Genomic DNA, 72,089 nt, shown 5'->3' with positions numbered 1-72,089 from the left:
GCCCCCCACTACTGCCCAGGGATGTTTGAACATTGAGTAACTCAACCATCTGCACTCCCCTGCATCTCCCTCTCTCTCTCTCTCTCACTCACACACCCTTTTCTTCAAGACCATCTCTCCTTGGGGAGCATATGCGACGCAGCGATCCAACACTAATTCTACTGCCTCTGCTCAGTATAATCCAATCTGCTCTACTGGGGGAACAGAGGAACGGGCAAAAAGAGAAGAGGCCCCACAAACAAACAAACAACTCTAGTCTTTCTGACAGCTGCATTTCCTTTCCACACATATACCTTTTGATTTATTTTGACTACACGTGTGTGTGTGAGGGTGAGATCTGTGCCATCCCATTGTCTACTTGCAAATAATCTATGGGTCTGTGCCCCATTTTTACAAAAAAAATGCACTGTACTTAGATAAAGCAAAAACAGAATTACTGATTGGAACTGCTCCTCCTTTGCACGTCCCTCCAGAGATTTTTACAGTGTAATCATTTTAAAATTCAGGCTGCTCAACTTCCACCAGAAGAGCATGAATATTTCACCCTCTGCAAATGAGGACTCAACATTAAATTCCTTGATGGCAGTGATTATGACACGGTAATTAGTGCGATGGTTATGTGATGATGATTGTCATTATTGTGCCCTCATCAAAGGCTGTCAATCACAGCTCGTGTGAAGCTAATGAATGTGATAAAGAAAAGCTTGTCTTTTAGAATGCATAAAGCGCTGACATGCTCGTATAACGGGGTATATTCGCCAGACAATATGTCTGTAATCCAAATTAAAGATCAAAGGACTGTGATTATTTTTTACATGCTCTGACCGTGTTCCCATACATACAAGAGGTGTTTATGTGCACAGCTCACGGATGTGCAATTATTTTAGCAAATTATCATTCCTGACTAGTACACAGGTTAATCATAGTCGGGGTAAAGTAGGCTATGGAACATAAACATGCATGCAGTGTAGATGACTGGGAATACTGCATGGGGGGATGAATCACTGATTGCAGCTGGCACCACAGCCAGTCAGGACCACTTACACACCCGAGCTTTGAGTTCAGAACATTTTCTGTTTAAAAATAGAAGCTTCTATAATACAATTGCATGAAGGGCACATTAATCCTAATGCTAATATAAAACAGCCCAGTCACATAGCAATTTGTATGTAATCCACATGCTCATTGGGGGGATCTCCTGTTGTATTTCGCTAAATTATAGAGTATGGTCTAGACCTGCTCTATATGAAAAGTGTATTGAAATAACTTCTGTTATGATTTGACGCTATTTGAAAGTAAATTGAACTGAATTTAATTAAATGTTATTATGAACCGGGAAGTATAAAGAACAGGAAACACTGTGTAGGGATGAGGTCGGGGTGGATGGGTGTGTCAAATACACACAACGTTTGCCCAGGAGACAGGTGTTTGGGTCTCGTGTGAAACCAGAAGTCAAAGTCATGTTTTTTGTTGCGTAATTTCTGTACTTAAGTTATGCCGCTTCCAGTGTTATTTGAACCCAAACCATGATCTTTTCCTAAATCTAACTCAGTAGTTTTGTTGCCTGAACCTAACCAAGTCGATCTTTTCTTAAGCCTAACTCAGTAGTTTTGTTGCCTAAGCCTAACCAAGTCAATCTATTCCAATACCTAACAAAGTAGTTTTATTTTGAAAAGACTGGAGAGGAAATTGACACGTATCATCTGTTGCTGGGCAGTTATCGGAAAACGGACAAAATATAAAAATACGTCCTTAAAGTCGTGCTGAGCGTCACAATAAAAATGTAATTTGTGTCTATGTACACAAATCTAATAGATTGCATTTTTTGACTATTTCAAGAACTGCCTTGAGACTGTGTTGTATAAAGATTTCAGGACATTGAGTTGAGCTCATTGAAATTAGAAAGGAGTGAGAGTTTTTTATACATCTAAAATAAAATGCCACAAGCCAGATTCTACACCACACATTCCTCTGTGCTCCTCTTATATTTTCATTAACCGGTTCCGACTCCCATCCCTTCCTTCTGCAGACTCCCACATCTCTCTGTGCAACTCCCTTCCCTTTATTATTTAAGTCATGCAGCAAGCAAATTCCTGAAGAGCAGGGGGTGGCAGGGGAGAGAGAAATACCTCTAAGGATTAGTAACTAATCCAGGCTTTGGTCTGGGAGGCTCTGGCCTCTGCCTCCTGTCCTTCAAAACACTGGGCGCTCTGTCGGCAGGGTCACCACTAATGGGTGGGGGCTTCAGGGATTTACAAGGAAGGAGTGATAGGGTGCTCGTTAGCAGGCCGGGGGAGTATTAGCTGCTTGTGTTGGTTAGTGAGGATGTTGGACTGGATGTGCGAAGCAGTAGCAGGACTGCAGCAGGTTTATCGAAGAGTCAAGGTTATCAATTCAGGAGATAATTTTAACCAAAATATAATAGAACATAGCAAAAGTGCAATCTAAGAGTGATTTGATTTTGGTGCACTAAGAAGATTACATTTGGAAAACTCCACATTCAAGTCTGTTTTTTAAACTGCACCGCAGTTGTTCATGAAAACCTACAGACCTTGTTGTTAACAAGATTTTTTTTCCTTCTGAGCAGAGATAAACTGTTGGGGGTGTACTTTGGTAAAAAAAAGCACTTAATTTTCAAGGAAACTGTTGGCAACAGACTCTGCTACTCAGGATGTGTCCCCTGTGATAATGACAGCTGAAATGAGCTGTCAACCCATATGATCGTACAGATCAGAAGATGCACCGAGCTGTTGTAGCATTAATCTGATCCCTGATCAGTTAATGATAGGGTGATCATTGCTGCAGTTACCAGAATAGCTTCAGGTGCTTACTGTACCACCCCCCTCTGCTGGGATAGAGCCAACCCCAATTTCAATTTACTGCAGCTGCATATAAAAAATAAAGGATATGGATATGAGACACTTATAAATGTGGCCAAAGAGGCACTGTAACAGTTATGCCCAAAACAAAAACAAAAAGGGAAAGGAAGGTTTAACAATAATAATAATGATAACAATGCTCTGTAGTTGATGTGTCCATGTCAGGAGGTAGTCTGTCCGTATACACTGTTCGTAGCTATACCTACGAAAATTAAATGCACTGTAATGCGTAAATATCCCACAAAATCAATTTGTATGTAATCCACGTAATTATGAATGTGTCCTGTGTGAAATCAGAAGTCAAAGCTGATTTATTTGTCACGTAAACTTCAATACTTGAGTTACGCCACTTCCGGTGTTATTTTAACCCAAACCACGATCTTATCCTAAACCTAACTAAGTAAGTTTGGTTAACTTACGCTACTTTAGTGTGGTGTAACTTAACTATGATCTTTTCTAAACCTAACTAAGTAATTTTCTTGCCTAAACCTAACCAAGTAGATCTTTTTCTAAACTCAGCTTAGCGGTTTTGTTGCCTAATCTTAACTAAGTTGTTTCCTGTGAAGGCAAAAGTTTATTTTGACTAGAGCGGATATTGACACCGGACATTCGTAGGAAAAAAATGAGGAATAACTTTTCGTAAGATATCATACGAACCGCTGTATGAGGATACTTGCAGTAGGGCAGCTCTGTGGGCTTATTCTACAGTGTTATTTATTGTGTTTATGTCATGACCACTGTCCAGGGTGCTGAATCTGAGTCTGTCCTGGGCCATCCCCGACATTCATAGTTTGCTTTTAATTGATCAGCCTCATCTGCCTCCAGTAAGTTTTGCCTGGTTGAGAGAGTTATTAGTTTGTTCAGCGTCTTTTGTCTCTAGTCAGTTCAGTTAGTTTCCGCCTGCCCATTCATGAAGTAGATATTCTTCTGTGTTGTCGACTAAACCAAAGAGAAGAAATATAACGTTTTTTGAAGTCATGCTTCCGGTGTATTCTCTGCACTTGTGTTCAGTTAAGCAATGCTACAGTTTAATCAATGATTTCATGTTTTAGAATTTATTTGTATATGTTTATACTGCATGTAAACCACCATGTGTGTTATACGGCCCAAACTAGAGGACCAAACCAACATCTCAACACTCTGGGTTGTGACTGAAGCAAGACAGCTCAGGGTGAACTAAGGTCAATACAATAAACAAAAGTTTTAGCTGTCTCTAATCCATGAGTGTATCACTCTCCTATGCTATTATATACACTCATAAAATTTGTTACGGGAAGAAATTTGAAATACGAACATTAGAACATTTTCTAGAAACTAGGGATGCACCGATACCGACTTGGATATCAGGCCGATACTGACTAAAATATTTGGATCGGATATCGGTGACAATGGGGCCAATCTATTAAATTCAGTTCTATGTTTATATACCATAAACATTATATACTGGTATTTTAGTTCCTGTTTAAGTTTTGACCAATGTGTTTCTGCATTCAAAAAGGTTTACACTTGAATTGTAATTCCTGTTCATTTTGAAGATATTTTACCAAGTTGGTGTTGTAAAATTATTTTAATAATGAATATTAATTCAGAAAATGTATATCTATATATTTATTTGTTATATTTTGTCTTACAATGTTTGTAAATCAATGTTTATGTCAAGCCTGATGTTGCCTTACACATGCTTAAAAGAATGATCCCAGTCACTTCCACACAGTGACGCATTCAGTTTATTAATTAAACACTGGTATCGGATCGGTACTCGGTATCAGCCGATACCCAAAGCCCAGGTATCGCTATCGGTATCAAAACTGTAAAAGTCAGATCGGTGCGTCCCTACTAGAAACATCAGTTCGTTGTAAAGATTATTAAAAAAAACTATGAGTCCTGAATCGTTCATCCAACACTTTTAATAGTGAGTCAGCACTTTAATCTCAGTCATGGGTCTCTCTCATACAGTTTACTTGTCACAGGAGGAAAAGCACAGGTGTTACTAATAACACCAACGATGGCTCTGCTCTATTCAAGTGTTCCAGTGAGAGTGAGAGTGATCCAGCATGCACAATACCACGAGCCTGAAAAGGAAAGGAATTCAGCCATCATTAATTTCATTATGTACAGCTATGCCTTTCCTAATGTGACAAGTCCAAATGTCTTCGTGTAAAAGGCCTATTGTTTGATTTCAAGTTCAATGTGCTGGATTACAAAACCTAAACAATGTAAAAACATCACTGTCCTTCCTTACTGCGCTGTCAAATATGTATTTGAACATTTAGTACTGGGGGTTAAATTGGGCAGCTGTTTTCATACACCGTTTGTAGCTATACCTACGGAAAGTAATGCATTATAATTTGTAGATAAACCACATAATCTATTTGTATTTAATCCACATAATGGTGAACCAGGACAGGTGACGTAGTATAGAGCGACAAAGTCTGTGTAGGGAGGAGGTCGTGGTGGATGGACGGGTCAAAAAACACCGGACGTTCACCCAGGAGACAGCTGTTCATGTCCCGTGGGAAACCAGAAGTCAACATTGATTTATTTGTCATGTCACTTCTGTACTTAAGCAACGCCACTTCGTAGTTATTTTAACCCAAACCACCTTCTTTTCCTAAACCTAAACAAGTTTTTTTTTGTTTTTTTGCCCAAGTATTTCAAACACACTTATTTTAACCCAAACAAATATATTTTCCTAAACCTAACCAAGTAGTTTTGTTGCCTCAATACCACAGGGGTTTGTCCAGGCGCACCGATTGTTCGTGTTGCTGGACATTTGTTGGAAAAAGTACGAAAAATGACAAAATAACTTTTCATAAAATATCATTATGAACAGTTGTATTGTGATAAGTTAAATTGGGACAGGAACCCTGGGCCCAAACATTGTGGGTATAATGGGACATACAATACATTAAACTGTCAACATTAAACTTATCTGCTCGTGGTTTGCTGTTGTGTTGTTACACACTAGTCACTTTATAAATGGCTTCCAGTCTTTTCTGCATAGTTTCTGTCTTGAAATGAATAACCAGTCAGTCCTGTCTCAGCACATAATTACATGATTGATGTGTGTGGACAAGCAGAGAATGATGTGGAGCGCCACTCTGTTAGACACTGTCAACCACACAGAGGTGAGCTAATCTAAGAACGAGTGGGCGAGTCTTTGCCATCAAGGTTTTTTCTGATATTCTAATTAATTACACGGGGAATCAATAGAAGGTCTGCTCACCACTTAGCATGCAGAAAAAGTCCAGTCCAGTGTCTCTTTAACAATCAAACCAACTGAATTGTGTAACGACTGGTACCAATAGATGGTGATTTATTTATGCGTAGACCATGAGGAATTTGGTCATCTTTACTCTGCTGTTGCATGCTGTAAGTCTAGCAGTTAGATTCCTTGCTTTCTAATTGTTTTCAGTTTATTGTAGTGGAACTGGACTGACATATCTGTCGTATCTGTAGAGAACAGATTGGCAAAGCTTGAGGTTGGAAGGAGAATATCTTGTAGCTGGTGGTCAAAGTAAGGAAAAGCCTCTGAAAAAGCTTCAGAAATAATGGCCTGGGATCATGTTGTCTTTTTCTTGCCTCTCTCTTGTTGTTGAGAGCAACAACAGAGGAGGTGATTACATCCAATGCAAGGCAGGTGTGCTTCCTCTGAGTGACTATAATGCTCTGCTAAAGTGACAACAACTTATGAAGTGAGATGGCAGCTCTCCAAAAAAGACACACAATGATCTCAATACTAGAGACTCAGGTTATTCTCTGTGTTATGTCTTTCGACAGACAAGCCTTCATCAAAGCACCGCGAGTGCTATCCTCCTCCTGTTAGAGAGAATAAGCAATCATCGCCAGGTGTGTAGGAGAGGTGCTAACTTCTGTTACCGCAATGAACAATAATACAGCACACACTTTTCATCCAAAGAATACAAGCGTACATTCCACCATAACATCCAATCTCATTCTAAAAGTACAACATCTAGAGAATAAATCCTGCATGCAAAGTTCAAATAAGCGTACAATCTAAGCAAAGTTTAAGGCCCTACAGTAGTCAGAAAAGATGGGCTCCCTAAAGCTCAAGTCTCTCAAACAGCCTGGAGGAAGATCCTTGAATGAAAATCATCATTAAATCCAAGTGATTATCCATCTATCCATCCATTATCTGTAACCAATTATCCTATTCAGGGTCGCAGGGAGGCTGGAGCAGATCCCAGCCGACATTGGGCGAACATCCATACAGGTCGCCAGACTATCACAGGGCTGACACATAGAGACAGACAACCATTCACACCAATTTAGAATCAACAATTACCCTAACCTGCATGACCCGCTAACATGCAAACTCCACACAAGCCAGATTTGAACCTGCGACCGTCTTGTTGTGAGGCGACAGTGCTAATCACTGCACCACCATGCAGCCCCAAGTGATTGTGTTGTAGTTATTTGGTCCATCCAACTAAATACAACACAACCACTTACAGTATGGCCCAATAGCCACGTTTCCATTCAATTGTCAAGCATATTTTAAACAAACTTTTGAAATGTCAGAAACAAAGAAATGCAAATTTGTCACGTTTCCATCAACTGGTTTGGAGCAAATAAACGTGGTTACAGCGCAGTTTGGTCAGAAGTTGGCGCTACAGGCTACGCATGGCTGTAATCCCAACACGTTCTCATCTCAACTCTTCACATACCGCCGCTTTGTCACGCTATGGCGTCACTTTATTCTTTGGCATCAAAACCACTATAGTTACCCTCGGCGTCACTTTAGGATTAGGCAACAAAACCAATACAGTTAGATTTAGGAAATAAATACATGGCTGGGCTACTACGTTTGTACAGTGAAAATGACACTGAACGTTGTGAACACGGGACACAAACAGGATGAAAGCCCTGTGTTTGTTGGACTCATCCACCTCCCCTCCCGCCTGCCTGGTGTGAGTCTTTTTGTTATTTAAATTACGTCACCACACTCCCGCCGCAATTTCTCTTAGCATTCACTGTTGCCAGAGATGGGTTTATATCGTATTTAATGGAACACTTTGTGCGTTTCATACCGGCACTGTGGGGTACCTTGCATTGGTATTGAACGCAGAGGGCCGTGAGAAAGTCTCGGAATTTGACGCCCTGGGAATGAAAACGGGCTGGTAATCCGCCAGTAAACAGAGTAGTAGAAATAAAGGTTGCAAACTAGAAACAAAACAAGTGAGCTTGGCCATCTAACCACCTACGAGAGATAAATGGAGAAAGGACTTCAGGAATTTGTTTTAATTGGGCAAGTTTGAATTGATCTTTCATGTCAGCTGGTATTGGAAATGTTTCATGCTGTGGAGACAAAAACAAGCATTTGCACGTTATGGGAATATCCAGGAAGATGCCGACAACAGAAACAGCTGATCAGCCATGTGAGTTAAATGTTTGCTAAGTCAGATTCACATTCGGCAAAGGCGTTTCCATAACCCATTCAGTGCATCAACTCTGCAGTTGAGGAAGTTTGATCAAATTTAGCCGTTTCCATCAAAATGCGGATAAAGATATGTGAATGTTTTATAGGCATTTTGTCAATTGCAATTTTAAAAATGTAATCTACATGCTTACCATGATGGCTCTGATCTGGCTAACAGAAATACATAATTTATATGTGACTGTAGAGCTATAGGTGCTACTGTCTATTTTGAATGAAGGGAAGGTATGAAGGTCGAAACACTCAGAAAGAGAAATGTCCTGTTTTCAATGTGCAGAAACCTCTACTTGGTGTGACTCAAGTCGTCACTCTGAACTAGCTTTGCAGGCTTTGCTCCATTAGTCTATTGTATAAGATGTGGGTAGAACATAATATGAGTTCTCTGAGGAAAAGAGGCCATCATAAACCCCTGCTGACATGCTAAGCTATTTTTATTTCCCTCTCCAATTGCGCTGCTGTTCGGCACAGCGTGAGCTTTACAATCCGCTGTCTAAAAGGCATAAAAAGATGAATTATTACCACAACAATTGACAGAGTGAGACAAAGAGAGAGAGAGAGAGGACAGTTATGATTAAAAAGGGAAAATGCATTGTAGGATGTCAATAGGAATGAAGTTTGAAAAAAAAGAACAGATCGAGGAAAGGGACAGTGTTACTGAAGTGTAAAAAGAATGTAAGTGAGAATTGAGAAACCAAGAATATATCAGAAGTTCCATTTATTCTGCAGTTTTTTTTTTATACTTTCCAAAATAATCCTTTAAAGCCTTATAGCAATTTGCACAGTAGGAAACTAAGAAAACGCTTGGAGGACTGAACCAGAAGTCGTGGTTCCTCACAGTCTCACAGGGAGGCGTTTCTGCCCAGCAGGGTGAGCTGTCCCCAGGGGCAGACCTCATCTTTCAAAACTCTGCCAGATACGTTGGTGAGAGGGAGAGGATGGTGGGCGGAGGAGGTCTCCAGCTACAAAAGAGTGATGGGTGGTGTCAGAAGGGCGCAGTCAAGCACATGCAGCCGCTGGCTCTCCTGGGACATCCAATTCCCTGAGTGTCAGTGGCAAGATGTGCCTTGAATATCATCTGAAGTGATCGCCACTCACTCTCTATGTTCAGGCTCCCAAGGAACCTCACTGACATAAGGAAGAACTCAGTTTAAATACTTTCAAAATAGCATTTAAAAACCGCCTGTGATGTTTCCAAATGCATCATCGAAGGCTGAGAGGCCGTAGCACTGTTTCTTCAGTGTGACATTGGGGGTTCAAGACCAAACAGAAACACATTTCCTCCCAAGTAAACAGGCCCCCCTCCCCCCTCCTATCCCTTTGTCAGTTATAAATGTGGTACAGGGTTCGAGGACAGCATAGAAAAGCATTCAATTTGAAAAAAAAACTGTTTGCAGGATTCATCGCTGGAAAAACGTAATGCTTTATTTGTTCAGAATTTGGTCAAAAATGAAAACAGCTTCCAAATGTCATCCCTAAGAAGACCTTGGAATACTGAACCTGCGGGTCAAGAGCAACTATGAGTTTAAATAATAATTTTTGGTATTTGTTAAATAGGATTTTCAAGTTCAAGTGAGTCCTTCAAATTAAACAGGACAGTTGTGTAACTACCCTTCAGAATGACACATTGAAGCATTTTCTGATCTGACACTGTTATCAGCAAGACAATGTCATTTGTCAGTACTTTCCAAAACTGTTATAAATAGCTGCTGCAAGACCATTTTCTGATTTCACACAGCTTTGGTGAAGGTTTGGTTAGGTTTTGCGAAAGATCGTGGTTTGGGTTTTATTGACAACTCCATTAAGGTTTTAGGACATTCATTGTCATAGTTAAAGGTATAATATGCAACAATTTCCCCCCCAAAAAACAATGTATAGACTGATACAAAGATAATCCCTCTCAATCATCACTTATGCCCCACTAGAAGTGTGTGGTGATGTCTGTTTCTGCAGAGACCCTGCATCCCTCTGCCTGAATTTGATCTTTTCTATTTATTTTGCTTTACTCTGGATGCTTCTGGATGTCTGTAAACAAAGCCTTTGGGCCCCACGTTGGGTTGTAACCCCCCAGCCAATAACAGCGCGCAGAGTTTACAGTTCAGATGGTCAAATACCTTTGTCGCGCCCCTTGAAGTCTGATACCAAGGCACAAGCATTTTACATGGATGGGCACAAGTCCCCTTTTAGACGCTTTGCGGTCGTATTTGACAGATGAGGACGGGTTTGTTACATCGCTGTGAGTTCCCCTGTTCCTCTGTCTCTCCTCTGTTGTGCGCTGTGGCTGTTGTGTGCTGCTATCGGTGTGTCAGTTTGACCGAGGCATACATACACCTGGCAGAGAGGACAGCCTGCCTTTCGGCTGTATTCATTCAGAATCCGGCAACTCGGTACCTCGGTACCGCAGGGTTGTACGGAGGTGTGCGGAGTTCGTTGTTTGTTCAATCAGAAAATAACATTTTATTTCTCAGATTTGCTGCTTTGTTCTCACTATCGCCGCTCTCTGCGACAACTGTTGCATATTATACCTTTAAGATAATGAACTCGTGGTTAAAGTTAGGTTGTGCTCATCATGCTTACAAGAAACCAGCATTGACCGTCAGTTGGAAACGGGAAGCGTCAAAATCTGAGGTCTTGTTGACCCAATCAACCATCCCAACCTCTGCGTTATGCTATTTGGTAGCAAGCATGTAGTATTGTACTTTACAGGTTTGCAGGTTGAGAATGTTAGAATACACAAGTCTATACAGGCTGTTAGGAAGCTGATCTGTTTCATCATGTCCCACAGATATATTTAGTGCAGATCAATTACTGATTGCTAGGTAATTGTCCTTAGTAATGTAAAAAAATCTTCATGTTAACTACTGTATTGCCGCAGTTAGGTTTAGGCAACAAAACCACTGAGGTTAAGGAAAAACATCATGGTTTGGCTTAAAATAAGAATATAAACTAAGAAAAAGTAAACAACGTAACATCAATAGGGAAAGAAAGTCAGAAACATCACTAACAGAAGTTCAAAATAACTCAACAACACTGGTCTCCTGGTTGAAAGTCCTGTGTTTGTTGGACCCATCCACTTCATCTCCCGCCCACCATAAGCAGTCTTTCTCAGTTTTTAATTCTACATCACTAGCTCTAAGCGTAGAATATTCACGTGAATGTGCTTACATTGCAGTCAGTACAGACTACATGGCGTGAAATACCACGGCAAAAGCCAGAACGGCTTTGTTATTGCACACAAAATGACTTACAATTTGCCTTGTCATTCATACGCCATTTGGTGAGACAGGGCTGGATTCACTTTACCAATCAGTAATCTCTGACTCAATAAATCCTGTGTTGTGAATTGATTTTGAATATTGTACTTCTTCAAGTTTCATTCAAAAAATAAAGGACATCAAATGTTCATTTACATTTTACGTTGATACAACTTATTAGACTAGATGTATAAGGGTAGTCGCTGAGCAAATACAATTACTGTGGAACTATCTAACATGGTGCATCCCTGGTTACATTCAATGATTCATCACTTGGAATATTTATGATTTAATTTCAAGTCAAGTCAATTTTATTTGTAAAGCCCAAAAATCACAAATCACAAATTTGCCTCAGGGGGCTTTACAATCTGTACATGAAGCGACACCCTCTGTCCTTTACAGTATGACCCTCTCATCGGATAAGGAAAAACTCCACCCCAAAAAAAAACTTTTATAAAATAAAAAATGGAAGAAACCTCAGGAAGAGCAACAGAGGAGGGATATCCCTTCCAGGATGGACAGACGAGCAATAGATGTTGTGTGTACAGAGTAGCAACATAATGAAAATACAACATAGACAATCCATATGAATACATGTGATGTGAACATATGTGAGAAGGTGGATCAAGGAGGATGTCAAGCAGCTTCCCGGCATTGCCAAACAGATAGAGCCAGAGCAACACGGCCTCCTCTCCATGCTAAACAGATAGAGCCAGAGCAACACAACCTCCCCTTCACACCAAACAGATAGAGCCAGAGCAACGCAACCTCCTCTCCACGCTAAACAGATAGAGCCAGAGCAACACAACCTCCTCTCCACACCAAATAGATAGAGGCAGAGCAACACGACCTCTTCTCCACACAGAATAGAGAGAGCCCGAGCAACACAACCTCCTCTCCATGCCAAATAGATAGAGCCAGAGCAACACAACCTCCTCTCAATGCCAAATAGATAGAGCCCGAGCAACACAACCTCCTCTCCACCATGGAACCTAGAGAGAGGACCAGGTTTTTGGTTTTTAGGTCACAGTTGCTTGGTAATGTAAACGATTATGTCCCATGCCAATAAGCCCATGTGGACTGAATTAAATTGATAGAGAGGCTAAATCTCTTGGAGGACGGAGGTCCAGGTCCATCATGGCTTGAGTGAGTTTGTTATAATGGTAACACTTTGATTTGTATTTTCCATGTACTGTGTGCTATATAGTTAATCCAATAAAGCAGTATGTGTATGGACAGCAACATTTAAGTTCAACGTAGGCATTGGATTTGCAATGTAACACTATCTCATTTGGTCAGGCAAAAGTAAAATAAAATGTCTCCTGAAATGGCAGACGGATAACATTGAGTTCTTTTTTTCTGGGCAACTGTGAGTCACTCTTTCATTATTTCTAAATTGGTGGGTACTGCGTCAAGGTAGCCTTATTTATTTTTTTATCTATTTATTTATTGCTTTGTTTTTTAGCTTGTCACATACAAACCAACTCTGGCAGAGACAGCCTAGAATTTTAAAGTCGAAGTGATACCCATCTGGTGCACCTGCGAGGTGTGGATTGATCCGTTAAGTCAATGTGGCAGGTTGTGCCTGGGGATATCAGCAGAAAAAAAGATACACACACATATATACACACACGCACACTGATCTCTAGAGGCAAACACGTTGCAAACTAAAGTGGCAATCAGGCAGCGTTCATCTCTCTGCTGAAAGTTAAAGCACCATTTGAAGGAAAATTTCCTGATTAGATAATGATTTTTAGTCAAGAAATGTGATACAAAAGGTAAATTCATCCAACCGCAAATGCAGTGAGATAGTGGACATGGTGCAATTAGAGAGCAGAAGGTGGCTGGAGGGAGAGAGGTTCGCATGCAGAGCTTTGGCAACTACTACCACTACAAGCTCTCCCCCTTCCACCCACACACATGCACACACAGATACCCACAAAATATGTTTGTTAGTGCCCTCTACATGATGAAAACCACAGATGTCTCCCATACCCTGGTGATTGCTGTAAGTGGTCCTTTTCAAGCTGAGAAACAAATGTTGCTGGGGTCACTGAATCATGAAGGTCACGTGATGCATCATTCATTTCCTCTCCTGACCCCACTGCGGTCGACCACAGACAACCATCCGAAAAAAAACTCCAGCAGCGAAGAAGTGTTTTTTATCGCTTTTTTTTAAAAAGGCTTTGCAGCAATCTGGCCGACGTACGAGGCTGTCACTCTTTTGTCAGATTTTCTACAACAACCCTCTTTCACTCCAGGGGACTGCAAGTGGACTGTCAAAAATAAATATATAAATGAAGTGGTGATTTTTTTTTTGTCATTTCGCTACATTTAACTATAATGCTAACCGAGTGCAATCAGAGTCTGAAAAGATAAGTGCATGGTTCTGTTCACACTGAATATTAATCTGAATTAGGGCCTCTAGAGCATGTATTCAATTGTGTTACTTGATGCATGATGTTCCTAAAAAAAAAAAAAAATGTGGTGCATACTGAAATTATAACTATCAGCCCGTCTAACTACTCAGGGCATAAAACAATGACCAATATAGTATAATCAATGTTCTATATACTGTGTTTATTGATTGAATCCGTACTCTTTGCCTTGGCTCTAATTCTAATCACAATAATTATAGCTTGCACAGACACTGCGGTACTGCGTGCATTGACACAAGTATATGCTGTATATGGCTGTGCAGTCAGAGGAAACTACCATTGAAAAAGTCCAGAGAAAACACTTCTGGCCCTGTCAGCTTTGAAAGCTTAGTTTTATGGGAAGTCAGAAGAAGTTGGCTCTGACTCACCACTGCAATAGTTTACTCAGGCTGTTCTCATCCACTGTTTGTACTTAAACCTACGAAAAGTTATGCACTATAATTAATATATAACCCACGTAATTGTGAGCCAGGACCTGCAGGGCTGCCTCTAAGGAAGTCAGAGTAAAAAAGTCTTTGATGGAGGATGGACGTGTCAAACAAACACAGGACTTTCACCCAGGAGGCCACTGTTTGTGTACCGTGTGAAACCAAGTCAACATTGTCTTATTATACAGCCCAGTCGCACAGCAGTTCATGAAATAGTCACAACATTGTAATGTATTGATTTGTGTACACAGACACAAATTTCCCATTTTTTTCACGATGGTCAGCACAGAATAAATTTGTACGTTATCCATGTAATTGTGAACAGGAATGTATAGAGAGCGGAAAATGCCATATAGGGAGGACAGGTGGTGCAAAATCACATAACTTGCGCCCAGGAGAACGGTGTTCGTGTCCCGTGTAAAACCACAAGTCAAAGTTGATTTATTTGTCACGTAACTTCCGTACCTAAGTTACAGCACCTCCAGAGTTACTTTAACCCAAACCGCGATGTTTTTCTTAACCTTGTTTTGTTGCCTAATCCTAACCAAGTCAATCTATTCCTAAACCTAACTAAGTAGTTTTATTTTGAAAAGACTGGAGCATTCGTAGGAACATGCACAAAAAAAAATGTTGAAAGTCGTGCTGAGCATCACAAAAAATAAGGGAAATTCGTGTCTATGCACACCAATCAAATAGATTGAATTTCGTGACTGTTTCACGAACTGCTGTGAGACTGTATTGTATTGTATCTTACTTTTCTCAAGTAACAAACACTTATTTTAACCTAAACCACATTTTTTTCCTAAACCTAACCAAGTAGTTGTGTTGCCTAAACAGGTTCTGCAATGCAGTTGCTTGCGCAGGTGCACTGATCGCTCGTGTTGCTGGACATTCGTAGGAAAACGCACAGAAAAAAAAGATATCATGCAAACCATTGTATTGGGATGCGTTGCTTTACTTGTGGTAAAAAAAAATAGCTTGAAGCTCCATTAATCAATATTTTCAGGCTGTTATCATATTGTACTCTGTACTGTACTGTCTCATACTCTCCATAGCTACACCCACAAAAAGCAATGCACTGTAATTTGTATTTAACCCACAACATAAATTCCTATGTAATCTTAATACATTGGAAGGGACAGGACAGCCAGATATATCTCACACAAGATCAAACAGTCTTCCAGCTTGCAAGATGACTCAGCCCAGTCGACGGGAAAAAAAATGTTGACATTTGACGTTTCTGCAAACCAGGGACACATTGAATGGCGACGTTTTTGCACTCTGTCGAAGCAAATAACATAGTTTAAATAGCAAAAAGAGACACACCGGGCGGGCGAGAGATGCGTTGGATGTGTCCAGCAAACACAAGGCTTTCATCCAGGAGACTGGTGTTCGTATCCCATGCTTCACATTACAATCAGCTGTTTGTTTGTGTCCCGTGTTCACAACGTTCTGTTTCATTTTCACTGTACAAGCGTAGTAGTTTTAAGCCCAACCATGTAGTTCTTTCCTAAACATAACTATAGTGTGTTTTGTTGCGTTGTTGCGGTAGTTACGTTACCTTACTACTTTACGTAATTATAATGTTACATTATCGTTTGAACACAAATCATGATCTTTTTTTCTAACTTTAACCAAGTGCTTTTGTGGCCTAAGCCTAACCGATGCATTGTGTTTCTGCAAACGTGATACGAAGCTGATATGAAATGGATTTTTGGTTCGTAAATGTCGCCATTTAACGTATCTGTGGTTTGCAGAAAAATCCAATGGCAACATTTTTTTCTGGCGACTGGGTTGGATGATGGTGTCGTGAAGTTAAACTGCAAAGGACTGATGATGAGACGCTCATTGCGATCACTACCATAAGCTACAAACAGATGTTGCTGGAACATTTAAAAAAGAAAATTATAATTTCAAAATACAATACCTCCTTATATCTATATGTACGTTGTTAGTTAGTGTATTCCAAAATAACATGTATGAGTGTTTTACTGATCTGACACCTCTGTACCGTGGTTCTTCTGGTAAAAAAAGTGTGAAGTACACTGTTCTATGTAATTATAGATATGGAATTTCAATTATTGTACAGCAAAATGGCATGAAGCAAGCTGCTCTGTTCAGCTATGCACAGCCAGGGGCCCAGTGGTCCATAGCTTCATCCCAAGACAGTAATGCCTTCTTGGTTCTTAACCATTGGATTAATGACATTTTCTCTCTGGAAAGTACTTTCCTCTGCTGATTATTCGGGGTGTTTGAATCTTCTCTCTGTACAAGTTAGAAGCAAGGAGGAAATGGGGAAACAGTGGCTATAAAGGAAAGCAGCTGTGAAGGGAATGGGCCAACAAAAGACGTTGTCCATTCATCTGTAATTGCACTTTGGCCAAACACTGAACCTCAACTTGAGGTACCAGGATTGTTTAAAATGCATGTTTTCTGTTCAAATGTATCTTTTGTCTTGAGATGTGATAAACAGATTAAGACAAGCCATACAACTCAGCTTTTTATGAGTCAAAATCACACCAAGGATCAGATCCCTTCATTACATTTTCACATCTATAATAATAGGAGTCATTCATGCATTAATCACACCATTTCTAGATTATGGCACCTCACTGTATTATGGCATTAGTCATGCTTTTCTGCTCCAATCCAGATTGTTCAGAATACTGTAGCCAGGAATTCAACTGGATACAACAAATGAGCCATATTACACATAATGGCATAACTGGCAATGATTCTCTGACAATTATAGAACTGACAAATCCTTACTGTTTGTTGGCAAATCTAAATCACAGTTTTTCTTCTTCTTATATTTCTAAAATCTTTCATCCATTATCCTGATCCTGTCGGTCTATGGATCAGAATTTCTTATCTGTCCCACAGTTGAAGGCAAAGGGTGATTGAGCCCCCAGGATATGGAACCATCCTCCATATAGTTGACTTTGACAGTTAATTTTTGACCTTAGAAACAGTAGTTAGTATAAACATCTCAACTTAAGCTCCATTTACTACTTTTTTCCATTAAAACTGAGGAAGCTCAGTCAAGCTGCAGGGAACTATTATTGATTTGTATGTTAATTATGGTGCAAAATGTTGATGCAAGATGTCAGCAGCAACATTACATCCTTTTATACAGACTGGTCTCATACAATGTTCGCAGTTATACCTATGAAAAGTAATGCACTGTAATTAGTGCTTATCTCACAAAATCAATTCATGTGTAATTCACGTAATAGTGAACCAGGACGTACAAAGAGTGGTGAATGCCTTGTAGGGAGGAGGTCAAGGTGGATAGGTGGGTCAAAAAATACCAGACTTTTGCCCAGGAGACCGGGGATCGTGTCTCATGTGAAACCATAAGTCAATATTGATTTATTTGTCACAAAACTTAAGCCAATCCATGATCTTTTACTGAGCCTAACTAAGTAGCTTTCTTGCCTAAACCTAAGGAAGTTGTTTCCTGAGAAGGCGGAAGTTTATTTTAAAAGGACTGTATGCATGTAACGAGCGGAAATTGATACACATTGCTGGACATTCGTCAGAAAACTAACGAAAAAGGGGGAATTACTTTTTTGTAAGATATCATACGTATGATAATATGTTGTTTATATAATAAACTCGGGGAAAAAAGGTTTGGAAATTTGTGTTTGGTCGATTATTTCTCTGTTGTTACAATGCTAATTGGCATTATATTTTACATGGTTGGAAAGCCTGTTCATTTACCTTCACAATGATGTCCAACTTGTAAGGATCATGCATTTTCTGGGATGAGCAGCACAGCTGATTATGTGGGTAGCGCCCAAGTGAAATTTGCCAAAATGCTCTGCCAATGCTAAAGAGTGTATTCTCCTGTTGGTATTGACTCTTGTTTTGAGCTCCAGGTGCTGCCAATCAGGTGCCTGATGTGCATGGGGCCTGCTGGGTGCTGCGCCCTACTAAAGTGATCATTTGGTGTCTGCTCCAAGCATCGGCATGCCACGCTAGCCTAATCTGGATAAGGCCTGCGTGATAGGGCAAGTTGAAGCTGGTATTCCGCAAAACCAAGTTGCATCCTGGTTGAGGAATGGAACGCCATCCCACAGCATTGTGTGACCACGTTGGTGACCAGCATGAGGAGGAGGTGCCAGGCTGTGTATGGATCTTCCATCCGCTACTGAGGCTCCTGACGGTGTTTTAAATAAATAAAGTGTAAAATTGCCAATATGTCTTGTCGGTTCCTTGTTACTGATAGAGAGTTCAATCATCCAATCCACCAAACAACTCAAAACAAGAGTCAGTACCAACAGGAGAACACACTGTTTAGTATCGGCAGAGCATTTTGGCAAATTTTTCTTGGGCGCTACCCACATAATCAGCTGTGCTACTCATCCCACAAATGCATGATCCTTACAAGTTGGACATCGTTGTGAAGGTAAATAAACAGGCTTTCCAACGATGTAAAATACAATGCCAATTAGCATTGTAACAATAGAGAAATAATTGACCAAACCAAAATTTCCAAACTTTTTTTTCCAAGTTTATGTGATCATTATATAAAATGGTTATATGTTTTAAATGTAAACTCCTTATGTGCTAAGTGACTAGTGATTGTAGCTGTCAAACTAAGAGTGAAAAGTGCAATATGTGGTGGAATAGAAATATAAAGTAGCTGAAAATGGAACCTCAAAATTGCATTTCAGAATACAGACAAGCAAAAGACAGCCTATGGTAAAAGGACTGCAATTATAGAGTGCTTTTCCAGTCTTAGCGACCACTCAAAGCGCTTTACAACACAAGACAGCATTCACCCATCCACCCACACATTCATACAAGCTACTATACATAAGGTGCCACCTGCTCATCAGGAGCGATAAACATTCACCGGCACACTCGCGGGAGCAATTTGGGGTTCAGTATCTTGCCCGAGGACACTTTGACATGTAGACTGCAGAGGCCAGGGACTAACAATCTTCGGATTAGTGGACGGCCGCTCCTCCTACCTCCTGAGCTACAGCCGCCCCTATCTGATTATATTTAGCAGGATTAGTCATGAATCTGTGGTTTTACAGATCAGGATATTATTAAGTAATTAATGGCAGATCCAATACCATTAAAAGCCCACAGAGCTTAATCAAAAGGCTGATCCTTGATGTTTCTTCTACCAACATCTGACTAGTGGTTACATTTAATTTTTTCCCTTTTCTTCTGTTTTCACTATTCAGTGCAACCAATGCCAGCAGAGAAGCTTCCTTTCCGCTTGTATCAAGTTTCTAAATATATCACCCTCTACAGCTGTTGCTGTCATGAATGACCTGAAAACAGCAAAAAAAAAAAAGGAAAACGGGAGGTTTGACACGTGGTATGTAACAGGCTTTCCTTGCCAAATCCATCTCTGTGTTTGCCAATAAAGCAACCACGACAAATTGATCGGAGAATGAGGAACTCAGGGTGACGGCAGCTGTGGCTGAGGTATTAAAGCAGGATATCGCTGACATTCAACCTTAATTCATCCGCTGCCCTGTGACATGTCAGTCTGTGAACCGTAATTGCAGAGCAGATTATTCTTGGCATTTCATGTCGTAAAAAGTGCTTGAGATTTCTTGTGTAGAATCCTCATAATGTGTAAGGTACGAGTGACTGCACAACTCAATAATTTAAAAGTACAGGGCGATTCTCTTTAAACAGGAACAATACTATTGTTCCTCTCTGACACAGACAATAAATATTTAACTTAGAATGTGATAAAGCTGGCTTTTGTGTGACGGTATAATTATGCAGTTGTTGAGAGATGTTGGACAGCAGTTTTAAAACATAGATTATGTCAAGGTATATATGGAAAAAACTCTATTGAACATATCCTGCACATATGCCAAAATAAATCATCAACTGGTGCCGAAATTCCCATTGAATGAGGCAATCAAGGTTTGGCTCCGAAAAAGTCTCACACAGAACGCCTCAAGCAATATTTGTGTGTGTGTGGGTAAGTGTGTGTGAACGTGCATGAACCTAAATGTATGTTACACCACAGCACATGCACATATAGTGTTACTACACACACAGCTCCTCCACACACTGCCAGCGGGCATATACAATCTTTGCATTTCAAGGGCTCGACACCTGTGTTTTGCTAGAGTTGAGTCACAGCTCCACTCTAACAAGATATCCAGGACATGGAGAGGAAGGAGAGGTGTATTTCTGGGTACTAAATAATGTAAAGAGGGAAGATAAAATATTGGTTATGTTTGCCTTCCAGGTCACCCACTTTGAATCTTATCAGCGATTGAATCGGCGTAATCAGCGGTTATCAGCGTCATGGATGTGGATTCGAAGGGGCCTGCTACACCTACTAGTAGGTTCAGAAGGCCGTTATCATCTATTCACCGATAAATACACAAGAAGACGAGTTAGGCATTGACCTCTAGTGGCCATAGTAATAATGACAAAAACGTAGTATAAAGAAACGACAACGTCCGCACAGGGAGGCTGGTGTGGATGGATGGATGGGTCAAACAAACACAGGACTTTAACCCAGGAGGCCGTTGTTTGTGTCCCGTGTGAAAGTCAACTTATGTAACATACGTAAAGTCACTTAACTAAACATGCTAAATTCGAAATTCAGAGCATCAATATAGCAGCAAACACCTATTTGCTATGTAAAGATAAAGAGGAGTAATGTCTACGTGAGCAGAGAATGAAGTCACTTTCCTTCTGTGGGTATTGTAATTTGAGCTTCCTTGTGCTTGTTTACGTAGTGACAATTATAGAACTGACAAATCCTTACAGTTTGTTGGCAAATCTAAATCGCAGTTTTTCTTCTTATATTTCTGAAATCTGTCACCCATTATCCTGATCCTGTCGGTCTATTGATCAGAATTTCTTATCTGTCCCACAGTTGAAGGCAAAGGGTGATTGAGCCCCCAGGATATGGAACCATCCTCCATATAGTTGAGTTTGACAGTTCATTCTTGACCTTAGAAACAGTAGTTAGTACAAACAACTCAACTTAAGCTCCACTTACTACTTTTTTCCATTTAAACTGAGAAAGCCCAGTCAAGCTGCAGGAAACTATTATTGATATGTATGTTAATTATGGTGCAAAATGTTGATGCATGGTGTCATCAGCAACATTACATCATTTTATACAGACTGATCTCATACAATGTTCATAGTTATACATATGAAAAGTAATGCACTGTAATTTGTGCTTGTTTACGTAGCCCGTTCGACTGCGCATGCATGTTAGTGCATGTGAGTCCTTGTTAGAATGTGACATAATCCACCAAAACTAATATGTACATAACCCTATAGTGTCCCTTAGGCGAGCTCCAAAGATCACAGGGCGTGCTCCAGGATTTGTCTGCTTTGAGGTTGTCAATATTAGATTTGCTCATGTATAACTAAAATCATAAAAACACACTTACTGGATTTTTTGCCATTTAGTAGCAAATTTTAATGAAATAGTCTGCCTCAATCATTATCATTCACTATAAGCCTCATAGATATGGGTCAATAGGGGGTTACTACACCCACTAGTAGGTTTTATCATCTATTTACATGGAAAATCACAGAAAGAAGGTATAATGGGACACGACAGTGACCTCTAGCTATCGAAGCAATTAGGTGTTTTTTTTGCTTAAACCTAAATAAGTTGTAGATTTATTGCCCTAAGCCTAACTGTTCTTTTTTGCCTAAACCTAAAGAAGCCTTTTTGTTTGTGTTCAAAGGGGGCGTTTCATTCAGTTTTACAACATGTTAGAATGTGTTGCTTTTAAGTTTCACATTCACTTTTACAACGTAGTAGGCCCCTATTGACCCACATCTACGGTGATATAGCGACTGATAACACCTATTTAATGGCCTGAAAAAACAATTTGCAAGGGAGGCCATTACCTGTATTAACGGGGCAGTCTAGCAGCGATTTAACGGCACCATAAATTACATTTATTTAACCACAATAACAAAAAAATCGATTTTGAAAATCTATTAAGTATCTGAATTTACATGGCATCTGTCTAGACATCATCACTTTATTTATGTTGACAAAACTGATGAGTTGTATTCATTAAAGAAAGTTGATTTCATTTTAAAAAGACTGACTTCAGTATAAAATTACGAATATAAGCATTTTCTGTTTCACTCATTGAATACTATCCAACCATTTCCTACATTGCCCAACAGTTCTCACAGGACCAAAGCAACATATGTTACGTACATGTTATTTCCTCTCGAGCTTTAACATCATCTGCTCCCTTTGGTTTATTTGAGGTGGCATATACAGTATATTCGCTCATGGCAAATCAGCGCTTCCTGTAACGCACAAGGACACCAGTTTCCTCTTGGGGGGCTGCTTTAGTGGCGGATTGGATCCGGAAATGTTATGTATCATCACAAAATCATCCAAAGCATGTTGTCACAGAGCACGCTGCTTTTTGGGGTAAGTGGGAGCTAAAAACAAAATAACTGAAGAAATTGGATAACTGAAGAGTGGAAATTGCTTCTCTTTACTGCAAATAACATGAATCCATGGATTTTCTCTGATGCCAACAGTACACAACCGTGTCTCTTAAAAAATGACATTCCCATACAACTAGACTGCATTCTTAATTACATTTAGAGGAAAAATATTTTCTCCCAGATTACGGTTGCAGTTTTTAAACAGTTTTAAAGATGTTGTTAATGTTGTAAATTTAAACAAAACAAAAACAACAAAACTACTTGGTTAAGTTTAGTTAAAAATGAATGACTACATTTGTTAAATTATCAAGCTCCGAATGTAAATTAAACCAATTGAACATTGACTTTTAGTTGCACATGGGACATGAACAGCGGTCTCCTGGGTGAAAGTCCTGTGTTTGTTTGACCCATCCACCTCCTCAAACTGCTCTCTGTGCGGACTATCATTACAAACGCATTTTGTGACACGTCAAAAACAAACGTAGTCTGCGACAAAATATGTTTCCCTCGAAACGTAATTCACAATGCAGTTCTGTTGTGTGGGAACGTAATTGTTAGGAGACAGGACTGCAGTACAAGCTGCCGGTGGTGCAATTAGAGTTGAAGATGTTTTCTTGCCTGAATAATCTCTTCATCAACCCGCAGTTCTTCAGCTACATGTAACAGCATGGTTACTTGGTTCATAACTGTACCTCTGTGACTGTTTTTTGAGTCATAATCAAGTTGTGATATTGACGCCCCTCTACACTTAAGGGTCTTTTGGTGAATAACAATCAAATTAGGATACTGGCTGCCAGCAGAACGTTTTAAAAGTCTGTCTTAGGTAGAGGTGTACAAAATATGTGATTTTGACTCAAGAACAACATGGTGTCTTATTACCAGTCAGCATGGGCTCATTTAATTAAGACAGCAAGCCCTTCCTAACCACAAAGGGAAATTCTGGTCATCATTTCTATCAGTAATACAGTAAAAATGACATAAATGTGCCAACATTGCAAAAAGAAACGCACAATCAGACATTTTCTATTCAAGGTTATCCAAATTATTTGGAGAAGACTGAAATTATTACATGAGGTGTCTGTTGTCTCATTATCTGAGAGCTCCTTTCGTGACCTGACCTTTGTGCGGCGATGTCTCCATGTTCCCGGACCTCAGCAATTATTTTAGTAAGAACATGTTATCATAACCGGCAAAAATGATGGCCAAACTAATGAAATTTAGTCTCAAGTTGGCCAAGTAGTTTGGTGTGTCCTCCTGATGGTGGTGCCAGATGAGGAAGATATTCATATTGGTCGTTTTAGATTGCACTGACATGCGACTGATTTTGTCATTCATTTTAGGTTTCTGGACAATTCAATTTTCTATCTATGATTGAAGGCAAATGAACACAATGATACTCTATGTAACCAATGCTTTGATTTTGCACTATATCTTACCTATAACCAGAGTCACTTTAGGGAATCCAATAAGCCATGAGAAAGACTACTTTCATGAGGTTTTAACAGACAATCTTACCAAGGTTTTCATATAATAATAATCACTGTGAGCTCCTTGATTTCCCTTTAGCTTCAGCTGTGTTGTAGATTTCACCATGAGAACGAATTAATGAGGAGTACTAAAATTAATTGACAGGAAAGCGTGTTTAGGAGCTCTCTGGAGTACGTAAACTCAGGTTCAGGGAAGAAAACATAACACCATTTTTCTACAAAATGGTGTTATCCTTCCAGATATATTAATCTTTTACACCATTTCACTTGGCAGAGACCTTGGGTAGTTGCTGAAGAAGATAGCAACTATAAATATCAAATGAGGGAAGAAGGAACCGATATAGATATTTGTAAAAAAAAAATAAAAAATAAATGAAGAAATAAATGATTGAATGTAATTTCCTGGGGCTAAAATGTTATATCAGTGGTGACAAATTACATATGTTTTTAAAACAAATTATTAAGATTGGTGTTCTCTATGGGCCAGTTATTATTCTAGCACCTTTTAACTATTAAGATGAAAATCCTAATGACATTTTTTTTATATATTATAGCATTGCTGGCTGATGAAGCTTATACTAGACTAATCTGTGATTTTATAATTAGTTTATATATATATATATATATATATATATATATATATATATATCTTGTTGTAATTTGGAACAGCCTCTGGGCCTGAGAGGTCGCTGACATGTTGAATAAAAATAAAAACAAAGCCCTATTTATAGTGGATATTGAAAGCAAATCAAACACACACAGAGGACACTACTTGTGCCAGCTTTTTCTCCAAAACGGACGCAGTACAACAGAACATATGTTGCGAGTCAGACATGTTAAGGGACGTCCCCTTTTTGAGAGCAACTGACATGCATGTCTGGCAAAAGCGTTGATGCACAGACGAGGCTAAAACATCCATGCCAGGCTGCACATAAATCCCCTCAACGAGTGCTTATCTCAGCTAGGATTTATGATAAATACTCTCTGTACCCATACAGTATGTAGATGAGAAAAAAAAAAAAAAACATACAGTATGATGAAAAATAGATTATATAGAGGACTGTTCCATTACGTAACTAAGGTTGTGCATGAAAGAATATTTTTTTCATCAATGCCTTCATTCACCGCTCCATCACTGCATACCATAGAGCTCTGATTTACTGCCTCGGTGTCGGAGAAAACAAATGTGTGCTTGGTAGTCGGGAGTTTGATCAGGATTTATGCCCTCGGTCAGACGTATATATGCACATACCACGCCGCCCGGGTTTAGTCTGTCATGTTGTGTTGGGAATATTGCAACGAGGTACCCACAGCAACATCATTTGCAAGTCTTATATCTGTGAATCAAAAATTTCACACAGCGTCAAAATTGAGATATTTCCAGGTTTCCTCTATTCCCTCTCAGTGCTTCATTTTTAGCTCACGACTGCTCGTACTTGTTTGCTTGTGTGCATTTGTGTGTGTGTGCTAATCTCATTTTGGCTTTTCAGGCCAGCCGAAGGGAGAATTTGAACATCGGCAGCAAAGCGAGAGAGCCGCAGCTGACCACAGTGACGTAAGCTGCACTGACCGGCCCGACCGGCACGCACACACACACACATCCTCTCTCTCACCTATACCCACATTTCCACGGGGGAATTAACCATCAATGGGCCCTCAGTGTGAACGTGTGTGTGCATGTGTGTGAGTGTGAATGTGAGTGTGTGGGAATGAGAGAGACAGAGTAACCTATGCTTGCCAGTTGCAGCTGTAGCTCCTAGCTAGGGACAGTCATTTTCAGTTCACACCCCTTCTCATTTTAAAATTTAGTTCATATCCGCTGTACGATTTCGTGCTTTAATATAATAAATGTTAAGTATGAAAAACTAGGTTAATTTTAAAAGAAATGTATTCATTGATCATATTACAAGTTAGGATGTTTCATATCCATTTCAGGCGTTGGAATGTCTCAGGAGCATGCTTTGGGCCAAATCAAATGTATCCAGCAACAATGCTGTGATCGATGAGAGTAACTGTGTGTTAGGATGAGCTAAAGCATGACTTAAAGCTAGCTTTTTATTTAAGAAGCATTTTTTGTTGTCTTTGTTGAAATTCTCTTTATATCCCAACAACAATCAATAAATCAAATGTTCTGATCAAATTTTTTTTTTAAAATGGACACAAAAAATGGCCTGTAATAAACCCATCGAGTAATTTATTTTGGCCCGCATTAAATGATTGGACAGCCTACCTATCATTGACATTGACAGCTGTGAGTACCAACCAAGCGGCAACCTCCGGCGCTGAGAAATGAAGCCAATGAGGAAGTGCCAAAAACTGCAGTTTGTCAAATGGCCACTTGAGGCTGGCTCCAAAATTGAGTCAATCTCCATAGACCCCCCACCCCACCCATGTTAAAATGCCCAGCTTTACAGCAGAAATAAACATGTTTACAGCCTGGTAAAAAAATTATGGTTTTGGTCTCTATAGCCAACATCCCCTTTCATGTCAACTGTCCATATTTTATACAGTCTATGTTACAAACAATACCCATGTTTGTTGTTTACGTTCATTATGATAATGTTAGGTCTTAAGCTCAGTTTACACCACACGACTTTCAAAGTCATCGGTGCGCAGTACGGTTCACACTTCACAATTTGCTGTCTTGTAATTGGGAGTCTTTAAGTGGTTGTAGTTTTCACACTACATGATTGACCGGCGACAGAGGTCACACACTACAAGATCTTTCACCGGGAGAAATCCCCATACGAAAAATACACTGTAAATAATATGATACTATATGCGAGACGTATTGCAGATGTTGTTGTTGTTCACAAAATAGCCTGTTTCCACCAGTTTCCACACTCTTTTTTTTTACTATTTATCCCTGTAGGTGCAACAACATCTTTGCTCCGTGTTGCAAATGCAACACATACATTAAGTTCCTATTGTTACAGGCGACCCCTCCTCCCTCGGGTTTCCCCTCAACCCGTGTCACGCACTCATTGGCTGTAGCTCGTGGCCGGAGTCCCCCGACAGGTCCAGATATTTAGCATGCAAGACGTGATATGTGTCTGTGAGGCATCGGCGAACTTCTCGGCTCGTGTCTTTGAGCAGTTCACACATGACATTTGAGTGCCAATGTGTGAGCGGCGAGCCAACACCGCTTTGCCTCTGATCTGGGGCTTTTAGTCGGGGAGCTCCAAAAACTGTCGGGGAGCGGTAAATCAGGGCAAAAGTTGTGTAACTAGGCATTACATGTGAATGAGCACCCGACGTCGTTGGATACGGTTAGCGATGACAATGATGCGCTGCGCTCCTCATCCAGACACTCTCCCGTGGACTCGTCCTCCAGCAGTAGTCAGGCAGTGCTGTCTTGGAGTGGCTTTGGAGGGAGGCCTGATGGGAGGGCTGGGATGTTTTTTTTCATTTTGGATACTTTAAAAATCCTACCCCAGCTTTAAAGTTGTGATTTGTGAATCTAACCACCACAATTTTATTACCCAGAAGGATAACTGATCCAGCATGCATATTACAGAGAATATTTCAATTTTTAAAATCTCATTTTCAAAGCTGCTCTGCCTATTAAATCACGGCGCTCTGGATCTCTAAGTAGGCTACATAATGACCTGGTTGCTACGCCTCTCTTACGCTGACCTGCTGACAGCTTCAATTAAGCTGCTCATATCGCTCCCAGCAAAAGCCACGCTCGCCCACCGCCCCTTCCCTGCTGCCATTTTACCAGCAATCAAATGACAAATGGGACAACCTGTGCAGAAAAGTTGAACGGAACGATCTTGTGATTTTCACATGAATAGTTTTGATTGCACTGCACTTCTCTCACCCCCAACGCAGCAGCTCTGTGCTGGAAAAGAACGTCAGCGGGGTCGCCTGGGCAGCGACTGACTGAATCATCCGAGCCGCTCAGATGTGGAGTCATGCACACAGGTGACGCGTTGAAGGGGTCAAAGATGATGACGTGGATATGGACATTCTTGCATAACCACTTCTCTTCACCTCAGCAACAGCGACATGTTTAAGTGCCAACATTCACATGATTTGTTCAGTTCAGTGAGCTCTTCACATCGTGACTGCGCTATATCCCACTAAGCAGCAGAAATAGTTGCAAACACACAGACTCACGCATGCAAACAAAGACAAAAAGCAAGACGTGTGAAGCACCAACAGCAGATTTTCGTCTCAGAATTCCTTTTTGTTAGAGTGATCACTTTATTCCTGCACACTCTTCAAGAATACCCTCCGCAGCTTTTTGCCCGCTAACGAATAGTTTTAGCTATCGGGACGTGTTCTGTCAACTCAGCTCAGTAAACAGCGGGCACACAGAAGCAAATATCTTTCTGCTCTGTCATGCAGTCACACAGGGTCAGATTATTGAGGTCACATTATGAGGGGGATAAGAATAAAAAGAAAAAGGCAGAGGGACACACGGAAGGGAGAGGGATTTGCTGTACTTTCTTCCAGGGGCTGCTGAACCATATGTTCCGCCCTGGGACACAACAAACAACACGAGGGGCTCAGCGAAGAGCCCGGAGACACTCCGACACGCTGACACATGGGGAGCAGTGCTGGCAGGCTGTGTGCGGGGAGGTCAGGCGTGTGGAGGAAGTGCACCATTAGTACTGTAGTAACAGTCCAGCATTAGAAACAAGGAGCCAAGCGGAGTTTAATGGAGAAGTGTCCATGTTCGCGCTGGAATATCGCTCAAATGCAAGGAGCGTTGATGAACTGTCCGATGACGTTAGTTCTCATTAATTTGCAATAAATAAAAGAGATACAAATGACAACACAATCCAGGTTTAGCTTTCAGTGGCTGGAGTTGCTGATGCACTCTTGAATCCATTACAGCCCATAAAGGGGGAGATTTACTGACAGGTTAAAATCTGAAAGACTGTCCTACAAAAGCTTGGAAGCATTCCATGACCGTGATCTCCTTTGCTTTTTCTTTGTCAAACTGAAAAAAGAAAATGCTGCAAAGCTGGGTGTGTGTACATAGCATGCATATGATTTCTTAGAGCAGTTAAATGAATAGCTTTCTCGTGGAGAGTTAGATGATAATACCACTCTCCAAATGGCCTGTACAGTAAATATGAAACCACAACCAGCAGCTGATTAGCTTAGAGTTAGCACAAAGAATGGAAACAGGGAAGCTAGCCAGAAAATAGTCTGGCACGTAAACCCCCCCTAGTAATATGGCAAACTAATGTTTTCACGCTTCAGTGTATGTACCCAATTGTTATGTGCCATGTAGTGTGTTTTCTCTCTGCCTCTGTCTCTCTAGCGCCGCCCTCCCCCGCCCTGCAGCTGCAGTTTTTGGACGTAGCCTACACGGGTGTTGTCAGTCACTTGTTAGGACCGTGGCGTACTGGGGTCGGAAACTCCCTTCTGGAGGGAGCGTGCTTCTGATATTCATGCACTTCTAGTTTAACACTTAACTTGTTGTTTTGCTTAACTAGTGTCACTTTCTTTTTAGAGTTTAGTCGTTTTCAGTTGGCCTTTTGAGGCTTTTTTGTATAATTTATTGTTTATAAATTCCTCTTTTCTGCTTATAAGTTGACATGCAAATAAATATTCCACTATTAATCCAAATATGTCAATATTCTGAATTTGACACGGGTCATGTAAACCTGCACGTTCGCACAAAACGTTTGTCACATGTTTTTTTTTAATTGACGTGTGTTTTTTTTTTAAGTTGTGTTTCTGTACGTATTTTACTTAGATTCCTTACTTGACTGACACGCAGAATGTCCGTGTAATGTCGTGGTATTTATACGCCTTCCCGTGTGACCGGGTTGTGTAAACAGCATATTCCATAGGCCTTATTCCTTATGGATCATTTTTCGATTAAGACATGTGGGATATGCTGATATTATTCAGGTTTTAGGAGCATTCTTTAGACATGTATACAGCGCATTATGTGTATGAGGTTTTTACGGCAGTTTGCGACACATGACCTCTTGCCTATTTACGTCCAGCTCTGTGCGTTGTACACAAACCGACAGTTTGCAGAGATACATGCCCAAAAGAAGAGCCCGCATTTCTGGTCGGAAAGAGAAACGCACCTGCTTTTAAACATTATGAAACACTTGGATATCAACAGATTTCTGGATATGCGCAAATATCACAACGTCAACTTTTTCAAGAAGGCTTTTGCGCGGTCAGCAATTCCGCCACCGGTTACATTAATCAGAGTAACCACGGCTTCATGTAAACGGGAATAATAGTGGAATATTCATTTTCATTAGCCATGTAAACAGCTTAGTAGGAATATTGTCTTTTTTTTAATGAATGAATGAATGGTTGGATGGATGGATGGATGAATGAATGAATGAATGAATGAATGAATGAATGAATGACTTTATTTCAAACATAAAAAAAATAAAAACAGATACAAAATAATAACAAAGAAAACAAGAGTAATAGTGTCCGAAAAGGAGTAGGTAGAAGTAAAACTTATATGTCCCTACCACTTTCTCACCTCTCCTCTATTAACTCATATTTCATAGAATGATAATATAATATAATATATAAACTATCTCAGATTTATTTATATCCCAAATTAAATATATGAACAACCCACATATCCATCCGGAGTAAAAAAAAATAGATATGAACCAACCCTCAACACAACTTTTCCTCATCCATATACCTCCCAAAAATATCTTTTTTGTATAGCTTTTTAAATTTGATTTATATTTGTGCGCCGCTTCAACCCATCACCTAACCCATTCCACAAATCCACCCCACAGACTGAAATACACATACTCTTCTTTGTTGTACGAACACGATGCTTTTTAAATTCAATTTTCCTCTTAAATTATAACCACCATCCCTGTCACAAATAAATTTTGGAATATTGCCCGGAAGTGAACTATGTCTTGCTCTGAACATAATTATTGCGGTTTTTAAATTTGACCAAATCCATGAATTCCAATGCATGTGACTTTAAGAACAGTGTGTTCCCTATATCCCACATTATTTACTATCCTGATTGCTCTCTTTTGTAGTATGCATAATGGTTGTAAGTTGCTTTTATAAGTGTTACCCCAATGGTGATGTAAGTGAAGAATACAGAATGTGCAGTGACTTATGGTCCAGTATGTGTCTTGTTTTCCCTAAAACTGCTACGCTCTTTGCCAGCTTTGACGTTTCCAGCAGATTTTGTGGTTCAGTATCACACCCAGAAATGTATTTTCATATACTCTTTCAATATTAACATCATCTATCGTTATTTGTACTTGTATGTCCATTTTTCGGTTTCCAAATAACATAAATTTAGTTTTGTGTCTGTCAAACTTTCTCATTTCTGTTGTGGCCACCTCCAAAAGCTAATGCAGATTTTCCCCAGAACAAAAAATATTATCGTCATCCGCAAGTAAAACAAAATCCAGTGTCCTTGATACCCTACATATGTCATTTATATACAAAATAAACAGTTTTGGACCCAATACCGACCCCTGTGGCACTTTTTTTAAATCTATAAATACTCCTACTGCATACTCCTTGTGATCAATACAACTGGTAATTTAGCTCCATTAATGCCATTGTGAATGATAAGTTACAGATGTAGGTTAGTGGGGTTACAATGCCGCCAATGACTTTCTTGACTAGTGTCATATCGATTCCATTCCAGTCAGTAGATGTTTTACTCTTGCACTTGTTACCTATAAGGGCAAAAAAACTGGATATTTTGTGTATGCAAACCTAGTCATTGTTAATTAGCGAGCTTTAGAAGTGCTGGTAGGTGGATTTTGTTACCGCCAGACGGAGTCAGACAAGCTGTTTCAACCTGTTTCCACTCTTTGTGCTGAGCTAAGATTTGTACCTTTATTTATTCAGGGGGAGAGTCACTGAGAGCAATGCTCTCTTTTTCTAGAAAGCCCTGATCACATTCACACAAGTTACACATTCACACCTGGAAGCTGCCCAGTAAAACCACAGTCTGATCTTGCTGGACACTGAGCAGCTCCACTGGAGCAGTTGGAGGTTAAGGGCCTTGCTCAAGGGCACTTCAGTGGTGGTAATGAGGCAGGGGCAAGCACCGCTCTTTCACTTTCCCCCACCCAAATTTATCCTGCCGGTTCCGGGGGATTGAACCGGCGACCAACTGGCTTCTCTAACCTTTAGGCCACCACTGCCCCAAGATAACCAGCTGCTAGTTGTAGCTTCATATTTTAACGCACAAAATAGTATCAATCCTCTCATCTAACTCTCCGACAGGAAGCACATATGTCCCGAAATGTCAAACTACTCCTTTAATTGCTCAAAGACATCATATGCATGTACACACGCCCAGCTTTGCAGCATTTTTCCAGTTTAGAAAAAAATTAAAAGTATGCCGAGCACATCCAAAAGATTCCGAGGTAAAGTGAAAAACAGAGAGTGAGCACTGAAGCAAAGGGACAATCCCCTGAGATCTCAGTAAGAAAGAAAGAGGTGGATGATGGAGAAAGCACAGGCAGAGAGAGAGAGAGAGAGAGAGAGAGAGAGAGAGAGAGAGAGAGAGAGAGGGGGAGAGTTTGCCTCCAGCTTCGGCACAGAGGAGGATCAAAGGTTTGTGCTCTGCATCTCAATGGACATCCGGTCACCAATACTGATGAGCCCGGGTGTGTGATGCTCCATTCACAGGGTTTATATCTTATGGGTAAACAAGTGGTCATTGCATGGGAATCAATGGGCGTCTCTGCACCCGTGTTGTTTGACCGCACAGTCATTTGCAGTGATGCCATCCGTTGAAATCAAAAATTCAAAGTCAGGATTGTAAAAAGCAAAACTGACAAAAAAAAAGATCAGTGTTCAGGACAGACATTACTTTGACCGGGGTATACCTGCACATTTAGCATATTATTACTACAATTTCACTTAATGCATTTTAACTTGTTTTGTGACATCATGGCGGATCTGAAAAATAATTTTTGTGTCAAATACATTAGTTTATACCTTTTGTAATTTTCTGTAATAAAGTGGCAATTAATAATAATAATAACAATTAACCCCCTGCTATCTTTGAGAAGCTGCCCCTGTTTTTCTCTGTGGCGTTTCTCTGAGCCAATATGGTCATCTGCAGTGTGTTTACCAATATCACTCTGAAAGGTGTTTACTCTGCATTTTGTAGGTGCAGCTGTGCGTTGTGCACACACCCCCTTGACAGTTTTCTGTGCAACATAATGTAAACCGACATTCAATTTAAGCTGCTACAGTAACAGAAAGACATTTAGAAAAGCAGCGCATGGCGTGAAATGATCACGTATTCCGCACACGAACTGGCAAGACAGTTTGCCAAACTAACCACTGCATAAGCAGGTAAACACGCCGTCGAATACATAAACCACCTGCGGGGATGTTTACCAGAACATTTGCTGCTTGTTCCAGGTCTCAAATCCATAATCTACTTTTTGCAGCAATAATGGTCCGAGAGTCCAGCAATATCAAACAGCTTAAAATGTGATTAATTTTACAGCAGATATTGGCAAATTATTTCAATTTTATTTTGTGCTTGAGTTCAGGAATGTTATGTAAATTGGTTTAAAAAATCAAAAGCCTGCTTTTGTACAGAAATAAATCAAAATAAGTAACATCGTGTTCAGTACTTTGGCATCTGTCCAGTGTGCTCAGCATTATTTTAAGGAGTAGAAAAAAAAAAAAAAGGACATTACTTTACGTGACTGTGGTGTTCTATATATTCAGCTGTGACCTTCTACCCTTTAACATGGTCTGGTTGAAACAGCAGGCCAACTGCTTCTATAATGATCAGAGGATTTGTCCCAGATTATGGACATCATCATTACTGTAATGCTCTTTTTATATGTGATCTAATGTGGGTGTAGTTTGTGAATGTGGTTGCGTGTACAGTGTAAGCTATCCACCCATCCTGGGAAAAAAAAAAATGGGAATCTGCAGTGCAATCTATTCTACAAAGACATATCTTCCTCACTTATGAATCTTTCATGTGGAGGATAAACATAGATCCAATGTGAATTGTTTAAAGAGATGGACTTGAGAGAGAATGCATACGCTATTTTTATTCCGGGATGTTTTCTGTTTTCATACCTTCCTCTGCTTATCAGGTGACATGAAAACAAGGAAATCCTTTACTGTTTAATGGCCTTTACACTCCGGGGAACGTGACGAATAAACGGCACGGAAATGCGAAATACTCCCCTGCGAATACTTCGCAACAAATCTATTCATATCTAACCTGACCCACCGTATGGTTTTGTTGCACAGAATCATCAATCAGAGAAGCTGTCATTGGAAAATGATTGGATGAACAATCTGTCAATCAAACTCTTGCCAAAGCCAGTCAGGAGAAGAGCAAAAAACATCACACAAACATACTTGAAGCCTGAGAAGATGGATTTTCATGTGATATGTTATCTCGCGATTCTCGTGTCCTGAGAATCCAGCTGCAGTGATAAGATAAAATCATACCGGCAGTGATGCAAATTTGCGACAGTTGCAACACTTTTTCAACTACAGATTCAAATGGATTTGCGCAGGCAGAGGACCAACCACCAGGATCATATTGACCCAGAGCACTGTCTGGCACTCTGTCTGAGGTAAATTGTTGTATAGCCTAAACTACGGTAAGCTATTTAGCAAAACACTCTGAGTGAGTTTGTCTCTGGTAAACAGTTATGCAAGTGTATGTCTAGGTAGCTTTTATTGTGAAAGATAAGATCTGAATTAATTCCGCTGAAAGCGAAATCCCCCCCCCCGGTGTGTAAAAGCCTTAACCGATGAGTTAATGTCTTACCATCAATGGATGACAGTAGCATAAACATGTTTAATTTGAAGACAAAAAAGGCCACGTCAACATGGGACCCTTCGGTGTCTTATTTTGAAAGGCTTAAGACCCTTCCCCAAAATTAGGCAGGCACTGTAATTTGATTCGTCATGATTAGCTCACCGCAGGAACCGCTCGTGATTGAGCGCTCTACACACTAGAATGTAGTGTTAACTGATGGTAAATAAGCCAATATACTTGAACACCCACAAATCTGTTTATATTTCAAAGCATGTATATGTATCTTTTCCTATGTGAAATGGTCAATTAATTAATTTGTATGTATGTTTTCTTTTATGAATTTTGTATACATTGTTTTTTACTTATTTATTTTGTATTTATTTATTTATTATAATTATTTTTTTTATCTCATTACTAAATTTTTAACCATCATTCCCTGTGTATATATGCCATTATATGTTATTTTATCTAGGCAGTGGTTGGGGGTGGGAGAAAGTGAAAATGCTCTATGATATCTGTGAATAATGTTCTTTTTCTTAAAGAAAAATATTATAAAAAAGAAAAGGCCATGTCGGTAGGCCTTTCTCGCAGCAGACAGTTTGACTTGTCATGGTAGGAAAAGCACGTTACTAATAATACTAGTAATAACACTAACGATGGCTCTGTTCTATCCGAGTGTTGCAGTGAGAGTGAGCCAGCATGCACGATACCACGACCCTCAAATCAAAACAGCTGAATGGAATTCAGCCATCGATAATTTCATTATTTACACCTGTGCTTTTACTGTGACATGTCAAAATGTCTTCTGTGAAAAAAAAGCCTATTTTACACCGTAAATGATTTAGAATAAATGGACTCTACAAATTAAAAACATAAAACTGACAAATGCTTTTCTTCATCAGAATGCTTCAGTGTCTGCTTGACACCTATATAGTGTCTACATCCGTGTTTTTTTTTAATGCTGTAATCATCTTGAAAGATGTGATGTATTCTCCAAGTACCTACGGTAATGAAGATTTTTGACATTATCTCTCATTAGTGTGTGTTTGTCTGTCACAGATGGTTGTAAATCCTCTGATGAAACACAAGTGACCTCCAGTGGGATTCTGTCCCTTTAACTTGAGAGCCTATTAATTGTCTGCAATTATCCGTTGCAAGCGAGGCATCTGTCGGAAGTATCTCCTCTCTTCCCACATGGATACAAATGCCATAGTGGTAAAGGTTGACTGCGACATTCACTATTTATTGCACAGTAGGGCTCGTACAGTCCAAATTTGCCATCACACGGTCTAAAATAAACACGTCTCCCGTCCCATCCCATGTTTTTGAAGGGCAACATTTGACTTTTGTTGAAACAACAACTTGCATACAGGAAATTAATGATTCCTGTATTTCATGGGAAAACAAAATCATTTGTAAACTAGCTCGTTTGATTACTTTGTGTTTAAAGTGTGCTGTTCTGTATCAATGGGGAATAATCCATAGTTCCCTCGGTGCATTCAAAATCTTTAAAGTTTAGTGCAAAGTTGAAGAAACAAAATTACAGAAACAAAACCGACACCAAGGAAATTATAAGGCAACAATTATAAATATATCAAAAATAGTCATTAGAGAACTATCTTTGTTACAAAAACGGTACAAAAGTTTTGTCCTGTACGAGTGAGAGGGACATGTTTTTCAGTTCCTCTACTGATTTCACAGCCTTGTATCCCAGCTGGTGAAACACTTTTTGACACACAGTCTGTGTGTACTCTACCATGTCATAAGACAGTTTCAAACGCCAGCTCTCTGCGTTAGCTGCCGAGTCCCTCACTGTACCATACTTGTGTTTCGCTGAGGGGTCACTGCTGCCCCGAGTGTTTGCATATATCCAGTCTTCCACGGTTTTATCCATAGTCAGCCCCAGGAAGTCGTAGATCTCCTTTGTCTTGAGAAGCGGGTTTCTGGCCAAATCCTCATAGCGAACCAAGATGTATTTCCCTTTCAGCCAATAGGGATGACTGAGACCAGTAGAAACAGAACTGAGAAAGTCTTCACAGACAACAGTGAGCTGACTCAAGTCTAGATTATAGGGCCTTCGCCCCGTGGCCCTCCAAATACGCCACAGACGATACGTATCCCTGAATGTCTCGATCCGTGATGACAGGATGCCTCGCGGGTCTCTGACCAGCTGAATCACTTTGATATTCATCCGCGGGTCTTCCACCAAAGCGCGTAGATCTCCAATCTCCGGCACCCGGACAATTTTGATCGCCACATGTCGCTTCTCGCGGCACGCCTCCGTTGCTGAGGTCATATTCAGAGATGCGCATTTCTTAACGCAGTCCCCTTCTTCGACATTCACATCGGTGGGACCAAAGGCATCGCATACGGGCTGCTGGCACATCGCTCGGCTGGCGCCGCGACGGAACAGTTTATCCGTGGTGTGGTTCGTGGGCGTCGGTTTGATGTAGCTCTCCAGGAAATAGAGGTCGCAGCCGTACAGGCTACGCAGGAGGTCCCGACTGGCGCCCAGCATCACGCGCCGGTCCGCGGGATTGCGGCTGTGCGACAGACGCGGAATCAGCGTGGCCTGAACATGATAGAGAGGCTCGAACAGGTAGAACACCTCCTGGTGCTGGTTGAGCAGCTGGCCGACAAACGAGGAGCCGCTGCGGGTGGTGGCCAGGACCAGGATGTGCAGTTTGCGTGTGGCATTGATGGAGAAGTAAGGGTAGTCGTCGCAGCCTCCACCGCCTGCTGCTCCTCGCTCAAAGGGAGGCTCTGTCTCCTGGCCCCCCAGACCACAGTTCTGGGGGCTGGGCAACGGGCACAGCTGGAAAGGCTTGGAGGTGAGTGTCCGGATGGCCGTGTACTGGATGGCAATGGAGGCCAAGGCCAGTAGAATCACTGCCTTCCAGGAACATTGCATGGCTGAACCACTTCATTTAGACACAGCGGTCCATGCCAGGTCCTCCCTGTGAACAAATCAGTGTCTTTTTATTCTTAAAAAATGATTGTATTTGTCTGTTTCATTAATTTTTTGTGTCTAACAGAATACGTTTCTAGGTGTCTCTACCTAAAACAAGATCACTTACTGCCCCTAAAAGGACGATTGATATTACATATTTGACACTACAATTAGACACAGTACAGTGGAGAGAGGAGAACATTACAATAAAATCTAATTTGAATATACCAATTAACGGTGGGACAGCTTGTATTGTGATTAATTTTAGAAATGAGGGTGAGTCATCATCAGTGGGTTGAACATACACAGCAGGCTATAATTTATTTATGATTTCAGGGGACAAAAGGCAAGATTTTCATTCACATTTGGACTCACGTTGAAGGCAGGGTTGAACATTTTACTATATGCTGCTGAATAGTAAAAGAAAAAGAGCAGTCCTTAATATTAATATAATAAAGACTGCTGTAGCCACAAGACTCCCAGAGTCCCATGACTTAATCACTTAATTTGTCTCCTGTTTCTCTCCTTCCGATGCCTCATTTTTTTTTTTTTTTGAAAATCAAAATAGATAAAAGGGAGAATTCTGAGCTCTTACTTTTGGTTCCTATCCAATCAACTGATACTGACATGTACAGCAATCTGTAACAGACTGTATACAGTTGTGTTTTAAAATAGCTTTTACCTGAATATTAAAGCAATATTGATTATATGTCTGTAGCATGCTTTATAGGTTCAAACACTCACCATATAATCAGTATTAGGGACACAAAATACTTCACCAAGTACATAATACTACAGACTATACAGCAGCACACCCCATACATCCACCCTCCAAGCTCCTACATGTCTGTAATTCAAGGACCGTGTTTTGCCTGATTGGAGCATGTAAGCATTGTGCTGTATTCCACTTGTTCATCATCATGAGGGTTGAAAAAAAGGCCAGCCCAGAGAGGTAAACAATGGTTTAAAGCTTCACTGCCAATGTCATGTCAAGGGGAAACGATGCTGCAAGTGGAGAATAATCACAGAGAAAAAAACCTGTCCCATTGAGATATATATATATATATATATATATATTTTTTTTTATAAATAACACTGTAGCATCACATACTGAGGCCTTGATGCAGGGAGCTGCATGTGATGGTAAAAAAATAAAAGAAGGATCATCACTTCAGAAGCCATGCATGCACGAGACTTGTAAGGTCCAAAAAATAAATGATGCATCAGGGTCTGACTCCAAAGCACAGTGTGTGGAGGAGGGCTATACTCTAAAAATAACTCCAAAAAAAAATAATAATAATCCCAGAATTGTTTCATGAAAGCAGATACAAATCTATTTTTCCTCCCACTCTCTGTGCGTGTGTGGAGGAGATGGACAGTGTTGATGATGGTTTTGCTTTATACTCTAGCAATACTGACAGGAAACTCTTATAGAATGCTTTCTTCTCACAGACGTTTGGAATGAAAAAAAAAGCCCACTATGCTGCAGCAGGAACAGGTTTCCTGACAGAGATTTTTTTCCGTGATGCAGACATCCTCACTGCGATAAGACACAACACACATAGCGCAAATGATGAAGCGCATCCCACCCAGCCAGCCTCCAAGTGTTCCAAAATACCCAAAACAAAAGCAGTGCATGAAGCAGCCAATCTGATAGATAGAGAGAGACACAGTGAAATGATGGAGTAAAAACTCCCGTTTATACCTTGTTGGTAGTTGTATATCTCATGATGCGCTGCGCGTCCATGAATCACTGCTGTTTTCCTCTCCTCCACCGCCGCCACACCGTGCGCTCCCTCTCCGGTACGAGAGAAGAAATGCGCCTGGCGGAGCTGGATCTTCCATGTAACGGTGGTGGTGGTGGTTGCAAGTCGGGTTTTGAGTTGAACGGTTGGCTTCAGAAAAAATAGAATAGAAAAAAGTCCCGTTGAAGCGGTTTATTATGATGTAGCAGCAGCAGCAGCCAGGCTGTGAGGAAAAAGCGACAGAACCGGGATCCCCTTATATGATGCTGCAAGAGAGGCTGCGAGTGTGTGAGGTACACAAGGAGCGACTGTCTGGACCAAACCTAACCCCTCCCCCTTTCCACCTGCCTCTCTCTCTCTCTCTCTCTCTCTCTCTCTCTCTCTCTCTCTCTCTCTCTCTCACACACACACATCATCATCCTCAGTCTCTTGCCTGCCACATCACACACTCACATACCACCCCCCACCCTCCTCTTCACAAGCAAATCAGCTGTTTCCACCCAGCCAATGTGGCACAGAGAGTTCACACGGATTCCATCAATTTTCAATTATGTGCAAAAATGTTTGATTGTTTTGTGCATGAAACCACCACTATTTATTTATTTTTTCCAAAAAATACCGGACTTTCGCTCAGGAGACAGGTGTTCGTGTCCCATGTGAAACCAGAATTCAACGTTGATTTATTTGTCATGCAAGTTACATACTTAAGTTGCGCCATTTCCGGAGTTATTTTAATCCAAACCACAATCTTTTTTCTAAACTTAACCAAGTCAATATTTTCCTTACTAAGTAGTTTTGTTGCCTAATCCTAACCAAGTCAATATTTTCCTTACTAAGTAGTTTTGTTGCCTAATCCTAACCAAGTCAATATTTTCCTTACTAAGTAGTTCTGTTGCCTAAACCTAAGGAAGTTGTTTCCTGTGAAGACGGAAGTTTATTTTGAAAAGACTGTATGCATGTAACGAGCGGAAATTGACCCGTGTTGCTGGACATTGGTAGGAAAATAAACAAAAAAGAAGGAATAACTTTTTCGTAAGAACCGTTGTATGGGAATAAGTTGGTTACTTTCCACCACTGGCGATTGCCACGTGTTTAGTGACGCTGTCTGTTCACTTGAGATCACTTGCACTATCAAAGACAAACGTCTGCCCCATCAGGTCTTTGATTGAATTTCTTTTTAGGGCCCGAGCACGAAAGTGCCAGGACCCAAACGGTGTCCTGGCACGAAGTGCGAGGAAACCTCTTGTTTTTCTAAGGATTATTATTGTTCTGCCGCGAGATCGCATTTTTGAGGCACTTAGGAGGCACGAAAACTCACGAAAAATGGAAGACTCATCAGAACTGGCGCGAAATTCAAAGTTCTGTAGTGATTGGGCTCTGGTGTCGCCAGCAGGCTCGATAGCGCCCCCTAATGCAGGCAGGTTTTCAGAGAAAGCTACTACGATCTTCACGAAATTCAAGTAGGTCATTGCTCACATCTTCAAAGGCAGATTAAATATTTTCTAGATTTTTTCGGCCAACAGGAAGTCAGCCATTTTGGATTTCATGTGTGATTTTAAAATTTACGAACATATGTTTGAGGACTTTAGGATGCACAAAAATTCATGAAACTTTACACACGCATCTACATTTGTAATTACTTTGATTTGGTGGTGTAATTGGGCTTAGGCGTGGCATGTTGGCTCTTTAGCGCCCCTTTATGTCTTTTAGCCTTTGAACATACCTTGATGTACTCGAAGACCCATGAAAGTTGGTAAAAAGATGGACATATGTGAACTGTACGTGAATATACAGCGATTGGGTTCAGCGTCTTAAGCGGGCTCCATAGCGCCCCCTAACGCCTAAGGACTAAGGCCTAAGGCCATAGTTTGGACAAAGTTGATCCTATATTCATGAAATTTGGTAGGTACATCCTGCTAATTATTTCAGACATATTCCCCATCGGGTTTCATTAGCTCCGTCCACCCGGAAGTCGGCCATCTTAAATTTTGTGTTTTTCATGTATTTTATGCATACTTTTACAAACTCCTCCTTGAGACTTCATCGGATTTGCGTCAAATTTGGCTGGTATAACCCTCAAACTAATGTGACGCTACATTGTGAAGGAATCTTTGATCGCTCGAACGGTGATGTCATAGGTTATGTGAGAAGACGCCATTTTTCACTTTATAGGTATGGAACTTTACGATACTCCTCCTAGAGGATTCAAGAGAGCCATCTCAAAGTCGAGCAGCAGAATCACAACACCTTCACAATGCTAAATTGCGAAGCTTTTGTGTTTTCGCGAAACGGCGTTGTTGGCGCGGCGCGGCGAATTTCGATGTTTCGAGATGACACAGGAGGCTGTTGTAACTTGACTTTACATATTCCAATCTGCCCCTAATTTCGCAAGCTGGATAAGAGTTCAGGCCTGAAGACATATACGTTCCATTATTGAGTTATGGTGATAGCGCCACCTACTGGCTACAAGAATTGGTTGTATAATGCCACCCACCCTCATAGAAGTGCCTTTTAAGGATGCCCCACAGGTTCTCATCATGTCATTTGCAGCGTCACGCACTCCACGCAGAAAATATCCTCTAACTGTTGCGTGCAGTGTCCGACTTTCATGGAAATGCACAGCAGCGGGTACCCCCGACATGCGCAAAGGGGTCGAGGGCCCGTTCAACGCTGTTTGCAGATTTTATTTTTTTTATTTTTGTCCTCCTTTCTATACTACAAGCATATCCTGCAGGTTGTTTATTATTAAAGCTCACTTATCTCCCTTGTTCTATCCCACCTGTCTGATTGTAGCCTATGTGCAACGTGCAGGTTTGAGTTTTTTTTTTTTTTTCATGGCAGAACGTTTCTCTTCTGACTTTGAGGTGAACTCGTCACATCAACAGCAGCACCACCACCACCACCACCACCACCACCGCCTCGGGCTCTGTGATTCTGCAAAGCCCTTGCTAACCGATACAGCGGTTGGGTGGGCCGATAATGAGTGTGATATACGAGTGTGAGAAGTGCACGCTGTCTGAAGGAAGCAGGACTGAAAAGCAAGACCGAATAAGTAACCTCACATTTTAATAATTCAAATGTGAAGACAGTCAGGTCTACAACTGTATGGCAATCTGTGCAGTGCACGTTTTTAACTCATTAGAAGGATTTTACAAGACTACAGTTATATGCCCCCTTGTGCAACATTCTAAGACATTATATAGCTTGGTACCACTTTCTAATAAGGCCCCCTTTATAAATGACTTGAATGAACGGCTGGTAAATACTTGTATTCATGTTTTATAGATAAGTTATGAGCCAATTACAAGAGACCATCTTGGGATGGGATCAAACCAGCTGCGATGCCAAAGGGAAGCCAGGGGCGTGAAGTTGGGGGGGATGGAGGGGGGGATGGAGGGGGGGACAAATAGTCAGTCTTCACGTCTATAATGTTAAATCCAGCGCTACATGTCCACCAGGTCCGGCGAGGACACTGGTGGACGCACTGCTCCACTCAACTGTCAAACAGGAAACAACATGGCAGCCTGCTTGTATACTTTCTGTTATTCTGTCTAAATAATCCACCAAAATCTACTTCTGAAAACATTTTAAGTGAGAAATAGGCGATGTCACTGCTGAATCTGGTTTCAATTTAGAACCAGATTGCCTAGTTTGACAGCTTGGTCCAAGTTTCGTGAGACGGACTTGTCGCACTGGATGGGCTCATTTGCATAAAGTTGAAAAATCTCAACTCAATGCAAATACAGAACCTCTCCAAGTCGCCGCAATACTCCCACCATGCACCGGGGGACTGCTTATCCTGCTTTCCATAGGAAATGAATGAAAAGCATTGAGACGCCCTGAGTCTCTGATCTGGTGGAAATGCGCCGACAGAGGAGCACTGGCGCAGGTGAGTGGAACTGCTGACACGCCCACCTGAAATTGTAAACAAAGGACTGTTCCCACCTTTTAATTTTGAAAGAGCAATGGCCAATGAAAAATCTCCAACACTCGGCCGACCAATCGTGTAACTTCACTCACTCAGACTTTTGCGTTTGTAGGGCTGGCCCTCTGCAGGTGTAGCAAAAAATCTATTCACACACAGACTCACAAGGTGAAACAATACCATTGTCACTGTCGCAGTTGATAATACCAACAAATATAGGTTGGCCAGGTCTCTGGCAAGTGTTATCCTCCTCCAGCAAGAGACTTGCTTTGTCCTTTGGTTCATTAGATCAATAGGTAGACCACTCCAATGTACCGTTTGGTTTCCGACCTTCTGGATAAGTGTTTTAGAGCATCTCAATCCAAAGCCATTCATTGACATTTACAATTAAAGACTTATTGTAAAAACACTTATTGTTAACATTCATAATTATTATTAGAAATTAGAAAAGTGAAACATGGACCGCCTTGGTAGCTGACTGGTTACAGCGCATGATGCCATATGACCGCAACGTCTTGGGTTCGATTCCAGCCTCGGGACCTCTGTTGCATGTCATACCAGTCCGTTCTCATTCCCTAATAGCGAGGCTTTGTCATGGCCGTCGGCGTTAGATATCGACGCACAAAGCACACTTTAGCGTCGAAATGAGACGCACTGGGCATTCCATTAACTATAATGTAAACCCATCCGCGGCAACAGTAAACACTCAGGGAAAGTGCTGTGGTGACGTAGTTTAAAGAATGAAGGGAGGGAGTGGAAGTGGATCGGTCCAACAAACACAAGGCTTTCATCCAGGAGACAGCTGTTTGTGTGCCCTGTGTTACGTTACAATCAGCTTTTCATTTGTGTCCCGTGTTCACAACATTCATTGTGTCATCTTCACTGTAGAAGTTGTAGTTTTAAGCCCGACCATGTAGTCTTTTTCTTAAGTCTAACTATAGTGGTTTTATTGCCTGAACCTAAGCAAGTGTTTTTGTTGAATTCACAACATTAAGCACGTGTTTACTGCGGCTGAAAAGTGACGGTGAGGGGTCTGACAAAGCGTCAGTATGTGACGAGTTGGGATGAGAACGTGTTGGTCATACCAACTCTCTTTCACCCATTTCTACACTGTCCTATTAATGGCCAAAATACCAAAAAAAAAAGTCTTAAAGCAACGGAAAAAGTATTATTATTAAACTATTAATGACTCAACAGCCAGAGGAATTTTTCACAACCTGGCAACCCAATATTTGCTGTTTTCATTCTTTAAACTGATCTATAAATAATTAGTGAATTATTTGTTAATCATTAAGGTAATTTGTTCTAATTTGTGACTTATAGAACGTTTTATTGTGGGTTTTATTTATTTATTTCTTTAGAGCACATTTGGTTTGTCCCAGGTCCAGCAGCTGCATGGATCTAAACATGCCTTTTTTCTCACGATTATACTGTATATTGATTCTTTTACAACAGAGTTTCTCTTCTTCGCTCAACCAATTCTCAAGTGGATGTTTTCCAGATTAAAATCTCCCACTAAAAAGAGATGTAAAAGGTGTAGTCAGGCTTTGGGAGTCAGGGGAACCGGACCGTTTTGAGAAACTTTAGAATCCAGCAGACAGCCTATCATGAAGGAGGACCAAGGGGAATTGGCTGCCCATTTCGCTGGCAGAGGTTAGTGAGGTAGTTAAAAAGCTCTAAAGTGGCAGGGTGCCAGAGATACCGAGATTCATCAGAGATGCTGAAGGTGCTGGATGTTGACGAGCTGTCGTAGCTGACGTGTCACCAATTTCATTTCACACGGATGTCAAATAGCCTTGTGAAGCCAACCTGAATTTTAACAATCTCCATTTTCACAGCAAAGAACTGACTGAGCCTGGCCACAGCAAGCTGGGCCAATCAATAAACTGCGGTGGGTGGTTTAGAGATGATGACTTGACTTTTGAGCCTTCTGAACAACTATTTAAACTAGCTGTAGATATTACATGAAAAAAAACTCGCCAATGTCAGCGGAAAGAAGCCGTGGCTGTTTTCAAACCGCATTTTAAAGCAGCCTAACGGTGGTATGGTGGCAGTCATATTTGAAAAGATATGAGGGTAAAATATTTAACTCTTGTTGTTTGATATACAGTATAGCTTCCCTAAATGCATTTACGCCTTGCGTAATACATATTTAGATCCTTTACTTTAATAAAACAACAATAGCACAGCGTAAACTACAAATAAAAGTTCTTCAATCTTGCAAGTAGTAGCTAAATGCATTCAGGTATTCTCACTGTCACTGACAGTAAAAACAATGTATCTCCAAGTTTAGTGATTTTGAATATTTAGACAAACTGAGGAATTACTTATTTCTTTATGGTGTGAGTAAATGCTTGTGTTTCTTAAAGGTACAGTGTGTAGGATTTGGCGACACCTAGCAGTGTGGTTGCAGATTGCAACCAACTGAATACCCCTCTACTCACTCCTCCCTTTCCAAGACTGAAGTGAGCCGTCGAGTGCAAAACCGCGGTAACGTTGTTCGCGTTACCACGGTTTTGCACTCAGCGGCTGGCGGTACCACGGTTTTGCAATCTGCAGCTCACATTACCGCAGTTTCACAAGCATGTCGGAGAACTACAGTTGCCTTCAGGTAACGTAAAAACGCAAAATGTGATTGGTTTGTCCGTTATGGGCTACTGTAGAAACATGGCGGACTATGTGAAGAGGACCCGCTCCCTATGTAGATATAAAGAACTCATTCTAAGCTAACGAAAACACAACAATTTTAAGTTGAACACTTATGAAAACATAGTTATGAATATTATATTCCATTTCTGCTAATATATCCCCAAAATGCTACACACTGTACCTTTAAGCTAAATACACCATATAAAACACATTAGACCATCTGAAAAATTTATTTTGGAGACAGTACTATGTCATTACAGTAGTAATGGATTAATATTGCAGATGCATTAACATGTAAGCAGCATTTCAATGTATCAGCTGGTTGAGGTGGAGAAAGTTTTAACTACTTTTTTTGGTCATTTCAATGCATCATATTTTCTTGTATTATAATGTTTTGTATGTAAAACCATAATCCCCAAATAATTGCATGTTAACTACATCTCTTGAATAAATGTAGCGCAGTAAAAAGTTAATAATTTCACTCTGAAATGTAGTGGAGTAGAAGTATAAAGTATAAAATGGGAAAACTCAAGTAATTCAAAATTGTACAATGCAATGTATGTTACTACAGGGTGGTCTCAATCACTGTTTGTAGCTGTACCTACGAAAAATAATGCACTGTAATTTGTGTATATCCAACAAAATGTGTAATTAACATAGTTAACGTTGATTTATTTGTCATGCAAGTTACGTACTTAAGTTGCGCCACTTCCGGAGTTATTTTAAGCCAAACCACAATCTTTTGTCTAAACCTAACCAAGTAGTTTTGTTGCCTAATCCTAACCAAGTCAATATTTTCCTTACTAAGTAGTTTTGTTGCCTAAACCTAAGGAAGTTGTTTCCTGTAAGACTGTATGCATATAACGAGTGGAAATTGTCACGTGTTGCTGGACATTGGTAATGAAAAAAAACAAAAAAGAAGGAATAACTTTTTCGTAAGACATCATAAGAACCGTTGTATGAGAATATGTTGGTTACTTTCCACCACTGGCGATTACCACGTGTTTAAAGACGGTCACAGACTATTCCCTAGATACATACATACTGTTCACTTGAGATCACATGCACTATCAAAGGCAAACGTCTGCCACAGCAGGTCTTTGATTTTTGATTTGCATTGCATTTCTCTTTGTGCATGTATACAGTCACATTTATTTGCCCTTTTCCTGGATGCTCCGTGAAGTTGCTTGTGTATTGTCTTAACCTTGCAGATGAAAGGCCCCTGGATGTGCTTATAGCAGTGCCACAGGGAGGCCAGCGAAGGAGCAGCTATACAGCTCTGATTCCACGGCTGTCCCCAGAACGTTGATGTCAATGAACCCAGCTTGTGGAAGCCTTGTCAAGGGACGCACTCCCACACCGAAGCTGGGCATCTGCTGCAGTGCGATAGCCTTTCAGCGCATTATCACGCAAGGCTATTCTTCTTGAGCATGCTATAAAAGGATTTGTAATAGATTCATAACACGCCAGGCTAAATAATGTGTGTGTTGGGGGGGGGGCGCTGGCTTTGTTCTTCTCTCCGTCATCCTTATGCCAGTATGCACATGGTGACAGAAGCTGGGTTTTTGTGTCTGGCATTTTTCATTCACAACTTGGAACTCCGTGCGCACAAAGATTTCAAGGGATTGTCTCGTCCTTATTTACAAAATAGGAGGAGGCAGAACACAGAGCGTCTCCGAGTGTGCCTCTGCGATTGGTATAGCATCTGACAACCATGTTTTATTCAATATAACGTTCTTTATAGTGTACTGTGGTGGGTATATTTACTTGTTGATGCACTGAAAAAGAGGTAAATGTAAAGAGAGGTACCTCCAACCACACATTTTGTAAATAAGTGTGTTTTATAACACATATTTGTTCACATAAAGTTCTACCCCAACTGAGTTTTAAAAACACATATTAAACCAGTAGAATAAAATTCAACAATATATTATAGGCAGTCAAGATAAAAAGTGCGTTATTATTTACTGTTTACATTAACATTAAATAAGTTTACATTTTTAGAAATGCAAGATTTTCTCCAGATAGTACGAGAATGATTTTCTCAGACAGCCGCTAACAAGGGAACACAGCTGTCATTTGAGCTGTATGTAATCTATGGAAATTACCATTATTGGCTATTGCAGGGAAGCTTAATCTAAAAGTCAAATGCCATCAATTATCTATCATGTTGTCCCTCCTATTACAGTAAACTGCATTGGTTACACTGTAAATCTCACAGATTTAAAACAATCTTATATTTTATATGTATAGATATATGTATCTGAATAAATTAAAATAGATACAAAAATAGGATCTATCATTTAGCGTGTAAAAATGCAAGAATAGTAAAAAATAAATAGAAATGTTACTTTAAATGTACTGTATAAATAAATGCAGTGTTAATGCCAGAGTAAACCAGATTATTGCACAGCTGAATTAATGCCCTAAATGATTGTACTGTTAAATCAGTATTGCACAGTTGACGATATAATAAAGTATGGGATTATAGCTCCTGATAGGGTAACATAATAATAAACATCATAATCAATGCTGCCCTGTTAATGCACTGAATGATGATGCAATGTATTTTGTCGTACCTATTGCTGCTGTTGTGATTCAATGTTGTCTTTTTATGTGTTGGATGCTGCTATTTGACCCTGTCTTGGCTAGGTCTCACTTGTAAAAGAGGTTTTAATCTCGATGTGACTTCCTAGTTAAATAAAGGTTATGATGATGATGACATATATGTTGTATATGTATAAATATACAACACTTTACAATCAAATGAACATGTCTACCGCTTTTTAAACTAGATAATGGTATATTTGATCCTAAATACAATCTATTTACTTTCATGTTGATAACGTCTGCATGACAGTAAAGTAGAATAAATTAAATGTCAATCAGTTTGAGCAGTTTACAAGTAAATATTTGTATCGTTAGTCACACTGAACTGACATTGGAGCGTGTTCCATGACGAACGCAAAACGGCGTTGCACGTCGTCAGTAAGGGCAGCAGGTTGAGTCGGCATCGATGTAGGCTCACTGTTGGAGGGTTATACTGCAAATAGGTTCAGAGGGTTCTGCACCCTGCGTTAAAAGCTATGAACACCCACATAGGTGTTTTCAGATTATCTGGCTGATTAGACGTCTAACCAGTCAGATAATCTGAAAACACCTGTGTGAGTGTTCAGAGGACAAACAGGTTCAGCTTGTACAGAGTTTGAACAAAGTGTTCAGATGTACATCAAAAAACAACAAATCAGTAAACATCTTCCAGTCCCTTAGAGTTTGTATTAAATGTGATAACTACATTATGGAAATGCCCAGTGATTGGCAGTTTGGTTATGGCAAGTTCACACTACTCGACTTTAGCCCTGATTTTCCGCTTCCAGACCAGCGACTAGAAAGGAGCCTGTAACTTGCCAAATTTTATCTGAGATCTGCAAAAACTCACGTGATACTCACTGCCCGACGACCTATCATTACCTCAACTATTCGAGGCCAATGCCTAACCTTAACTATTCAAGGTCAATGGTGGTGTCATAGGTAATGTGAGAAGACGCCATTCTGTCACTTTACAGGTATGGAACTTTGCGATACTCCTCCTAGAGGATTCAAGAGATCCATCTTAAAGTCAGGCAGCAGAATCTCAACACTTTCACAATGCAAAATAGAGTCCAGGCCTGAAGACATATATGTGCCATTATGAGTGATAGTCATAGTGCAACCTACAGAAAACAGGAAGTTGTTTTAAATTGACTATACATTGTCCTTTCTGCCCCAAACTTGACATGTTTTATAAGAGTCCAGGCCTGAAGACACATATGTGCCATTATGAGTGACAGTCACAGCGCCACCTACAGGAAACAGGAAGTAAATGTAAATTGACCATACATTGTCCATCAGCCCCAAACTGAAGACGTATACAGTACGGTCCATTATTGAGTTATGGTGATAGTGCCACCTACTGGCAACAGGAAATGGTTATATACTGCCACCCACCCTCATAGAAGTGCCTTTTAAGGATGCCAGGTTCTCAGCAGGTCATTTGCAGCGCCTCGCGCTCCACGGAGAAAATACCCTCTAACTGTTGTGCGCAGTGTCCGACTTTCATGGAAATGCACGGTAGCGGGTACCCCCAACATGCACAAAGGGGCGAGGGCCCGTTCAACGTGGCTTGCAGCTTTAATTCAAATTAAATTTCACCAAACTCATCCAAAGCATTTTAAAACTACCTCAGTCTAATTAATTCCTTATGTGGAGAAGTAGCATTACGATCCTGAGCTGCAGCCAACCGTGACCGTACCTTTGTTGGGCGTCAAAGAGGTGATGTTGCTCGTTCCTCTCGAATTTTATCAAACGAGCCAATCTATGATTTCGTAGCTGAAAGCAGAGTATTGATTTGTTTAAAAGTCGTTCAATCATTCTCATCTTCTCTTCTCAAGTTTGCAGAGAGAGCAGAAAGCAAGTCAAGCGAGGGCCTGCAGGCTTTGAATGTGCACTCTGTGAGTAGGGCACATTTGACACTCAATTTCTGTGCGCAACTCCACTCTGTAAAAACACAATTTTTTTTTGTCTCTGATGTCTCAGTTCTCTGTCTGTGCAGCTGACATGCTCAACTGCACCCTCAACATATTTGCTTTAACCTGACCCACCAGATGGCTTGTTGCACAGAACCATCTGAGAAGCCGTCATTGGAAACTGTTTGGAAAAGGGCAGACACAAAAAATACCTGTCAGGTGATTGGATGAACCATCTGTCAATCAAAGTCTTGCCGAAGCCAATCGGGAGAAGAGCGAGAACATCTTTTCCATCGAGAAAAGCCTTCAGTGCCATTCTTCGCTTTTCTTTCTAAGGAAGAAATACACTCCAGTTCTGATATAAGTGATGCTCTTGCAGCATGCGCTAACCTCTTCAGCCGACTCTCTGTGTCGTGCCCGCAACACACACTAAAGCCACGCCCGTAGCTGCAGTAGCTCCTCACTGGATGTTGATCGGACCCTGGTCTGGCTAGCCGGACACAAACGCATTACTTGAATCCTGACAAGATGGAATTTTGTGTGATATGTGGTCGTGTGATCTTGCACTCAACATCCACCCAGTGCATGTGTGACAACTATGTGCTCAACATTAAGAAACTAAAAAGACACCATAGAATTATAGCTGGTCAGGTGATGAGGTAATGACATGTATTTAATTCTGAAGAGCAAGAATCATGATTGGTTTATAGAAGGTTTCTCATTTGGAGCTTAGGTAAAAAAACAGGTGACAACGTCCAGGTCTGAAAAGTCAAACCAATGCTGAAGTGCCTTAAACTTGCATTCTTTCTAATAGCCAGCATGGGGCGACTCCTCTGGTTGCAAAACGACTTCTGATTGTATAGAAGTCTATGAGAAATTTACTTCTCACTTGATTTATTACCTCAGTAAATATTGTAAACATGAGTTTATGGTCTCAATCGCTAATTTCGTTTTTGTCTTCTTCAATACAGCATGATGTTCATTTTGTAAATTATAGTCCCATTTAGAGTCAGATAGACCATAAAGCAGGAGATGCTTTAGGGTGTGGCTACCTTGTGATTGACAGGTTGCTACCACGGCGTTGTCAGGTCTGGGAGTTATCCTTGTCTGTCTCACAACTTTATTCCTTTCTCAGTTCACGAAAGCTAATTATGACCTTTTTGGTCGCATAAAAATGTCTTATTCAGCATTCAGTTGTACTTAGTTCCACCCTCTCGTGTCACTTCTGGTTGCAAAAGAAACCAAGATGGCGACGGACAAAATGCCAAACTCGAGGCTTCAAAATGGCAGTCCACAGACCAATGGATGACGTCACGGTGACAACGTCCACTTCTCATAATACAGTCTATGATACAAATGGCCTCTATAGAAGAATGGCTGCTGTTTGTTACCTTCAGTCTCATTTCAGTCATTCTATCCAATATAGTCAAGTTAATTTTTTTTTTTTTCTTTCAATGTTTGTAATTGTGCTTTCCAATTATAAATTGCAAGTCTGTTTTGTGATTCAGATGATGGGAATTACTGTAGGTTTTGGAAACAAAGAGTGAAAAATAAAAGGAATGTTTTTTTGGTTTGCATCAATTGGAATGACGGCTTTAAGTGCCTACTTTGCAATTCCATTCATTTCCCAAAGAACTATACTTAGGCTTGGTAGATATTCCTTTTTTCGTACTCAGCACAGCAGTTTGCCAGTTTCCAGAGTTTGTCGTGCGTCTTTTATTCTGTTCAGTTGAAGAGAATAGGTTTTGGGCCACTGTTTGATATTCACCACAAACAAGAACTGCCCAATCTGCATCCCCTACACTGAATATGTAAGTGACCTGAAAAGCTCCCGTCTCGTCAGCTCTCCAGCAGCAATGGCACTGCTGTATGCTGCTCCAGACTGCTTGAAATTCCAACAAGACGTTGGTCCCTCAGGATGAGCTTTATGCAGTGTAAACCCACAGAGCTTCAGCTGTCATTCTGCTGCACTGGCTCCTTTGTCAAAGGTCTCCTTAATCAAATAAACACCATATATCCCATCTCTCCGTGCATCCATATGTATGGGGCTCTTTGATAAACGACTTCATAGCCTTGGCAAAATAACAACACGACATTTCAAACATACACACATGGAGACACACAAATAAACCACATTCAACCGCAATACAAATCTTAAGCCAGTTTATCACTGGAGCACATTCGTATGTCAGAGTCTATCTGTTCCAGGTATAAATCACAGTAGTCATACCATATTATACTTTTAAGACAATTGTGTTTGTAAAGTGCTGTGAAGCAATATCGAGTCTGATTGCATTTTTAACAATGAGGTTCAGCTATTTTTTGAAGCTGTGTGTAGTGCGATCAATGATTTATGTGTTGCATAAGTGACGATGTTGCAAGCATGTGTGCTATTAATCGCCTTTCTGTTACATTAGGGGGTTGATGAGTATATTCATCTTTATCAAACTGGTCAAATAAATGAATTTCTCCAAAACAATAGAGCTTTACAGTATGTGATGTGTGTTTCACAAAGCAGGGATTCAAATCTGTTCACACAGTCAAATTGTGGGGACTCAAATTCAGTACCGACAAACAAGTAAAATCCATTATATTTTAGGATTAAGACAGGATCGCGGGGCAGCCATTATGCCTCCAGAACTAAGACATTGGTACTAATTGGTGCAGTCACTGGAATATTTATCCCTCTCACTATTTAGTATCTCTGTAGAATGTTTGTGTGCATGGATGTTGCAGTCATATGGGTGAAAGCAAATATTGGGATCGTTGAGAAACATCTGGAAGAATCAGCAGGACATCTGGCCATCAGAGACCCACCCCACATCCATACTAAACAGTCAAATTCAGCATCTAATATTGTGTTTTTTACATATTTAGAGAGATAGTGGTTCTAGGTAGAGAAGAGACAATGGGACATCACTGAAAAGACCAGGCATACATTAATGAAGGAACTCAAGGAACTACATAGTACCAGACCCCCCCAGCCTGTTCGATGGCCACGTCGGGCCTGTGTATTTGAAACACAAGAGTCTACTTTATGTGGATGTGCTAACAGATGTTTCTGCTGGTCATTCCGACCTACTATCAATCCACAAACAAGTCAACGTAACCAGTGCACGCGTTTCTGCGACTGTATCAAAAGCAGCATCCCGCCAAGTTGCAGGGAAAAATGTTGCCATTGCACATTTCTGCAAACCACAGATAACGTTGAATGTCGACGTTTTTTTGTTTTGTTTTTGCATTCGGTCAGAGCAAGTGCAGTAGTATAAAGATTGATGCGCAGAGCAAGTGACGTAGTATGTTGAGCAGATGTTATTAAATGTTGCTGGGTATAATAACGGATATAATATGCGAGAAAGTCTACTAAGGATGAGTTGGAGATGTGGTGGATGGGTCAAACTAACATAGGACTGTCACCAAGGACACCGCTGGATGTGTCCGATGTGAAGCCAAAACTAAAAAAATTTAAGACTTTACAATTACGTAACGTTGTTGTGCTTCTTAGGTAGCATTACGCAAGAAAGTCCTCTGAGGCCGGGTGGGACTGGTAGTGCATGGTTCAAACAAACACAGGGCACTGCTGTTCGTGTCCTGTGCGAAACCAAAACTAATCGTCGACTTTAGGCTTTTTTTTTTTTTTTTTCTCTGCAAGAAAATCACCTAAGGGTGGTTGTTGTTTATTTACACTTAGTTACGTTGTTACAGTTGTTCCGGTTGTTCCGGTTGTTATGTTACATTGTTACGTTACGTTACGTTGTTATGTCATTATTTGAACACGAACCATGATGTTTTTTTTAACCATAACCAAGTAGTTTTGTTGCCTAAACCTAAGCAATTGTTTCACGACGTTAATCATTTGACATTTAGTGTTTCTGGAAGTGTGAAATGAGGCTGATATGAAATGTATTTTTGATTCAGAAGCGTCAACATTCAACGTATCTACGGTTTGCAGAAACGTCCAATGCCAACAATTTTTTCTGCCGACAGGGTTGCAGCATCGATACCATTCGCCATTCATTATGGAAGTTATAAATCCTGCATATTGCCATTACAACTCAGTTACCTCATTTAAATATCCTCTACAGTCCCACACTGCCAGGCATTTAAGCCACCCCTAAAGTTGGAATTACTGTAGCCAAGTCTCCATTAGCCCCACTCCATCCCTTACCAGTGCCACCACTGCAACACATGCAGAGACCTCCACCTCCTGTAACCAGCTGATACACACTGTAATAATGCTAATGCAATACTAACCGCACTGCCAACAGCAGATTAACGGGGGCTTCAGATGACTCTGGCACATCTTTATCCTTATCCTTTGCCCTTAATCATTTGGTGTGCTGAACATTGGATACTTGGCTGGCTGCTGGACTACAGCTGTTAGCTGGATGGTTAGCTGATGGTGTGTTGGAGCACACGGTAAACCGGGGTAGTACTAAACCCTTCAAAATAAGCGTGGACAAATATTAAATAAAAATCTTCCAATTCCTGTTAAAATACACATTTTAGCATTTCACACCATAACATGCTCTTAACTGATACTGAATAAACTATTTAATAATTTAAAAGAAGTGAGTGAATATCACGTTTGCTCTGATTTATCTAGCAAATGGTTTCTAAAATTTGAAAGACTTCACAAATGTCTGTAGTTAGATTATCTAATTCCAAAGCATTTTTTTTTAAACTAAAACTAGTTGTATTAGTTTGGCGTCAATATTTAACGCTCAAGGAAAGTGCTGTGGTGACGTATTAAAGAGTGAAGGGTGGAAATAATGGATGGGTCCAACAAAAAGGCTTTCATCAAGGAAATCGCTATTTCACTTTCACTTCATACTTCACTTTACACTTTTACAGTGTCATTTTCACTGTAAAAACCTTTAAGACCAACCATGTTGTTTTTTCCTAAACCTAACTAAGTGGTTTTGTTGCCTAATCCTAAACAAGTGTTTGTGTTGAACTCACAATGTTAAGCACGTGTTTACTGCGACCGAAAAGTGACGCCCAGGGGTCTGACAAAGCGTCAGGGTGTGACAAGTTGGGATGATACCGTGTTAAATATTTGCGTTCTTACAAGGGGTTACATGTCTGAGTGTTAAAGGTACATCTCCACAGGCTCTATCCTTTCCACGCATCCCATTCATTGTCTATGTAAGCAGCCGTGAAATGCATTCTGGTAGCGTGGTGGTGCGATTCGAGAGACGGACCGTCACGTCACCCGCTCCTCATTTGCATAACGTTGAGGTCTTGGCTACTTATTTCAAATCAGGGGGGTCCAACGTGACTCGCTGCCTCTGGAAACTCCTTAGAAACTTTCAAACAAAGCATTGTTGATCCAAAATGAAGACAAATTCAGCAACTACATGGCTTATTTCTTGCATAAAATATTTGCAGAGACACATTTCGGTGAACTATTTTCGTGATATAAGAGTAGAAAGTTTCCAAACGAGCCGCAAAATTGTTTCCGGTTTGAAAGCTGGGAGCAGCAGCCCACGAGGGAAAGCGTTCAGGTGCTTAGTGCCTTGTGTCTAGTGGCAGCCCATCAAGCGTTCAACGCTGGGAAGCGGGGCGATCCCTCGTGATGCGCCCCTGTGTCCATAAGTATGGAGCAATAAGCAATACAACGCTCCTTTTCCCAATTCAATACACTGATGCCCGGTTCAGACTACATGATATCAGCCCGATTATAACCCGACATGGTCGCTGTAGGGTGTCAACTCGGATCGGGAACGATAAAATGAGTGTCGTGTGCGACAATCGACCGTTTTGTCTCGTGTAATGTGTCATAGTACACAACTTTGCGTCTGGGATGCCTCACAATGTCCTGACAGAAAGTCTAGCATGTTTGATTTTTTTTATTTTTGCTTTCCATGACATGTTCCATCATGGCCGTGAATTTGACCGGCTGAGCACAGACGCACACAGCTGTAAACAGAAGCACATGGCTAGTTATTGTTCAGAATGATGTCATCGGACCTTCCCAGCGCAACTGCTGCCGGAACTCGAGGTACGATATTCAATCTAGGTTGTGCCAGAGTAAAAACCACCACCGCTGTTGCGTCTTTGTGCATGGAGCTTTCGCTTCTCACTGTGATTTATATTTGTATTGTTTTCCCCTGGAGCCTCGTGGGCCCCTTTATATGGTCGGGCCCGGGAATTTATGACTCTCAATCATCTAATCTGACATATTGACCATCATGACCTTCAAATATATCGTGTAGTCTGATCCTGGCATAAGGGGCAAATTCACAAATGGATTGTGCAGCTTTTGTGGGACCTAATCCTGAACAAATGAGACAAAAAGCAACCGCAAAGGGTGAAATGCACCCCTAACTGCACTGCCAAGCGAAGAGCGTCTCGGTAGGTAATATTCATACATTTGGCATGAAATTGGCCCCTTTCTATGTAAAGGAGCATCATTGCAAAAAGAGTCCAATTAAAAAAAAAAATCTAACAGCCACACACAGCTACAGTGAAATTATTAGCGTCTTCAGAGAGTTGGTGGTAACAGAAGCACATTATGTCGATCATAATTGTTCATTCACACATCCTGTCGGGAGCAGTTTGAGCTTACTCAAAGACACTTCAACACTCCCCTAGTTGTGTCGCGGAAAGTTTATGATCAAATCCCACAAATTAAAACCCCAATGTAGAACTTTTTTTTCTGAAATGATTTTAAATTGTTTGAATCACCATCACTAGAAGCAAGGACAAGTCAACAAGTCTGTCGTGGAACCACTGCACCTCCATGAATCGTTCTGCTCCTCTGACTGGCTTGTAATGTGCTCGTGGGATGACTCATTTACGTGTGACAGACATCCTAAATGCTAGATTAGAGAACCGTGCCTTATCTAAAAGAACTAAAATGGAAGCCTTCCAGTTAAATCATTCCGTCCCTGCAGGATACCCATCAAACCCTGTTATTTTTTATCGTATGTACTGACAGACTAGGAGATTATGTGTAATTATGGAGATAAGAGAAATTAAAGGGCTCTGTTCTTATTGACCTGCCTAATGCAGTGGACTGAAATCTGGGTCCCTGAAAGCCTGTTTGCTAGCGGCGGATGTGCATTATCGTGACATATTATGAGAGATGCTTTAAATCACAGCATCCTTTTTTTTTTTTTTTTGGATCTGGCAGAGGCTCGACTCTCTGCAAATGAAATGAGAAACATCCAAAGCACCTCATCTGGAACATGAAATAGAGTGCATGAAAGCTGGAATGGCAGTGATATAAGATCTGTATTGCAATTTTGGTTCAAATGTTTTTTCTCCAAATAGTCTGTGTAGTAATACTGCATTTCTCTAATTTGATTGGTCATTCAAAACTGGATGGTAAGGGCACTATGATATATCATTATTGGTTTTGCAATTTCCTTGATAAAGTGCAGGTATACTATATATTTAATTTGGTCAGCAATAATTCCAGCTCTTATATACCGTATGGAGGAAATTATGTTTTACAGTACATATCAGTAAAGGGACTCGGTGGTTGCAGGGTAAAGTCATTTATTATGCATACTTTGCTCCCAACTGTTCACATAAGGCAGTATTTTATCTCACAGGGAGCCCAGATAAAGGCTCTATGAGGAATTTGTGTATAATGTGTATTTTACGTGTCTGCAAAACACATGAACTGCCTGTTCCAGCCTACTGTTTTTTGTGTTTGTTTTTTTCAAAACAATTGTCAGTAGGATGAAAACAATTGTCAGTAGGATCATCTTATGCTATTGTCAGGGCTGACCTATTTTTTTTGTTTGTTGCCATGGTAATCAACGCCAAAAATCTGTTTTTGAATATTCTCGCTGGGCTCCTCAGAAAAGAAGGGAGGGCAAACACATGCTGCTGTTCAACATAAAACAGTCAACAGAACTTTGAATGGCCTCAGTTGATGTGATCGTTAAGAAACGCTGCAGAGGTGCAAGTTACGGGGGCGTGTCCAAGTTTTTACCACCCCTTATTGTTTTGTCAAAATTTGTATAAATCTTTAAAATATCTCTTAACAGTCTCCTCTTACTGCCATATGTCACAATCCATATGAGACAATGTTGTCAGTTGATGACAATCCAGAAACACTGTAGACACTAAATGCTTCAAGACCCAGTTTACTCAGATTGAGACGTGTGCTTGTCAGATTGCCATGAAGGTGGTCTGGTGTACTCTCAGAATTAAAATAATAATAATAACTTTATTTTTATAGCACCTTTCAAAAAAGGGTTACAAAGTGCTTTACAATAAAACATGATAAAAATAATTAAAATCCAGAACTTAAGATCTAAACAAGATAAAATCATATAAATAGTTACAACAATCCACCATCAGTTAAGAAAAAGCCATAATATAAAAGTGAGTCTTAAGAAGAGATTTAAAGGAAGATACTGAGTTTGCCTGTCTAAGATCCTGTCCAGTCACTTTTGCTGACAAGTTTTGATTTTGGAAAATAATGTAATTTTTCCCCCCAAAATCCTGGAAGAATTGCCGGATTAGAAACACATTCATGACAAAAAGCACATCTTGCCGATTTATACTGCAAATCTGCCGAAAAGGAAAAGGAACTGAGGTAAAGAGCTAACATTTGGATGAGATAGTGAAGGAAGAGATGACGGCAACACATATTTTAAACTCTTACTGTTTTTCTCATTCACTTTGGCTCAATTCTTGAATGAGAATTGTTTTTTTTCAAAACAATAATTTAAAATCTCTAAAAAAAAAGAATATGATTAAAAAAAGTTGTTTTTTTATTAATAGGGTCACTATATCCTAACAGGTGCATGAGACAGGTAATCTGAAAATAAATAATGTGCCTATGTGTCCTTCGGTGCTCCTAATGACATCTGCAGGATTTCACAGACTGGAGAAAAACAACCAATCGCAGCCGAGCTGGGGACTGCCATCTATGAGCAGCTGTCAATCACTCGCAAACTCCGATCAAACGGTCAAACTAGGCAGCGCTGATCAAACATGAATCAATATTTTATGCCTATTTCTCTCGTCACATGTTTTCAGAAACATCTTGTAGTGTACTGTTTAGCTGTAAAATGAGAAAGTTTGTGACCCAGCAGTCATGTTGAGATATGTTGAGGAAATACCAAGCACCGCCCACCAGCCAGAGCACAGCCAATAGGAACGCTCTCTCTCAATGAAATGACCTGTGATCGGTTAAAGTCTCCCGTCACGGGCTAGATGTTTTAAAACCTGAAAACAGAGCCATGAGGAGGAGCAGAAGTCTAGTTTTCTCTCAGAACACTTGAATTACAATATGCTGAAAGGTTATTATGGAATTTTTGCTCAATAATGCCAAAAACATTCTGCCTACTGCCTGTTTAAGTACAGATGTTACATGACAACAAATCAACGTTGACCTGTGTTTCACCTATCCTTCCCGACTGCCTCCCTACGAGGCATTTGCTGCTCTTTATAATTCCCGGTTTAAAATCACATGGATATGAATTGATTTTGTGCTGGCCATCACAAAAAAATGGAAAATTTGTGTCTGTGTAAACAAATTAATAAATTACATTCCGTTACTATTTCAAGAACTGCTGTGCGACTGGGCTGTGATATCAGCTTCTTATTTATTTATTAATTTAACAGGGACAATACAAGTAGGCATTGTAACACTTTAATTAAAGTGCAACCGATGCAATAGGACTTCTTGCCGTAGCGAATTTGCAGACCTCGTCCCTGGTTAGGCATACATACATAAAAATCACAAAATACAGCATTGTACATCATTAACATCAATTTACATATGTACGTTCTCAATCAGAAATTAGTGATCACAGGTTTGGTTTAGTGTCAGCCGATGTTTCCAACTAAAAGCTACCTGAAGAGATATACTGCATCGGAAAAAAAGCTCCCCCCCAGATGTGCTACTCATGATGTCTTGTTCTCTCTCAGGTGTATCTGATCCGGCCTGATTGAGGGAAAACCAATAAAGTGGGGGAGGAACCTTGGCTCACTTTCTCCTTCCACCTTCAGCAGCGGCAGCTGCAGTTTGTGCTTGAACAGGATTTAGCTCTTTAGGCTTTTGTTGGTTCTTTGAGTGTCTGATTTGTCTGGTAGTCCTGTTTTCGTGGCTTATTTTCTGTTAGGTTTAGATGAATGTTGGTTTAGGTTAGAGGGGAGAGCCCAGATCCTACAACCCATTGTGGTTTGGTCTGGGTGTCTTTCTCTCTTTTTGTTGATTTTGGCTGGCCCATCAGTTTCCTGTCGGTAGATTTGGGTTGATTTATTTGGTGTTTTTTACCAATAAATTTAATGTTATTTCTGCTACTCCTTGACTCTTTTGATCATGTTGCTCCTCTTTTGTAAAGAGCCTCTTTGGGGGGTTGTAACTGTCACTAAATTGAATAAAGTAGCATTATTAGTGCTCAAGAACCAACAACCCATGACCAACTAAACAAAATCTCCTCTGAAATAACAGCACTGCACTCATTTAACATGTTGTGTCGGGGGGGGGGGGGACGAAAACTACATCTTTGGGTGAATCTTCTCTTAAGATCGGGGCTGTAAGACCAAATGTGGCTTTAAACATTAGAGAAGCCAAGTCCGTTAGTGCAAATGAAGCTTGTTAAGTGTGTTCCAATTGGATTGTTTGAAAAATAAGTCCTGCTTTGTGATCAGTCCTTGTGAGGGTACCGCAGCGTACATAATGTATCTTGTGTGATTAGGAAATCTTAACTAAGTTATTTACAAACTCCTTTTTATATGTCTCAGCAGCAATAGATCCACTAATTGATTGCGTCCTTGTCACGCATCTCCTTGGATGGATGAAAGAGCAGAGAATGGCTTCATAGTGTTCAGTCTAATTCTTTAAGTGACAGTCTGGAGTCTGTCACTTAAAGGCCATTAGTTTGAATTCAGAGGGGGATGGCTGTCCTGCCTCTACCCCCTTTCATTTCTAACTTTTAATGATGTTCGAAGCAGCTGTCCTTGTGCAGTGCAAAACAAAATGCTAGCAGCTGACTTTACTGTAAAGGTTTACTGGAAATCATAGAAGTCTTGCTGCTCTAGGTGTTATTTTTTTTTGTTTCTCATTCAACTGAAATCCATTGCTGCTGCTACTAGTTAAGAATGTTTTGTGCCGGACACTACCTGACCCAGATATGCCACGAGACATTCCTCAACAAGTTCATGAACATTAACACAATGAGACAACTTGTCCACATAACGTTTAATATGCACGGCTGATAAAGGGTTCCATGAAGTGAAATATGCAAAGGACACAAACACAGACATCTTTTGAATTGAGTTTGTAACCCAAGTACCCCCTTTGTATGGCCTTACACAAAAAAGGGCACTGAGAGGGGGGGCAAAAGCAGGATAAGACCTGAAATCGGGGAAGTGACTTAGTTTTTTTATACATTTAAAGTGTGTGAATATATGATAATGATATATATTGTATAATATAAGGTTTTATTTGTCACAGATCTGTCATTGTTTTAATGTAGAAATCATGTTTCTTCAAATAGGGATTTCAAAATTTAAGAAAAACACTCTTTCAAATTCTTCCTCTCTGAAGTCTCAGAGAAAAACAAAACTTGCATTAGTCATTCTGCCTTTGTAAGCTTGTCAACTTTACTGTCTATTTCAACTGCAGCATCAACATAGCTTAGCGTGCATGAATAAAGGCATAAATCTGAGGACTCAGTCATCAAGGATTGCTTTTTGAACGACAAAATCATTTTACTACCACATGGACAACTATTTTGAAAATCTAAATAAAATTGCAAACACAAGCACCAGTCCTTATCCGAAAAAAAGCTGATTTCCACACTTGACTGGGTTGGCTGTCAGTTATTTACAGGCTGGGGTGAATAACAGTCTAAACAGTGGATGGGGCAGAGCCAACAAGGATGCAATCAAAGGCAATTTCTATCAGCTGCACCCAGGGGTTGAGAAGGACTGATCAGGTGTCTTTGATAGCTGCCACCGGTTTTGTGTTCCCCTCTGTTTCACACAAATATGTGACAGCCCGCCCTTCCTCAAACCCCCCTTTTTATTGAAAAGCTGGAAGCGGGGTAGAAAAGGAATGAGGTCGAGGGGGGGTTAAGAGGAGAGAGGGGATTGTAGAGAGACATAAACCCAAGACGTAGACAGCCTTTTACCCAATCCTTGCCCAGAGCAAGGTCCCCTTTCACCCAACAACCTCCTTCTGTAAAGCTTCCAGCCCCCCCCCCCCTCACTCACACACACACACACACACACTATGCCCACCCCATTTGCTGTCCTTAACCCCTTCGGGGAATCCGTTCAGCTTAGCAGCAGCATGAATACAAGGATGTGCTGGGTTGGCCACTCAAAGTATATCATTTACATGTGTAGGGAGCACCCATCCACACGATACAGCCTATAGGGCCCTCATGTTTCCTTTTCCACTTGGTTCAATGTCAGGGTTTTCAGTGAGGCTGTCCCATCTTTCATGCCTCATTGGAGCCTTGCACTGACTGAAATGAGGTATTTCAAACTCAGCAATGCTGAAAAGAGATCCCTGGGCATCTGTTTGTATGAATAATCCATGTGTGTTTAGGGTAGTCAGTGATAAAAAGGTTGTGTGTTTGAATGCCTGCCCCATAAAGCAGTTGGATGGTGAAATAAAAGAATATTTGCTCATCACTCACTGTCCAAATCTCAAGGACCAGGTCAATGGAAACGGATTCCATGAAGATAATATTACCTTACATGTGTGATGTGATTATGTTTGTGGATGAATTTTTGCATTTCAGATTTTATTTATCACACACTGGAATGCTAACCTGATGTGGCAGATGGTTTGTTTGTAAAGAAACATCTGAGAAGCCGTCATCGGAAACAGTTTGGGAAAGGGGAAGGCACTTTCAAAAAATACCTGTCAGGTGATCGGATGAACCGTTTGTCAATCGAAAACTTGCCGAAGCTAGTCGGGAGAAGATCAGAAAAATCTTTTACTTCGAGAAAAGCCTTCAGTGCCATTCTTTGCTCTTCTTTTAATGAAGAAATACTCCCCTTTGCCAGGACGCTGATTGGTTCGGACACAGATGCATTACTTGTAACCTGACAAGATGGATTTTCGTGTGACATCGCATCTTGTGACAAGAATCCAGCTGCCGTGCAAGGTAACAGGAATGCAATCAAGGGTTAGAGCTGATTTATTTATTTATTTGAATGGCTGCATAACCAGTCTGTTCTCATGCAGGCGTTAAATGCTGAGGCTTTGTCACGGCTGATGGTGTTTGGTACCACCGCACCCGGCCCCCTTAAGGAGGCAATAGGCAGTATATTTTTGGCATCATTGGGCAAAAATTCCATAATAACCTTTCAGCATATTGTAATTCAAGAGTTCTGAGAGAAAACTAGACTTCTGCACCTCCTCATGGCTCTGTTTTCAGGCTTTAGAAAATCTAGCCCGTGACGGGAGACATTAACCAATCACAAGTCATTTCATTGAGAGAGCGTTCCTATTGGCTGTGCTATGTCATGTGACCGGAACTTGGCGTTCCTTCAGCAGATTTCACAATGGCGGCGGCATCACAAACTCTCATTTTACAGCTAAACCGTGCACTGCAGGATGATTCTGAAAACATTTGAAGAGAGAAAGAGGAATTAACGTAACAGAATATTGATTCATATTTGATCAGTGCGGACTAGTTTGACCGTTTGGTTGGAGATCGTGAGTGATTGACAGCGGGCTATCATAGACGTCAACTCAGATCAGCTCTGACTGCTTGTTTTCCTCCGGTCTGTGAAATCTTGCAGATGCCGTTAGGAGCACCGGAGGACACAGAGGCACATGATTTTTTTCAGGTTGCCTGTTTCATGTACTACTGTCACAATATAGCGGCCGTTTTATAAAAATAACTTTTTTTAATCATATTTGCTCCAATCTCGCCTACTTCAGCTTTAATGCTAGTGCGAAACACACCAGGAGTTCCATTAACTATAATGTAAACGCTCTGAGAAAGTGTGGTGACTCAGTTTAAAGAGCAAAGACAGACACACCGGGAGGGCATGAGGGGAGGTGAATGGGTCCAACAAACACACGGCTTTCATCCAGGAGACCGCTGTTCCCGTTTCCCGCGTGTCACGTTACAATCAGCTGTCCTGTGTTCACAACCTTCAGTGTCATTTTCACTTTACAAACATAGTAGTTCTAAGCCCAACCATGTAGTTTTTTTCTAAACCTAACTATAGTGGTTTTGATGCCAAAAAATAAAAGGGACACCGAGGGGCGTGGTTGGGATGACAATGTGTTGGGTTTACACTGTATGTAAGTGTGAATGAATTGATATATTTCTTTAGAAACTTACCTCAGATCTCTCCTACAGAGCCATACTTGAGGCACGGTGGAGCCCGCTATACTTATTCCTCTGTCTCCATATTTACTGTGTGTTGCCTATAGAACTTTCTCATTCTGATTTAACAATGCTCGCTGAATATACAGAGTGCTCACCCAGGGTTGATTACCCTGCAAATTATGTTTTCTTTCCTTATATTGCCTCTTGACATTGTCTGGAATTTCCATTTGCTGCTATGGCAACATTGCTGAACTACATCAATGACATCAAACAATCCATAGCTGCTGTTGCAGAGGACAATATGTACAAATCTGTTGCACTCAGGTTAAAATTAAGCCTTTTATTTACCTTGAGAACATCTCTACAGAAATCATGTTATTGTATGAGCTCTATACAAAGTACATATCGGCAAAAATATACAATGTATTTTAAATTACTTAATTAATAAAAGTTGTATTTGTCCAACTTGGTTTCCGAATAAACACATGCAAAATTATGATGGGGCCGTATAAGGCATAATTCATTCTGCCACTCACACACACATACATTTTCCTTTTACATACTGTGCATATATTTTCTACCCCCATACATACACTTTACTTTTCAACACATACATGTATTTTCACTCTCACTTACACATATTTACACTTAAACACATACGTATTATTTACTCTCACAAGTGGCGGCTGGTGACTCAAAAAAACAGGAACTCCAACCCACGGTGTCGTGTCATTTTATTTAGTTATTTCTCTTATTTTGCACTTGCACCTCCATTCTATGTATGGGCTCAGAGCTGCTTAATATATGTGCTCTCATGTTCTTAATGTTCGTACGTCATATAAAATGTTCAAAGTGCTCTCTCATCTCACTTTCCGCCATGCTGTGAGTAGCGTTGGATGCAGATGAGCTTGTCCTCTGCCGCTCAAGGGGCGAGGACAAGGATGTGACAGTTTCAGGGGATGATAAAATATTTCTCAATACCCCAATGGCTTACTGCAGTTAGTGTTGCCAGATCTCACGAGAGAAACACGCAACCAGGTGATGAGAGGGTCGTACTGTAAAGGACAAAGGTTGTCGTATCCTGTACAGATTATAAAGCCCCCTGAGGCAAATTTGTAATTTCGGGCAAAACAAATTAAATTGATTTGACCTCTGCTGAACCTTCTTAGTGAGGCTGACTGATATTCTGCTCCCACTTGAGGGTGATGATCGAGCCCAGGAAGCGGAAGGACTCCAGTGTCCAGTTCTCTTTATACTACATCATGGTGGATTACTGGAACAAACAAACATTTAACCTGGTGTGCCGGCCGGACACAAAAGGTCCTGATGCATGTTGGGTTTAGCAACACACACCCAGTGAAACCATAGGCTGCATGATGTGCATTCGATCTGAAAGGAGATAGATAAATGGGATTAGTTATAAATTAAGAATGCATTCTCCATGTAAAAAACTTTAAAGCCTTCCTACCTAATGATCCACAGGTTCCCTCTGAGGGCTCCTTTTCCCCAAGGTCCTTTTCCCTACATGCTCTGCACAGGTCTGTCAGGTCGTCTATTAAGATATTCATATTTCACAGTGGATTAAGTATAGGCACATTTTTCGGTGAGGTTGATATACAATTGATTGAAGCTTACCAGAATCATCCATCAGTCTCCTGGCCATTTGTCTTCGCAAAGAGTTTATGCCATCCTCATCCACAGCAAATTCCATGCTGCCTCCGGTTAAGAGCAACTCGGCTACCTTAAAATACAGGTCAGTGTTATTTGAGTCCTTTTTAAAAAGTGTTTAAATGCTTACTAGGGTACAACACTCCACAGGATGGGAAACCCTGCTGATGGGGATGTGAAACTTTCACACATCCGTCTAGATATATTTAAATGTTTTTTTCTCCACATGACAGCCCTAAAGCAAAAAAAAAAACATTTTGTTATGTTTGTTACTTTCAAATCAGAAACTAAATGAAACACATGAGAATAAATCATGGATTTGCTTAACCTTGTTGAATCCCTACAATGTTTCAATTGATTAGAAGTGGCTCCAAATGGGTCAATAAACATAGTCCGTCCTTCATTTGGATACACGGCCTTTTACGGATAGGATACTTTAACATACAAGATTCTCAGAGTTGTACATTTAGTTGCATAAATTGCATTAATTTAAGTGCACTAATTACTAGAGTCCAATGATGGTTCTTACAGACTGCTCCGACCAGGGTGTCCCAGTCCCTCACATCAAGCTGCAAGTGATACTTTTAGTTTTAAAGATTGCATAATTGTAACTAACACCTTGAAAAGCAAACATTATCCTTACCTTTCTCACCCCCGTTGATGTACCATTCCATATTGCCGTCATCTCAAAGGTGTCCATGATTCTGACAGGCCTGTCAATCCTTTTGGCCACCCACAGCAAGTAAGCGTTGACAATCTACACAAAAAAAAATTTCCAATTAACTTTCATGTTAAAGCGGAAAAATCGTTTACCAAACAATACTTACCTCACTCTCCAATTCCTTCCTAGGTGCCAAAAGGCCAAAGGGGACTTTGTTAACGTTTGCCAGCTTGGCAGGAATCCTCTCCTCTGGCTCTGTAAATAAAGTAATCTGATCTATGTTGGCAACGGTTTTGGTTGTGTTATTGCCTAAACTAACAACTTTGCCCTGAATAGAAGTGATGGTAAATGGTCCAAGCATATCGGCTTTCCATTTTCCCTCCTTTTCTCTGCTGTTCTTGGATACTTTGGTTAAGGACGACATCTCCAACTTGAAAATTGTCATGCCATCCTTTCTCCTGCTTGCGCTTGCCGATTTTCGCTTGTGATTTTTGCACATTATGTTGGACTGCCTTTTTTTTTGTTGGGTCAGTCCCTGGAACATCTCCTCCCTCATCATGAAACCCTCCACTTTGTCGGTTGTCACCTAAAGTACAAAAATGCCAAGTGGCGTTATAGTCCGAGCTATTTATCCCAGTAATCATGACCACTATCCCTTGACTCCAAACCAAATAGTGCCACTTACGTAATACTCCTTTGGCACCTCCGATGGGTACCTGGCCACTCTGCCAAACATTAAATAATACGGACTATACTGAGTGGTCAATTGTTTCTTGGTCCGGAGTCCAAACACAGTGGCCTGGAGGTATTCATCCCATTTTTGGGGTTTGTTTCGGGCGAGTTTCAGGCATTTTTATATCACTAATTTATTCTATAGCATTCATGTTGTGTAGGTGGATGATCTGCCAATTTAAAAATATGCAACATACTTCTGGATGGTGCTATTAAGTTTCTCAACCAAACCATTGGTTTGAGGAAGATATGGGGAATGGAAGGACCGTTGAATGCCAAGGGCCCACAGAGTCTGGCAAAAAGTGACAGTTGTCTGGTATTTCCATTTGCTGCTATGGCAACATTGCTGAACTAAGTCAATAACATCAAATAATCGGTAGCTCAACTATTGCAGAGGACAATATGTATAAATCTGTTACATTCAGGTAAAATTAAGTTTTTTATTTACCTCTCTTTACCATCTCTACAGAAATTGTTATTGTATGAGCTCCGTACAAAGTACATATCGGCAAAAATAATTTGTATTTAAACCATTTCAAATTAATTTTAAAATTAAATTGCAAAAATAAAAAGGTGTTTTATTTGATGGTTTTGTACAAGTGCAAATCCTGTGAGAGGTTGCTTGGCATTTTCTTTGTGCAGGCAGTATATACAGTCTTGTTGTACATGTTCTGCTCTACATGTGCTCAGGGGTTGAAATGCAACATCTGTCAGTCATGTTGGTTGGCCTTGGGTGAACACATTTCTTATCTGGATCTCTGGTGGTTGAACTGAAAAAAAGAAGCGCAAACACAGAGTGCCTATTAGCATAGTTGACTTAATGATGATCATCTAGTCTGTTGTTTTGTTTTCTTTCCTCCTCCCCCCTGGCGGAGTTACACTTGATCCTCAGCATATGTCTACTGGCTTTGATGGGTAAAACTCCTACCTCAGCCTTTTTTTTTTCACGCAACTTTGGAATCTCTCCACTGCACTCCTGAAGCTTTATCAACTCCCACACGCAGGCACACTGTGTCACTTTAATTGTTCCACCTGCTTTCAGCTCCTGTTACTTTGTGCATACTGCACTGTACCTTCAGGGCTAGTTTCATCAAACATAGATGATTTTTAAAGTAGCAACCACTTGCAAAAAATTGCGACTACATCTGGTCTTAAACTTTATGAAACTGGCAAAATGTACATCCAAGCAACAAAGCCGTGACACATTATTGTGTCATTATCAACTGCACAAAAGAGGAACTTACTGTGTTGATATTGGTGGCGGGATATTTTTGCACTTAGCATATTTTATGTAGTATTTATCGGTAAATAAATAATCATGGCAGTGACAGCGTGTTGCTTTCTGCAGCTGCTAACGTATTGCTGCTGAAATGTCACAAAAGCAAAAAAGCCATGGAGGCCAAGGATTTGAGGATGGAAATACACAAATACATAAACATGCTGCCAAAGGGAAAATTGGAGATGGAGCATCTTTATTTAATATCCACCAGACTAGTTGTGTAGGAGAGCTTTTGTCACCCTTAATATGAAGTAATAATACTAACTTTGGCGGCAGCATCTCACCCAGAGAGTGATTACTTGGCAACAGATGAGATCTTTGCCACCTTTTTATGTGAATGTCCAATCGGTGTTGATAGTAAATGTAGTCACGAGAGGGTAGAGTGCTACCCACTGCTGAATAAGACATTTTTAGGCAAGCAAAATGTTAATATTTACTTTCACAAACTGAAAACACACTATGAAAGGATTAAAGTTCTAAGACGAAAACACGGACAACATCCAGACCGGACAACGCCGGTCAATCACAAGGTAGCCACGCCCTCAAGCATACCCTATTTTATGATCTATTTGACTCTAAAAGGGACCATAAATTACTAAATTGACTATTACTGGGGTAATAAATGAAGTGAGAAGTAGGGTAATTTTCATATAGACTTCTAACTTATTTTTGCAACCAGACCAGTCACCCCCTGCTGGCTATTTGAAAGAATGCAAGTTTAAGACACATCACAGTGCCTTCACTTTTCAAACCCAGAGGTGCCAGGGAAAAATGTTGGCATTGGATCTTTCAGCAAACCAAGGATACGTTAAATGGCGTCCTTTTTTTGCAATTTCAATTGAGCAAGTGATGTAGTTTAAACAGCAAAAAGAGACACAGTGGGCGAACGGGGTGGTGGATGGGTCCAGCAAACACAGGGCTTCCATTCAGTATACGTTCAGTGTCATTTTTACTGTACAAATGTAGTCGTTTTAAGCCCAACTATGTACTTCTTACCTAAACCTAACTATGTTTTTTTGCATTGTTACGTTACGTTGTTATGATGTTACATACTTATTTGAACACAAACCCTGATCTTTTTTCTAACTTTAACCAAGTAATTTTGTTGCCTAATCAATCATTTCACAACGTTAACCACATGGCATTTTGCGTTTCTGCAAGCGTGATACGAGGCTGATATAAAACATTTATGAAACGTATTTTTGGTTCAGAAACGTCGCCATTCAATGTATCCTTGGTTTGCACAAACGTCCAATGCCAACATTTTTTCTGGCAAGGTTTCTCTGTCAATATAGCACACACTCTGACTTCATTTACTATCAACAGTGACTGGACATCCACATAAAAGGTGGTACATTTCCCCTTTATTACTATCTGCTACCAAGCTAGTGTAACATGTTCTTTTTTTTGTTACTGTTCTTCAGACAGCAGCACAGGACGAATGAGTGTGAGACCTTCCTTTGTTCTATTCACTATTAAGACATGTTAGAATAAGTTTCAATAAGTATTGATTCAATGAAGTCGACATCTGAAATGTTTGTTTGACATCACTGTTAAAGAAAAGCATCCAATCACATTCAAGAGTGTATTCCTCCTCTTCCTCAGGGTCACTTTGTCTTACTCTGTGTCGGGTTGACCTTCTGCTTCCATTCCTGTCCCTGTCCTCCCTTTTCTTCCTCTTTAATATCTTCCAGCTCATCATTCCCCCCCACATTGATCTTCCTCTCAACAGCCACAGCAGCATCCTGGTAAAATGATCATGATAAAAATAGCAACAAAAAACATTTGAGAGCATTTTTTTTTTTTTTTTCAATGTCCTGCTCAAAGACGGTGAAAGGTACTGGAAGGAGAAGGATTTGAGTAAAAGAGTAATTTTTCTAACTGTCTCAGTGCTTTAGATGGCAATTGTGTCGACCATTCTCTATTGGGCTCAGAACATTGTGTTATATCCCTTCTGCCATCCATAATCCAATGTGAGTACACATATGTAGGTGCAGTTCAGAATCATATAATTGTTTTATTATCAATTGTAGTGTCAGATTTATATTAGTGAATCTGAGAAAGATTTAGTCAATGAAGTAAACATTTTGCTAAGTCAAGCTATTTGTGAGTGCATATACAGTACGTGAGAGCAGCACCTCCAGGTACTTTGCCCTTGTGTAATGCCCCGCCCCTTTTTGGATGAAAACACCCCCTCTAATTTGACTGGCGGTATATACAAATTCTGAGGTCTTTGCTAATAAAATTGCATAAAACAAGAAAATCATATTGATTTTTTTGCTATTAGGAGCCCAAATCATATGATCAGTCAGGCAATCAATTAAGCCATGATCGGCAATGCTATATGGAAAAAAAATAAAGAAATAGGGGATGATGAGTGTACCTGAATAATAAACCTGTGTTTCTTCAATTTACTGCTGGCACTTTAACAGCATTTGTTTTCACCCAAAAGGGGGCGTGGTCATTGTGAAAGCAGGAAAGGGACACATGCCTGCTCTCATGTATGTGTGTGCATATAGAAGACAAAGAGTTAGAGCGAGTGGACACATACAGAGCTGTGCATGTTTGCCATCTGACAAAATGT

The 72,089-nt window shown here is 40.5% G+C and overlaps 1 protein-coding gene across 1 annotated transcript; it reads right to left on the bottom strand.

Moving 5' to 3' along the window:
• Positions 1-31,222: 31,222 nt before the first annotated feature.
• Positions 31,223-40,148, bottom strand: chst1 (carbohydrate (keratan sulfate Gal-6) sulfotransferase 1). Its single transcript, XM_037759622.1, has 2 exons — positions 39,774-40,148; positions 31,223-38,075 (listed from the first exon to the last, which is right to left on the bottom strand). Exon 2 carries the CDS (start codon positions 38,027-38,029, stop codon positions 36,743-36,745), a length of 1,287 nt encoding a protein of 428 aa, XP_037615550.1. The 5' UTR covers positions 38,030-38,075; positions 39,774-40,148; the 3' UTR covers positions 31,223-36,742.
• Between the last annotated feature and the right edge of the window lie 31,941 nt (positions 40,149-72,089).

The sequence above is a fragment of the Sebastes umbrosus genome, chromosome 2, assembly GCF_015220745.1.
Source record: "Sebastes umbrosus isolate fSebUmb1 chromosome 2, fSebUmb1.pri, whole genome shotgun sequence".
Taxonomy (NCBI): domain Eukaryota; kingdom Metazoa; phylum Chordata; class Actinopteri; order Perciformes; family Sebastidae; genus Sebastes; species Sebastes umbrosus.
The sequence above is the reverse complement of the archived record's forward strand: the minus strand, read 5'-3'. Positions and strand labels throughout refer to the sequence as shown.

Excerpts from the sequence above, each read along its gene's own strand:
- chst1 (XM_037759622.1), bottom strand. The coding sequence starts at position 38,029 with ATGCAATGTTCCTGGAAGGCAGTGATTCTACTGGCCTTGGCCTCCATT.